Below are 68,814 nucleotides of genomic sequence, written 5' to 3' on the forward strand. Positions count from 1 at the left end.
CAGGGAAGAGTGATTAGCCTTATTAACTGATTAAGTGATTAATTAACTGATGAACTGAAATTATGGATCAAGGATCAAATGATTGCAAGCAAGTGTATTTTGAGTACTTTTCCAGGAAACGACGTATCTCACGTGCCTTTAACAAAAGGCAGAGGCTGGGCGGTGAACGGTTTGCGGCAGTGGTGCATTGGGTCAGCAAGACAGGACAAGAGGTGCACGCAGCTGTAGGGCCCCGGCCGCAGCACGGCACAGGAGACAGGAGGTGCAGTGCCTGGTGTGAAGCGGAAAGTGAGACAGACCCTCTCCCTCCCCTCTCCTAGTAAATTTGACCTAAATGTGGCAGCAAATCTCACCTGATTCAAGACTGTATTTTTTTCTTAGAACCTTTCTTTCCCTTGATAAGAAACTGGAAGGTTACGTCCATGCCCAGAGGAGCATTTATCCCGCACCAGGCACTCCCTGTGCATGCTCTCTCCTCCAATCCACGCCTATACCCAACTCTGTCCACAGAAAAGGTAGACTGATGGGCTAAGCCCAAACTGCACATGATCTGTCATCTCTGGGAGACAGCAGCAGCGCTACATTCTCTTTTAAGCACCTCACACAGGCTTGGGAGCGAAGAGGAAGCCATGGAAAGGAAGGGCTTTTGGTCTGTCAGTCTGTTTATCATTGCTTCTCTTCATTCATTCCTTAGTCCAGTTTTCAGGACTTCCTCCTCCTTTTATCACCATCGCCTAAGCAGGACATGAGCATAGCAACTCTTTCCACCAGTCAGCCCCTCTGAGCTCGTTCAGCCCACTGCCCCAACTGGGGAGGGTGAGGGATGGACACTGCTGGGGTGCTGTGGGGGTTACCTGGAGCTGGGATCGCATCGACCCACCACCAGCAACCGACAAGGCAGTTCCAGCACCAATGATGTTTGTCTCCAAAAAGGCTGTTTAGGTGAGACAGTTACAAATTGTATTTTATAAACTGTATTTCTATAAGTGGATTTTTTCGCTAGCGGGGAAAGTGCTTTAATAATCCCACTTTGATTAATGGCAGGGTGTCTTGGCAAAGCAGAGACTGCTGCAGCCTCGGTTCTTTCTCAAGGAGGAATTACAAGTGGTAAATAAAGGAGAAAATGCGCACCTCTCTGCCTGGAAAATATTGATCTAGACTCTTCTTAGGTAAAAGATACCTAGTAGAATTCTCTAAAGAGTTAGTTTTTAGCCTGTGAGCTGAAGAGATCTGTAAACTGGATCTCGCTCTTTTTAGGGGTAGAGAAAATTTCAATCACTCTGGCATGTGAACATCTCAGATTTAATGATTTATTACCCTCACTCCCTGAGAAGAAATACTATCACAATTACCGAGACAGGGATCTGAGGCACATGCTGTAATTAAATGACTGCTTCATGGTCTCCTGGAGAGGCCGTAGGGCTGAATCCTAACTTCCAGCCCTAGGTCTCCCCTCCAGCAGGTCAAGGAAAGCCATCAGGGACAATGCAAAACCTTGAATATCACATTGTGAACACAGCAAGGGCAACTGCAATTCCCATTCTTCGCACATCTTTACCTCTCAAAGTGATGTGTTTTGTAACAAGCTCTAAAACACAAAGTCGGTTGAAGGATCAACCTGAAAACTACCTGCTTTTCCACAAAACCATTGCATAGTTTGGAATATATTTTTATTTCAAGAGGCTGCATATGTGAGAAAATTAAGAGGCACAGCATTAAGTCATGTTTCCTATCCTGACACATGGCTTTATTGATATACTTCTTGTCCAGAGCCCTGTAAGTCTGTTCTCTATCAAAGTCATAAATCTCTTAACTTCCATCTCCATTTTTATCTGTGAAAACAGGAATTTACTGACCAGACTTCACAGTAATTCCATTTCATGTCTGTAGAACAACCTGCCACAACCAGATGGGTGACTGCATGGTAGTAATGGAAGTCTTCACTTGACTAAGCTGAGGATCAGTATTCTTCCAATACATGATTTTAGGCCAGATAATTTGAATTAAAGTTCTCCCAAAGGGAAAAAAAATATTCTTGAGATTGGGCAGTCCCTTGTGTGGTCACAAGGCCCAAGTTATCTTCATGAGATTAGAGGATAAACAGGAGGAGAAAGTTTGTTAGAGTGACACGCGGAAACGAACTTCACAACTCACACAGAGTTATAAAGCAGGCATGTTTATTGCGGCGCCGGGTGCAAGGGGATTTCTCCACAAAGCTTGCACACCGGGTTAAAATCATGACAGGTATTTAAAACAGTTAACAAAGTTAGTTATGCCTACTGGTGCTACCCCTTAATTAACTATTGGTTAATACTTTTCTTACTTCATCTTACAGTTCTCTTTTAATTCACCACGCATGCTCGGAGAGTAGGGGGCTAAATTGGGTTGGGGCTTCTCTAGCTAGGAGGTGTGGTTTTTAGTATTAAAATGAGATTATAATGAGACAAGTTAACTCTAGGGCACTATTTTGGCAGTCTATTCTATTTTTCTACGATTCGTCCTTGTGCTAATCATTATTGCTAGTTAGCAGAGTCAGTGACGGCAATCTTTATCAGCAGAGAGTCAGTGAAGACAGTCTTTATCTCTAATATGACTAAGTACCAGGTGCAATTGTTACAAAGTATCTTCTCTACATTTTTCTTTCTTACTTTTAACCCTTATTTCTCAAGATGCCCTGTAACAAGAGATCTTATCCCATCCCACTGCTATCAGGTGAGCCAATTACACCAAAACCATTCCCAACAGGACATCTGCCTACCGTAGGCTTAAGTACTTCTGGTAAGGTAAGTTCCGCATTTCTAGGAAGTTTAATCGCTATTACCACTGGAGACGATGTTCCTGACACCTCACCATTGTCAGAGCTGCTGTGCTCTGCCATGCTTTCAGTAGGTGGACATGTGCTCTGCCATGCTTTCAGTTCTGTTCCTCTCTGTGACAGCCGGGTACAAACCGAATGGTTTTATCATGTGTCACCCCCGGCTTTTCTACTTAAAAGCCAAAGCCAAGCTTTTTAATCGACAAATTTACCATCATTAACCTCACTCTCTTCCCACTCCTACTGATTTCTGTGACTAAGCAGTCATTAGGAGGGAGCGAGAGCTCGGAAAACCATACTGTCATGACAGAAGGCGCAACAATGCGGGAAACAGACCGGCTCCACGGAGGCAGCTTCACGGTGCGTGCGGGCCCCCGCGCCCTCCCCCCCGGGCCGGCACCCCCCGGCCCCTCAGCAGCGGCGACTGGCGGCTCCGACGCCCTCGACCACGAAGCCGTCACGGAAGGCAACTCCGGCTGCCAAGGATCAGCTGTATGGGCCTTCAACCGACTCTGCGCTCCTCCGGAGGACGGGGCCCGCACGCCCCCTCGCCAGCAGCCCGCGCCACGCGGGCGGAATGCGTCACGGGGCACTCGCGGCCGCGCGCCGCGGCCCTTCTAGCCCGGCTCTCCTGCAGCTCGACGGCCGGGACGTGCTGCGCACTCTGGGAGGGAGGCGCTTTACGGCAGCCGCGCTCCGCTTGTTCGCGGCGTTCCCCTCTTTTTTAATTTTACGACAGCGGCGCTGCTGTCGCGCGGCGCTGACGCGCAAAGGGCGGGGCGGGGTTGCGCGCGGCCTCTTTCCTCGCCCGCCGCCGCCGCCGTTGCATCCGCTGCCATCGGGGCCGTGACGGGGCCGCGCAGGTGAGAGGGGTGTTGGGGGCGCCTCGGGGCTGGCTCCCTGTCCTGTCGGCACCGCGGGCATCGGGACCCCCGGCCCCGCCCCGGCGCTGCCACGGGTTCCGGTGGGGGCCGGCTCCTCGCCCCTCCCCCTACATACACAGTGGCAGCGGCGACCGGGACTCCCTGTTCCGCCCCGGCCGCTCCGCTCCGTGCGGGCCCGGCTGGCGGAGGTGGTCACCGCGCCCTGCGCTGTGCCGCGGCCAAGGCCGCGGTCCCCGGTGCCGCACCGCAGCGGGCGGCACAGCGTGCGGCGGCGCTCACCGCGCGGCAGCTGAGCGTTTGGGGTTTTTTTTTTTTTTTGCTTTTTCTCCGCTCTAGAAGTTTAAAAGATGGCGAAGTTTGTGACACCCGTGATCCAGGACAATCCCTCCGGCTGGGGCCCGTGCGCCGTGCCCGAGCAGTTCAGGGACATGCCCTACCAGCCCTTCAGTAAAGGAGACCGCCTGGGAAAGGTACCTCGTGCCACGGCGCGTTGGGCTGCTGCTGAACGAGTCCTGTGTGCCTTCTGGCATCCCACTTCTGCACGCTGCCACCAGTTTTCGCTTATTACTACTGTGGCTGCTCTTCTGACACTCTTCCCAGTGCATCCTAACATTTTGCACAGTTGTGAACAATTATCAGGGCTGGCAAGGGGAGGTGGGAGTTGAAAGGATTCATTCTGGAGCGTACAGCAGTGTTTGCTTCTGCTGCTTGAAGTCCTGTATCTATAAAGTCAGAGGTGGGGGGAACTGTCAGGTTAATAGTCACTTATTTTGACTGTTTATGCTTGTCCTTAGGTGGCCGATTGGACAGGAGCCACATATCAGGATAAAAGATACACAAGTACGTGCTGTCTAGTGGCTGCTCCTGTGGTTTATTTCCTACAAAGTTTTTTCTTCAAGCATCATTTCTGCTTTCATGTCTCATACCCACTCTGGTGGTTACCTGCACACTTCAGCAAGAGAGGCTTCTTAAATTAGGAAGCGTGCCTCACCCTTGGGAGAGCTCTGTGGGGCCCTCCCTGTCCTTAGGGCTTACTCCTGATTTTTGTACTGCCTCACGACTGGGGCTTCTCCGGGAGGTTTGGAGGGGGGAGGAAACATGCTGGCATAAGGCAGGAGTCCCAGTTTATGCATCAGACTTAGGTGAAGGTAGTTGGAGGGAATTTTGGGGGGGAGAAAGGGGCAAGGTGTCAGAGTTTTTTTCCTAGAACCTTGGTGTCAAGACACTTTGTTTTATTTCCAGACAAGTACTCGTCGCAGTTTGGTGGTGGAAGTCAATATGCATATTTCCATGAGGAGGATGAGACTAGCTTCCAGCTGGTGGATACAGCACGAACACAGAAAACGGCATACCAGAGGAATCGTATGCGCTTTGCACAGGTAACGTGTTTTCAGGAATGGGCTCAAAGGAGAGCTTCAGCAGCATGGAATTATTTTGCAACTAAAATGTTCTTTTTTTTCTTTTCTTTATTTCTGCAGAGGAACCTTCGGAGAGACAAGGATCGTCGGAACATGCTGCAGTTCAGCATGCAGACGCTGCCAAAGAGCGCCAAGCAGAAGGAGAGGTGAGGCTGCAGATATGAGCGTACCATACTTGGGTTGGACTGTGTGAACGTACTGTTGATAAATTTGTTAAGTTACTGTAACAGAACCCACTAGAGCGAACAGTCAGCAAAGAAGAATTTCAGGATATTTCAAGTCCAATGTTCTGCTGATGTCATCAGTAGTTCTAAGCATGGGTTTCAAACAGCTATTGAAGAATTTAGAAGGATTTTTGAATCATATTTGGAAAGTAAACATGACATTTTAAAGCAGAGTGTACCTTTTCTGAAAACTTTTTTGCAGTCTTTGGAGACGGAAATATTTAAAGAGCTGCTCAGAGTAAAGAACAGAGCTTTTAAGGCCTCAGGCATCTTGATCAACAGGCAGCTCAGCAGATGTTTCAGTGGCTCCGTGCCTAAAAGCATTGCTCCTCTGGTGGTAATTCGGAAGCGTAGGAATGCTTGTGGCAGGTAGGAATCGAGAACTTCTCTTCATGGCTTTTCTCATCTTTGTCATTTTAGAGATCGTTTGCGCCTACAAAAAAAGTTTCAGAAGCAGTTTGGAGTGAGGCAGAAATGGGACCAAAAATCACAGGTAAACTAGCAGGTTTTCTGCCCCCTATGTTGGTTTGGTTTCTCTGTCTGCGCTTACGGGGCAGCTCCTCTTGCACAAATCCTGATGTGCTGTGTCTCTGTTTCTCTCTATCTATCTTACCTCTGGCCGCACAGCAGAAGCCTCGTGACTCCTCTGTTGAAGTTCGCAGTGACTGGGAGGTGAAAGAAGAGATGGATTTCCCTCGGCTGATGAAGATGCGCTACCTGGAGGTGTCAGAGCCACAGGACATGTGAGTTCCCAAAGCAGCTGTGCACCTGCTTCCTAAACTGACCGGATTTTTGGAAAGCGGGAGGGCAAGGGTCCAGGCTTGGTCCCAGCGTTCTCACTGAGGTAACCAAAGCAGGGGGAGGTAATGGAACATCCAACAGGCCCCTCAGTCCTGTGTGGTTCATGGGTGGTGGTATCTGTAGAGGGGGTATCAACATGGTCCTCATACCTCTGCAGAGAGTGCTGTGGAGCCCTAGAATACTATGACAAAGCCTTTGATCGCATTACAACAAGGAATGAGAAGCTACTAAGGAGTATTAAGCGCATCTTCCATACCGTCACTACTACTGATGACCCAGTTATCCGAAAGGTATGTTTATTGGTCTGTATAACCCAATAGTGTGCTTCTTGGTGCATGCTGTTGTTAGAGACCAGCTGTCACCATCAGACCAAAGTTAAGAGAAGGGTAGAAAAATTGCAGATCCCTAAGCTTGCAAAGGAAAAGAAGCATTAGCTGGTATCATTATTTTTCTTAGATCCAAGGCAGAGCTAGATTAATGCAAAACTAGGAATACTGGCTAAGGAAAAGCTGTAATTCTGGAAAGGCAAGCAGACCAGCTATGTTGGGAAAGAAACTTCCATGTCAGAGACCTGGTTCTTGAGGTTTCTGCTTTTGGAGGTGAGGAAGGCTCGGAGATTTCTCTGTCTGACCCGATCAGCAGTAAGGAGCCATGCCTTTTCCCAACAGAATTCACATTTTGTAGTGGGTTTCTTACTTCTTCCTTGTTTGGGTGAGGGTGAGCCTGGATTGCTGGGTAGTACCTCACGCTTTTTCTAACAATCGGTGATGTAGCTACCAGTCTAGCTTCTTCAGCATGGGAGAAAAAATTTATGATCTGGTTTGCTAACACTTCAGCTCTTGGCTGGGGAAGGGGTGTCTGTTCTTGTTGAAACACAGTTTTGTCCTCCTCCTGTATCCATAGCTGGCAAAGACCCAAGGGAATGTATTCGCCACAGATGCCATCCTGGCCACGCTGATGAGCTGCACTCGCTCTGTCTATTCCTGGGACATCATTGTCCAGAGAGTTGGATCCAAGCTTTTCTTTGACAAGAGGGACAATTCCGATTTTGGTGAGGAAAAGGCCTGAAAGAAATTGCTGTTACGGTAGCTAGAGAATCTAGTTTTCTTTATGGTTTTTTTGAGTTTATTCTATGTCCTGGTGTCCAGACTGAGACACCTGGAACAAGCTGATTACTGTGCTAGCTGTAGGGGTAACCTCAATATTGATCTGCTCCAATGTGGGGCTAGAGATTCACTGAAGCTGATGTAGTTACTCCCCTGAGTATAACCACTTGTGTCTGGTTTTCTTCCCAGACCTCCTGACAGTGAGTGAAACAGCCAATGAACCACCACAGGAGGAGGGCAACTCCTTTAATTCTCCACGCAACCTTGCCATGGAAGCCACCTACATCAATCATAACTTCTCCCAGCAGTGTCTGAGGATGGTAAGGTTGAGCAGTGCTGAGTAGTAGGGTCTGTGTTTCAGAGAGGCTCAAGAAGAGACTTCATTAAGGCTGTATTAATACAGCACAGGAGCATTTTAGTTGACAGAGGTATGTTACACTGATGTTCTTTCAGTTTTGAAAGAGGTGGGATTACTTCTGGTGAGCAGTGTGACTTTGTTATAGAAGGATTTTCACCTTTATTCCACAAAGAAGAAATTCCACTCCCACTGGTGAAGCAGGCAGGCTTCAGAGTGCACTTAGGGAAGCTGAAGTGTCAGTACTGCTTACAGCGAAGTGACTAATGTGAAAATGAGGCTTTTCATCAGCTGTCTTAATACTTCAGCATTTTTCTGTATAAAGGAAATTAGCCACAGTTGCTATAAGAGAAGATTTATCCTATAGGGGAGAGCTCCCTCAGGTTTGTTTTTTTTCCTAACATGCCCTTCTGTTTTCTTCTGCAGGGAAAGGAGAAATACAAGTTTCCCAACCCAAACCCCTTTGTGGAGGATGACATGGATAAAAACGAAGTAGCCTCCGTTGCATATAGGTATGTTGATCTCTCTCTGATGCCCAGGTTTGGCAAGGGGGCAGGATGTCAGTGTGATATGGAGGCAAAATGAGTCAGGAGTGTTTTGACAGAAGCTTTACCATGAGAGGGATTTCCTGGACATCCTCACAGTGAACAGATAGAGGAGGAAAGGATTTTTGTTGAGTGTTTGCATGGATCTGGAAGAGAACAAGGGTCAGAAATAACCGGCTGGATTGTTTGTTGGCAGATACCGAAGGTGGAAGCTGGGAGATGATATAGATCTCATTGTCCGCTGTGAACATGATGGCGTGATGACAGGAGCTAATGGAGAAGTGTCATTCATCAACATCAAAACACTGAACGAGTGGGATTCCAGGGTGAGGAAGAACGAGATTCCAAAGCTATCTCTAAATGCTTCACTGCTGCCTGATGTGCCAAGTGCAGCAGGCAAGATGAGACGAACATCTGGTGGTGTTCCCCGGGTGCTTATGTTCCACCAAAGGCCCATAGCTTTGGTGGACAAGCAATGCTGATGGAATTCTCCCCCAGATGCGAGGTAGCTGGTTTGAACCGTGTTGTCCCCCGGTGTTCAGCACGGTAGCCAGTCTGTTCCCATGCTTCCCTCATAAATGCTTCTCTCACAAACTTCCCTTCCTAACTAGTGCCACAAATGTTGGCAAATCCCTGCTGTTCGCTTTTCTCCCTTTCTAGTGCAAGGGCTTTCCCTGTAGGTTGCTGTTCGCATTCCCTTGTATGGTATTGTAAGGTAGACAGAAGAAACTTCCCTACCTGTTGTCAAGGCGGCTGAAGAGATGACTACTGCTGGCTTGTTAGGTTGACCTGAGTTTTGATTCTCCTCTCAGTATTGCAATGGAGTAGACTGGCGCCAGAAGCTTGACTCTCAGAGAGGAGCTGTGATTGCTACAGAGCTTAAAAACAACAGCTACAAGTTAGCCCGCTGGACATGTTGTGCGCTGCTGGCTGGATCAGAATATCTTAAACTCGGGTAAGATGGGGTTTTCACACCAGACATCTTTCAGGTGCCTTTTCCATGATTTAACCCAGTATATGTCAAAGTGAACTATTTGTAGAATGAGCAATCATAAAATCACACGATGTTTTGAGTGGCCGAGAGGGGAAAGCTTGTGGTGAGCGCACCAGTCTTGGTGTAAACTGCTTCCCCTCAGCATCCGGCTGATGTGCCCTCTGCTGTGACTGACCTTGTGAGACCTCATGCACATGACGGCTGGTGGCCCCTGCGGCTCTTGGCCTGTTTGCCAAGATTGCCAACAGGGGAAATAAATGCAGTGACTGTGCTACCTGTCAGGAATTTGATTGAGATCCTCAGTGCCCCGTTAATGAGAAATTGGATGGAGGGGAGGTATCGCCACAGCCCATTTCAGACTGTCAGCTTAAAATCAGTTGAGTCTGTGCCCTGCTATCGATGGCTTGGGTGAGCTGCTTTGTCTGCTAGCTGCTTCCAGGTATCCAGTTTCCCAGGCATCCTGGTCAGAGCACTTTTCCTGTGGTTTCTTTGCAGAGCACCAGCACAGAGCTGGTGAGTCCGCTAGCTAGGACTCCCATTGGTAGCTTTCACAGCAGATGACATGGCTGATTCTATATAATACGTATATATAATTATATATGTTTATATGTGAAATATGTATCTTTTTTTTTGCTGTGGATAATGAACAAGAGGCGTTTGTTAACTTGGTTCTGCAATCCCAGGTTCCATCCCCAGATACGGGAATGATGCATTCGCATCTGTTTAATTCCAAACTCCCTGCTAATCATGCTGTTGCTTAATTTTTATCTGTGGGACTAATTCTCCTCTGTCTTTTGTACCACCCCATCTGATTTGGGGTAGTGGCACATTAACTGATTGACAGCTCGTAGCCAGGAGATCCTCTTAGCTTTCAGTGTTGGAGTATTAGGATTTTTCAGCCCAGAAAACAAAACCAAACTGATCACAGTGCTTTTCTTGGTGTCGTTCTTCTGCTAGTTGGGCTTAATCTCCTGATACCCCTCTGGTTTCTTCTTGCCCCCCTAGGTATGTATCCCGTTACCATGTGAAGGACTCTGCCCGCCACGTGATCCTGGGCACGCAGCAGTTCAAGCCAAATGAGTTTGCCAGTCAGATTAACCTGAGCATAGAGAACGCCTGGGGCATCCTGCGGTGCGTCATCGACATCTGCATGAAGCTGGATGAGGGGAAGTACCTCATTCTCAAGGACCCCAACAAGCAGGTGATCCGGATCTACAGCTTGCCTGATGGCACCTTCAGCTCTGATGAAGATGAGGAGGATGAGGAGGAAGAAGAGGAAGAGGAAGGTTCGTAGCACACTTGGTGCTTTATGCTTTTAGGTGATCTACTGATCTGGATGAAAAGGAGTGACCAGTGATAAAGACCACATCTAAAGGGTGAGATCTGACTAATGCAGTGACAAGAGAGGAGCAAGGCAGGAGAATGTCTGGTCCTGAGGACGGGACTCAGTGGTGGAAAAGGTGTGAGTGACATAGGCAGTACTCAGTTGGAAGCAAAAAGCTGAGAGGTGGACACCGACTGGGAAAGCAGAGCTTGCGAAGGAACCCTTCATTCAGTGGCACCAGGATTTGGGGGCATAGGTGCTGATTTCTGCTGGTACTGGGATAATTTTTTTTACTTGAGTTTTAGAAAGCAGAGTGGTTACAAGATGACATACTTAACCAGGCTAGGTCGCCACGCATTTTGAGGTAACTCGGTGAAGGCTTTTATAAAGTGAATGTTGAAGTTGACCAATTGCTGGCGGGTTAGTCTGGGAGTTTTGGAGGATTGGTGGTGCCACAGTGACAACTGCCATCTTGCTTTGCTGCCTAAAAGCATCTGTGATCCCCGCGATGTGATAGGCATGCGCTGTGTTGACAACGGGAAGCCATTTGACATGGAACTTCTGCTTCTGTGATACAAAAACTATCTTCCAGCTTTTTTGTTTTTAGGCTGCAAACTTAGCCTGGGTGGGCTGGGTTTTATTATGGAAATTCTAGGTTGCTGCGTAACTTGTTCAGGAATGTGAAGTGTGCAATTCCAAATGAGTGTGTGGTCTTGGGCCACGGACAGGTTTGTCGGGGAGGGGGAGGGCAGGCGTACTGAGGAGGGGTGAACCGCCCTGAAGTCTGGGACGTGTTTTTTTCTTGTTCTCTGTGGCATTTCCTTGACATGGTTTATTTCGGGGTTTTGGGTGGTTTTCTTTCTCTAGCTGCCTTCGCTTCCTTACTGTTTCTTTTCTCTTTCAGAGGAAGAGAGCTGAGCCCCGCGGTCACCACCGGGGCCGCAACCCCCCGGGCAGCCCTCCCTCTCCCTGCTGGTGGCCGGGGCGGGCAGCGGCTGCTGCGTGGCCGTTCTGCAAATGAATGACGAGGGGGAAGAAAGCGGAATAAAGTTACTCTTGTTCAGTGAGGCCGTGTGGTGTGTGCATGGGGTCGGGTACGCTCCCCCGGGACGGGGGGAGAGCAGACGTGGGCGGCCGGGGGTGGGGGAGGGGCCGGGGCAGGGAGGCCCGGGCCCCCGGAGCCGCGGTGAGAGAGGTCGTGGCCGCCGTTCCCCGCCGGCGCCTGCCCCTTTAAGGGCCCCGCCCCCGGGCACGTGGTACGCGCGCGGCGGCGCCATGGTGGTGGCGGCGGGAAGCGGCGGCGTCACATGACGCGGCGCGGGGTGGTGGCTCGGCGCGGGGCGCGCGCCTCCCCCTCACGCACCCCTCGGAGAGCGGCCGCGCTGTCGCCCCGCCACTCTCCCCCTGCCTCCACTTCGCCCCCCGCCTCCACTTCGCCCCCCCCCCCCCCCCTTCCCCGGTGCGTGCGGCGGGCGCGGCGCGGGAGGAGCGGAGCGGAGCGGCGCGAGCTCTATGGTGCAGGTGCGGCCGTTGGTGGGTCCCGCGTCACGTGCGGCGCCTCGCGGGTGGCTGCCACGCCTCGCACACCATTGGGCGGGGGGGGGTGGGGGCATCGGGGCCGAGACCAGTCCCTATTGGCGGGGGAGCGAGGGCAGCCGGGGCACCCCATCTCTCATTGGTTGACGGGCTTGCGCCTCCGTTTCCCATTGGCTGTTGGGGCGCAGAGGTCTGCGGGGGCTTGTCGCCATTAGCCCACAAGTGCTGCCCCGCTTTCCCACCTGCTAGCCCCACGCTGTCTGCTGTTGGCTGGGACAGGGGCACTGTGTGCCCATTGGATGGAGGAACTGGGACCCCTTTTGCTATTGGCTGGCAGGGAGCGGGGCTCTGCCCCAACACCCCCACTGGGGCTTCGTCCCTGAGGGCCGGTGGTGGTGGCAGCATGGCAGCCGGGCCTGGACCAGCAGGGATAGGCTAGGCTGGGGGTCTCTTGCAGGGAGGCCTCCACCCACCAGAGGCACTTGCCCCCTGGGTGATGCCTCCCCCGGTCCTCTCCCCCACAGGGGTGGCTGTCCCAGCCCTGCCATGGCCCCAGCGGTCTGCGGGACGCTCCTGGGGCTGGCCTTGTATGCCAGCAGCCTGTGTGTGGTGAGTGGCACCACTTTCCTCTACCACGACTACTGCGTCATTGGGGCCGGCCCCTCAGGCTTGCAGGCGGCCTATTTCCTTCAGCGAGCTGGCCGGGATTATGTCGTCTTCGAGCGGAGCCATGCTCCCGGCAGCTTCTTCGCTCTCTACCCCCGCCACCGCAAGCTCATCAGCATCAACAAACGGTACACAGGCAAATCCAATGGCGAGTTCAACCTCCGCCACGACTGGAACTCACTCCTCAGCCACGACCGCCGGCTGCTTTTCCGACGCTACTCCCGCGACTTCTTCCCCGATGCTGACACAATGGTGCGTTACCTGGAGGACTTTGCTTCCCTGCTGAAGCTGCAAGTTCAGTACAACACGGCCATTGTCCATGTCACACTGGAGAGGGACAGGCAGGCCTGGAATGGCCACTACTTCCTCCTGACTGACCAGGACAGGCAGAACTACAAGTGCAGGTAATGGGCGAACCTGGGGCTAGCCATGCTGCTCTCCAAGGGCGTCTTCAGAGTCACAAAATTGTAGAATAAATGAGATTGGAAGAGACCTATGAAGGTCATTTCATCCAAGCCCCCTGCCCAAAGCAGGGCCAGCAACGTCAGGTTGCTCAGAGCCTTACCTAGTTGAGGCATGAGTATCTCCAAGGATGGAGGTTTCACAGCCTCTCAAAGGCTTGAGCACCATCACCAGGGCTTAACCACCATCACAAGGAAAAACATTTTGCAGGGATGACCGGGGTAGGTGGGTGGGTGGAATAACTGCTCTTGGGAAGGCATGGCCTTTCGTGAGCAATGTTGTGCCTCAGACAGCTAGGACCTGGCAGGGCAGACACAAACTGGCTGTGATTGTCATCGCTGCAGGGTCCATGTTTGATATGTAAGCTTGAAATCACTTTTGTTTTATCACTACATAATTGCTTTCTGTGAAAAAAATAACTCAGTCATACCTGTAGCCACTGCTGCCTTTATTACAAATTCAGGCGAGTCAGTGCAGTGACACCTCACCTCTGGTAACCCACATGTGCTTAGAAGAATCAATATTTAAAAGTATGTCCCAGCCAACTGAAGACCTGGGTTAGTACAGAGCTGTCAGGAGGGAACCAGAGAAAAGTGGGGCTGTTGCAAAAGAGGGAGCTGACTGTGAGGAATAACCCTCAAGGTTGCTGGTCCCTGAATTCCCCTTCCCCTTGTCATATTCATGTCTGTGTACCTCATACTGCTGCTGAGCTACATTCCTAAAAACCTAGAAGTTACTCATGTGAACATACGGAGTATATTTCTCACCTCTCCTGAGAACCCCAGCTCTACAACAGCAGGTCACGCTGGCTGTCACTTGGAGGTGCGCTGGCTGGCAAGCTCGGAGGGGACAGAAGGCAATCCCGGACACCCACGCACCGTGAGCGAGTTGCTCTCAGGAGCTGCGTGAGCAAGGCTGGGATGGCAGACGGTGCCGCTAGCCTCAGCTGCCTGGTGTTTCTGTCTAAGTCACAAAAATTTCCCTAAGATTCAAGTAGAAGTTTTTATGGAGACATATAAAAAGATTACTGTACTTTTAGTGCTAACAATTAGTGATGTTGCTAACACGTTTTTATGACTAGGAGTTACATTTTAAGATATTGAAACCTTTTCTATGCCTCTTACAAATTACTTTTGTTCTGCTGTACGAAAAGACAACACAAATTTTAAATCAAAGTAATTTTTTATGCAACGTATAATCAACCTGTGAAAATTTAGTATTGTATATATCGTCAGTGAGTACATATGAGTAGTACTTGCACATTCATGAACAACAGAGGGAGACGTATATGTATAGCACCTGCACTGACTTTTGCTATATATAATGACATTCCTAATGGTCTTCATTGGCCTAAGAATAGGGAATAGAGGAGCAGGTCATTAGGTGAAGCTGGGGAGAGGTTTCTCTTGAAACCATGACCTGTGCAGCTGATCCAGAGTGGCTGGAAGGAGCACATTACAGCCATCCTCCACAGCAGGAGGAGGAAGGAGTGAAGAGATGGAGTGATGGCCCCATTCCCATAATTCCTACACTCCCTAGTGCTCTCCCTGTTTTTGCAGCTCTTTGCTGGTTGCCACTGGGACGTGGGTCCCCAACGTGGTCAACTTTCCTGGCTCAGAATACGTTGAGGGTTACGAGACTGTGTCCACCAACCCGGAGGATTTTGCTGGCCAAACTGTGTTGATCTTGGGCCGAGGGAACTCAGCCTTTGAGACAGCAGAGAACATTCTGGGCGTCACAAATTTCATCCACATGGTGAGCCGGTCCCGCGTGCGCCTCTCGTGGGCCACCCACTACGTCGGGGATCTGAGGTAGGAAACCGCTCCTCTTCGTCTTTCTAACATAGCCAAAGTAAGAACAAGGAGAATCACTTCTTGCCCAGGCAACGAGCTGGACTGGCACAGGAGGTGCTGTGGTCCTGGGGGTTGCAGAGGAAACATGAGGCCTTCTATCTTTAGGTCCTTGGTTTAAAGCGGTCCAGGTTGCAGTTGCTGAACACAGGAGCTTGATGAGAGCTCTTCAGAGTCTGTGTGAAGTAGGAAAATGTCCCCTTGGAAATTTTATCATTAAAAAGTGCTGGGTCCCAAGTTGTTCCCTTGCTTGCAATCACAGAGGAGAGCTGAGAGGTTGACTACATCCTGCAAGAGCAGTGAGGCTGCGTTACCTCTGCTGTTCCTGTGAGCCCTGAGGCTCTGGGGATGACCTTTGCACTTAAGGGGAGTGTGGGATGCCTGGTAAAGGTGTCCCATTTTCAGCAGCTGAGACGGAGCCATGGATCCCACCTCTCCTCCCTTCTTTTAGCCCTTCTTAGATTCCCCTTTTTTTCGCAGAGCGATTAACAACGGCCTGCTGGACACCTACCAGTTGAAATCCCTGGATGGGCTTCTGGAGGGTGACCTGGAAGATCTGGCTATCATTAAGGACAAGAAAGGGAAGCTGCACATCACGCTCCGGTTCTACCTGGAGAACAGGAACACCAGTGCAGGCATTGACTCCATCACCCTCCCGCAGGATGAACTGGATAATTTTGCCACCCGCGCACCTTACGACCGCATCATCCGCTGTCTGGGCTGGAAGTTTGACTTCTCTATCTATAACAGGTGAGGAAGAAACAGGTTCTATAGTAAAGCAGGTAGTTAGAGTGAAGGAATATGAAGGGCCTGAGTAGGGAGGAAAGGGAAGGGCAGGTCCTCTCCTGGCAGCATTGCTCAGGCCTCTGCATGCTCTGAGCTACCTGGTGCTGCACCACCCTTTGTTTACCCTGCAGCTATGTCCATGTCCCAGTGGGAGCATGTGTGCCACTACCCTCTGATTGACAGGCTACAGGGCTGAGCAAATGGCAGTGTTGGGACCTGGGTGACACAGAAAAAGCTTATGCTTTTAGAACTTAACATCCTGACCTGTAAGATCACATGGAGAAGGCTAGCGATGTTTTGTGTTTTGAGGTTTTTTTGGAATGAGGATGGTACAGATACAGATTACTACAGAAAAGTTTTGTCTGATTTTTTTCCCTGAGGTGCAACCTTCACTCCACCTTAGTTTGTCTCCTAGTACATCCTGCAGTTGAAAATGATACTGCTAACTTCACTGTCTTCCAAAATTCACTGTCAGTGGCTCAGGCTGGACTGTGATCTTGCCCAAAGCTACCTTGAGATGAGCACCCTTGTCTTCTGGAAGATCCTTGTTGACTTTATGCTCTTGGGAAAGTAGTAAATCCCACTGAAGGCAGTGGGGGCATGAAGCAGTTTCTTTCAGTGGCTAATGTGTGCCATATCAGAAACACTTTATTTTTCAACCCCTGCTCTTCCTGACAGCCTGCTCTTCTCTTTTGCACATCAGATCCCTTAGAATGATGCCAGGAAAAGGGAATAAAAAGAAGTATCCTCAGATCAAACCTAGTTACGAGTCCAGAGGCACTCGGGGGCTTTTTGTTCTTGGCACTGCTAGCCACTCTGTTGACTTTAGGAAATCTGCTGGTGGCTTCATCCATGGATTCCGGTATACAAGTGAGTACTGGGGTGTACAGAAAGGGCAGAGGTGGGAATTGTTCCTCCCTTCGAAGGAACAATTCATAGCTTACTGCTGGAAAGAGATCACCCTTAGTCTTGTGCTGGCAGTAAGAACAACAAAACACAGTCAAGCTGCAGCTGCGTTGTCTGAAGTGGAGGATAAGTTACTTGGGATCATATCTGAAGTTTTTGGTTGTTTGTCTTGTGTCTCTCTTGCCCATTGTCTCTTATTTATGTAACACAATAGATTTCTGCCTGCCAGATGCTCTGCCTCATGACAGGCTGTGGGTGAGAGGTCTGTGCTGTGGAGTTAAAACCAGCAGCTTTGGGCAGTAGAGAGAATTTCTGTCTTTATGTGTGTGTACCCATCCTTATCATTAAAGGACTGCTCAGAAGTAATGAAATATCCCTGAGGATCCCCCGCCCCCTCACCAACCACTTAGCATCACATCAGCTTTCAGAGGGCATCTCCACTGCAGTTACCAGCGATTGGGGGGGGGGGGGGGGGGCAGATCCTGAGCACCGATGAGCTGTAAAGCTTATTTATTGTGTTCTGCCCGTATCTGTGTGTGCCAGAGCAGAGCAATTGGATTTCTTAAAAGTGTAAGCTTGGATTTTTAAATAAGCTGTCTTTGTTTCTCTCAATGCTTTAGCTCGTGCAGTCCACCGCCTATTGGAAAACCGTCACCATGGTGTCCCCTGGCCATCCACAGTCTACCCTATTACACAGCTGACCAATTCCATCATCAAGCGGGTGAATGAGGCCTCGGGCCTCTACCAGATGTTCAGTGTCCTGGCTGACATCATACTGCTGAGAGAGTGAGTGAGTAATTATTCCCAGCACTGCACTCCATCGTTTCATTCCTTTTTCTGTACCATTGCTTCCTGTGGTGCCACCACACAAATTGCTCCGTTGCTGCCTAAGGACATTACCATCACATAGGCCGTCACCTCAAAACCTGTACCAGTGCTGCGACTGGTGCCACTATGCACAATTCTGCCAATTACTTCTTTCTCTTAAAGGGCTGAAATGGTCCAGACCTTCCCTCTAGGCTCAGAGGTGTAGTACCCTTTTACTGTCCCCAGGGAAAAGCTTTCCTTGAGCAGTGCTCATGTACAGAGGAATCCCACGATCCAGGAAAGTAATGCAGTCTTGTAACAGTATCTGCAGCCTTCATAAGCTCTGCATCAAGTCCAGCCTGGATCTGTAATGACCAAAAATAATTACTATCTGTTGGCTCTTTGGCCTTAGCCTTGACCAGCTGAGGGGGATGTTGGATCCCAGCTGGCTTTTCTCTGGTGGAAAAGCCTGACGGTTGTGGTTGCAATTCACAGGAATGCCACAGCATTTGAATACCTGGAAGAATACCCAGTCGGAATCCTGGCTGAGCTGGAAACACAGACGGGGAGAAAGGCTACCAATGGGCTGTTTGTTGTCATCATGGAGTATGGGAGGAATTTCTCTGGGGCTGACAAGGATGTCTTCTACTACAACCGAGCCGTGGGAGAGGCACAGCACGCTTGGCAGTCCAACTTTTTGCACCCTGTTATTTACTATTACAAACGCCTCCCAACAGGTAAGCTTTCCTGCTTCTCTGCTAATTACCTGATACAAGCAAAACTGAGAGCGATGAAGATACTTCAGATCCAAAGCAGGGGGTGGGTGAGGGTGGGGACCAAAAGGCATTGCACACCCTTCTACTCCATGTCCATCGTGCCCATCCTCTGGGGCACTCGCTACCACTGTGTGAGCTGAAGAAAAAGCTGCAAGTTGGCAAGAGTTTCCATTGGTCAGACCAATACGGGTTGGGGAGAGTTGTACCAGAGACCTCACATTTGAGAACAGGAACAAACGGGTGTGCTGGGAACTTCCCCATTCCCAAAAAGAGGAACGTTGCTTCCCTTTGGCTAGCACCCTGCATGTATTTTGCAGAGTCCCTGCAGATGAGGCTGGGCTGTTCAGTGTTACTGCCAAAAGAAAGCTGCTCTCTGTGGCTCGCCCAGCTCTGAGAGGTCACGCAGTGATAGAGGCAGCCAGAGGCAAGGGCTTGAAGATGAGTGTTACATCCAGCAAACAAACACGCTGAGAAGAGATTTCCTTGGGAAATGAGCATGCTGAATCTTCACCTCCAGAAACCTAGGGTCAGGGTCCGGCCTGCCTTGCACGGAAAGAAGCGTGATGGGTAGCAGCATTACAGCTTGAATGCAGCTCAGCCCATCTGGCAGTCCCTGCCCAGGGGGAATGGGAGTGAAATGACAGGAAGTACTGCGGACAGGGACAAGGGGCAGCTGTGCAGTGGCAGGGCTGTTGAGGACAGAGCTAGCAGAGGGGATTGCAAATGAAAGTAAGGTAGTGGTTAAAAAGGTCAGGACAAAAGCTGGAACAGCTGTCATAACTGCTTTCCACTCCCCAAGCTCTTTTTAATGCCATTTTGATTCTGAGAGATTCCCTTAATGTTCTCTTGGCAGAGCGTGAGATGAAACTTCGGCCCCCAGACTGGCCTCTCCCCCGCCCAGATGCCATCCATCATATTGTGGAGGACTTTCTGACAGACTGGACAGCCCCGAACGCTCACATCCTGCCACTGAGGCGGTTTTTGGAGAACTGCCTCAGCACTGACCTGCGCAATTTCTTTGCAGGTAATTTGAGCACAGGGTTGAGGTGGCAGGAGGAGGAGGAGGGATGTGAGGGACACGTGACAGGAGCAATCTCTTGTGCAAATAGCCGAGATCTCCCTGTGGCGAGCTGGTGGTCTCAGTCAGTCACACCTCTTTGATGCACTCCCCAGATGGTAAAAAGTGCCGGTGCTGTGTCTCTGTTCCCACCAGAAAGAGACTGCCTCAGGCACACACGGATTTAGGGAAAGGTGTATGAGGTTTGGTTCAATTCCTTTTCTACCTGCAGCTTTCCTTCCTCCTCCATTATCCAAATGTTCCTTTGTGCCATTGAGTACCAGATGTCTGTTCATGTAGTGATGATGGGATTGCTTTCCCATGGGAAATGGGAGTGCTGGGATGTGAAAGCTGGTCGCCCTTCCTGGTCTGAAGACTGGTCTGGGAACCTCCTGCAGGAACCCTACATGGCAATCAGAGGGAAGCAATCCTGTGGTACGAAGAAGATGCCAGAGGGCTGCAAGCTCAGATCCAGCTCCTTTTCCTCTCAGAGTGCAGACTGGAGATGCTACCCTGCATCTCCTGAGCTCTGCAGTATTGAGTCAGTTACTCTGCTGATATCTGGGGCAGGGAGCCAGGTGGGAAACTCCAGTTGTCTGCCCTCATCCTCTCTGCCTTTTGTTCTGAATGAGTCCTCAAGAGTTTATGGGAGTTATTCTCTGCTGACTCTGATTTTTGATTCTTTCCCCCTCAGAGTCCTGTTTCCTGTTTGCCTTCACCCGTCAGAAGCTGCCTCCCTTCTGTTGGCAGGGATACGTGAGAATGCAAGGGCTCGTGGGGAGTGAGGGGCTCCGGCGCCACGCGGTAGAAGCTGGCCTGCTGGAGGATTACACTCTCACAGACTTCTTGGGCGACAGACTCCCTGACAGCCATGAAGGGTCACAGGACCAGCTGCTGAGAGATCATGCAATACCAGTTCGTCCGCTGCAGCATCTTGTTAATGCCAAGGATGAGCTTTAACCTTTCCTGCTCCACACTGAAACCCATAGGTGCTGTTGTGACAATATTGTAACAGAGATCCACAGCAGGATTCTGCTCTTCCCATGCACCTTTTCCATCCCCATGCCTTCCACTGATCATGAGTTGCCAAAGACCTGCTCAGATCTTGCTGTTACGAAGAGGACCAATGTGTTTTGAAGGGTAAGCGAGAGGCCAAAATCCAGTGATGCTGAGGCTCCCGTGTTGTCCTTGCAGAGTTGCCTGAAGATGGTGTTTGTGTTTCTCTCGCAGACCAGTATCTGCAGCGATGTCCAGGGGCCACAGAAGAGAGTGCAGGAATGCCTGGGTAACTTAAAATGGCACATCCCTCTTCAGAGGTGACCTGCTCACACCCTGCAGCAGCCCGGTGCAGGCTCTCTGGTCCCTGGATGCCGTATGCTGTGTATACTTGAAGATTTATTTGTGTGCCGAATCCCAAAGCAGTACTCCAGGCAAACTTCCCAGTAGATTTCCTGCATTTGAGTTAGGGCAGTTGCACAGCTTGAGTGGAGAGGGGTGGTCTTTTTTTAGTTACCCTATAGGTCAGATAATTTGTCATTTCCTGGAAAGCACTACAGGAAACCCTTCCCTCCACAGAGGATGACTAGCTTGCCTGGAATGCCTGGGACACGGAGACTTATGCTGAGTTCGGCTCCGCTGTCCTCACATTTTTCTTCTCCTGCACCAAGCAGCCTCAAAGGTTAGCCCCTGTGTTTTATAAAGCATGACCAATCTTTCTCTTATTTGCACTATGTCCCATCACGAACGTTTCGGGTGGACTTTGATGCTGTTAAAATGTTTGTCATTTATTTCTCTTACTCCCCTCCAGTCACCTTGAGATCTTACAGGCATTGGCTGGGAGGCTGGCTGCACTTGATTGCTCCCTCTGTCAGCCACCTGCATTTGTCTGTCACCTCCCCATGGGCTCCTTCCCCGGCCCTGGAGCTGCAAGGCAAGAGCAGTTTTGAGCTCCACCTTACGATGTCCCTGTGATTTCTAGGAGATAGAGGAGGGGCGAGGGGGAACAGGCTTTTACCTCCACACACGTTTTCAAACCCCTTAGTATCTAAAAGAATATACCCCTCTGCACTTGTGCTTCCTGATGCCCCAGAGGTGGGGGGTGGGGGGGACCTGTACCTCCAGGTACCTACAACTCCCCCAATCTTTCGAATTCAGCTGCTGTTTCCCTAAAGCCCCAGTTCCTGCCCTGCCTCTGCTTTTGTGCTTGGAGCTGTTCATGTGCAAGGGGATGCAATCACGTTTTCAGTTGGTGTCGATTGGCATCCTTCCGTGGGCTTTACATCCCATTGCCCTAGCTCCAAGGCCAGCCTGGGAATGGCTGTCGTGGCCTGTAGTTGTCCGGGTGGTGCCGCTACTTGCTACATCCTTGGCACCATAGGCTTTTTATTTGGGGATTGTCCAGGGGAAGATAAGGGCATGTGACTGAATCAGGTTGACGGGCTGTCACTAAGAGCCTGTTTGTTCATTCCCTGTACGCGCTGACATGGAGTGCAGCCCTGTTGTAGGTAAAGGTGCGCGCCATGTCCAGATGTTTCCTCATCCATCCTCAAAATTCCCACAGGAGATCTGCAGGCTGCACGTTCACAGTATATGTGTTGCCTGAAAGCGTGATTCTCCTGGATTCTCTTGCACCAGCTGTTCCAGCATGTTCCATGTGCGTGTTTCCCAGGGTTGGATCTGGCAACTTAAACCTCAGAGGTTTTGCTGCTGCTTGCTTCCAGTGGATCCCGAGGAGCAGGGGTACGAGTCCCTGCCCTTCGTGCATGGCTGAGCTAATGTTGCCCTTCCAATCTCACCCCTGCTTGGCCCAACGCCTGTGGCAGCATCCTGTCGTTTTTGATGGGGCGTTACAGTAACAGATGCTGCAGGGGAACGATAAGCTGCGCTGGTTTGTAGTCACCGGTGGGAGCAGGGCAGCCGGTTGGCCCCGGTGCCCTACTCAGTGCTGCTGCGCCTCGTGTGGAGGGGAGTTAACCGCTGGCCGCCATTGTCGGCGCAGGGCGGGGGGCGTTGCAGGGCTGTCTCCTTCCAGCGAAGCTTAAAAAAGCGGGCGGGGCAGCGCCGCCCTTCGCCCAGCCCCGAGCCGGGGCCGCCGGGCTGGAGGGGTCGCTCCGCCCGCAGGCGAGCGGGACGGGACGGGACGGGACAGGGACGGCGCCGGCGCCAACTCGGGAAGGCGCGCCACGCCCCAGGCCACACTCGCGGTGCCCATTGGAGGGCGTCGCAGCCAATCGGAACCCAGGACTCGCCCCGCGTGACACACTCCACCGGCCCCTAGAGGGCAGTGGGAAGAGGCTTGAAGGACGGCTACGGCGGTCAGTCAGAGATCGGCGCTTGGGGCGGTGGCCAATCGGCTGGGAGGATGGCCGTTCGCAGTCTTCCTGTGGCGGTAGCCAATCAGCGCAGGGGTGGGCGGGGTGCTAGGCGGAAGTTCCGTTGGGCGCGGGTCACCTCCGGGGCCGGGAAGGTGCGGGGTCGAGGTTCTTGCGCGGGGAGGGGGATCCCCTCCGTTCCCCGCACCCCCAAACCCTGTGGGTTTGGTGTGCCCTGTGTCTGGGGGGAGACACTTTCCTTGTGGCGCCAGGGGAATGGGAACCCCCTGGCTAGGGGGCCCTGCCCTGTGGGGCTGGAGGGGGGAGTCGGGCCCCGATGGCTGCGGAGGACCTGCCATACGGGGCTGGAGGAGCAGTGGGGCCCCTGTGGCCTGGGCGGGGGTGTCCTTCCCCATGGGCTTGGGTGGCTGAGGGGAGAACCCCATGGCTGTGGGGCTCTGATAGGAGCTGCTGGGGTCCTGTGGCTGAAGGAGCCGTGCCCCATGGTACCAGGGGAACGGGGATCCCGTGGCTGAGGGCCCTGCCCTATGGGGGTGGCGGAAGGGAACGGGATCCCCTTCGGGCCGGGGGGGAGGGCTGTGCTCTGTAGGGCTGGGGGGAAACTGGGACCCCGTACCTGGGGTGGGGGGGCTCAGCCGCATGGAAATGGGGCGGAAGCTGGGGTCTGTAGTTGGGCGCCCCATGACGGATGGGGCCCCACGGCTGTTGGGCTGGAGCTGCAGTAGGTTTGCTGGGCTGCCCTGCCGAGGGGACTCTGAGCACGGTGTTGCTGCAGTGGGACCAGCTGTGGGGTGCACCCACCCCACATACCTCCTCCTCTCCCCACAGATGGCCCAGAGGCTGGCGCTCTGGCGGCTGCTGTCCCTCACCCCCAGGATGCTGCCCCTGCAGGGGCAGCAGATACTCTCTGGCCCCCTGGCACCATGTGCCCCACTGGCGCCCCACATCAGAGGCTTCGGCACTTCAGCAGGCTGCAGGAGCACCTTCAATGTGCAGGATGGCAGCGACTTCCAGGATCGGGTGGTGAACAACCCCAAACCTGTTGTGGTGGACTTCCATGCACAGTAAGTTCCACCCCCCGTGGCTCTTGCGCCCCTCACTGCCATCACACACGCAGGTGTGTCCCTGCTGCTTACTCAGCGCAGTGGCACTCTGGGTGCTCTGGGGACATGAGTCTGCCTGAGGCTTTCCCGAGCTGTGGAGCTGCTGACCACCCTGCAGGGTGCCTGGTGTTAAAAGATGCTTCTGCCCCTACAGCGCAATCTATAGAGGTTTCACCCATCGAGTTACGCTGCTGTGGGAGTAGCTACAGCCTGCAGGAGCGTAAAATAAATATTCCAGGGGAAGGCGTTCCCTGGGGTGGCGTAGCTGCACCTCTCGAGTGCTCCAGCATTGCCCTAGCGTTGCATCACCCTTCAAAAGACACCTCAAGACTGAAAAAAGCTCTGATACCTCCCTTCATGGGAGCTTTGTGGGTTAAGTGTCCTCTTAAAAGCAATAAATTATATTAACAGCCATTGAAAAACACCATGCTTGGTATGCCCCTACACTATCATATTGTGTCTTTCCAGTTTTCTTCTGGTGCATGCTCTTGAGGCCGGGCTCTTGACAGTGAATGCCTTTGTGTGTAACAGCCATGTGATACCATGGCAGCATTTGTCATTGATAAAAATGTTGTCATCCTCTTGCCAGTAAAAATATTCCTAGATGTTATCTGCTGGATTAACAATATCGATTATCTTTGTTTTCTCAAGTATTTTCTTAGTCCTGCAGTGCTGTCATGTGAGTCTGTTGTGGCTGATTCTGGGCAAACAGAGCATGAAACAGCCTGAAAACTTCTGCTCTAAATAGACCAAACTGACAAACCCAAATGAACGTTAATTGGGATCATGCAGGGATGAGAGGACAAATAACTGAAAGCCTGAAACCTGATACAGGGGGAGGCTGAGGAGTAACAAAGTTTACCAGAGCTTCAGTTTTAAGAGAAAAGGGCACTTAGAGTTTTAACTCTTGTTTTCCTTGAACTAAGTTCATGCCATCCTAACTGGTGTAGTTAGAGAGAGGATGCAGGGGGTGTTTTCAGTGTACAGGGCCTCATAAACTCTGCTGTTGCTGCACTTGAGTTTGGAATAGGTGGTCTCTCTTTGAACAGCTGCAATGCCTCTGCGAGTTTTGCAGCTAAAGAGGATTTTTGTAAACCCTGCAGTGAGTGCAGAGGGGGAGTCTATGGTCTGGTGATTGGCATGAACTGATTTAAGTGTGGGCTGCAGCCTCCACACCTGGCAGTGACACTTGCTTTAGGGCAGCTTTGTGGTCAGCAGGTCACAGCTCTGTGCGTACCCACCAGCGAGGACGCAAAGCAGGATGGGAATGAACAGTCAAGAAGAAGGGGCAGGAGGACCACCAAGGCTGGCAGAGCAGACTTTGACATGATCGAAATGACATCAAAAGCACTGTGAATGCTGAATGGGGACCTCTTCTTCCACTTAGCCCCACCACCACACACACACACACACAAATAAAACCCTGTTGACAGCACCTTTGTGAGAGAAACATTTTTTTAAGCTGTGGTTCGGGAATGGTGTTTCCAGGCTGGCTCTTGAATGGAACAGCAATGGTGGTAAAGGCACTGGCGTACCAACAAGCCTTCCACAGCTGCTGCTGCGTTTGCCACCTCTAACGCCCCCTCTCCTCTTTCTCCATCAGGTGGTGCGGCCCCTGCAAGATCCTAGGCCCCAGGTTAGAGAAGGTGGTGGCCAAGCAGGAGGGGAAGGTGCTGATGGCCAAAGTGGACATTGATGATCACACAGACCTTGCTATTGAGTACGAGGTAGGAGCCAGAAAAGCACAGGCTTTCCTTTGCTGGCGGTGTGAAGAAGGTCCCTCCCGGGGGAGGGGTGTGCCTGCACGGCAGCGGCATTGGTGCAGAGGGGAAGCCCAGTGCCTACAGGTTCCTGATCCCTTGGGTCAATCCTTAGTAGGTGGATTTTGCTGCTTGGCTCTCCTCCAGATCTTCTGCTGTGTTCAGCATCCCCACCTCTAATTCTGCATAAACGTGTCCTCTAAGCCTTGCAGGCGTTTGTCAATGTAAATGCTTGCCTGCCCTTGAGGAGCCCCCAGCATACATGGCATTTTACTGCATGCGTGGGCTGCTCAGGTGAAGGGCAGGAACATGAAGTAACAAGCCTCAGTCTGTTCTGCTCCTGAACACACTGCTTCGTGCAGCCAGCCTGTCCTCTTTCCCTTCCTTGTTCAGGATTTCTTGCTGAGTGATAATGTCCCATCCTTAAGCTGCAGCACAAGGAGGCACTGTGGGTTTTGTCTGGACGGGTGGAAGCCAGGTCGGAGAACACGCATAGGCAATAGGAACGCGCATCCCACTCTTGACAACTGTGGGCCTCGGTGCTTACATTAGTGTTTCATATGCCTGTTGTGTGTGTGTTCCCTGTGCTGTCTTGCTCCCAGGAAGAAGCAGAGTGACTGGAGAAGGCTGTGGCCTTGGTTTATGTGATTTATTTATCTTTTCCCTGTGTCAGTGATTAGGTAGTTTAAGAAATGCAAAAATCCTTCTGCCAGCTGTGCTTGCCCTCCTTGTCTCTCCTTGTAAACAACAATATGGTCTACAGTTGGGGCATCCTGCTGCTGTGTTTTACAGGGAAGAAAGTGCTTAATTTTCACTTCCGTATCACGCAGATGGAGCTGCTCCCTTTCAGCAGATGAAGTCCTGCTCCCAGGGTAGAGGCTAGCACAGGAAGCTCCCCAAGTTGCCCAGCAAAGTGTGAACCATCTCCTGAGCAAGCGGTCATTTTGTTGAGCCTGGAGGAGATGCTCTGTGCCATTCCCACACCCTGCCAAGCTGTAAGGAGAAGGAAGTGGAAACAGCTTGTTCCCTCCCACTCTTTCCCAAGGAGACCTTTCTGCCTGTGCTGTGGTGGCATGTCCAGCCAGCTGGCACCCACAAATGTGACTTGCAGCTTCCACAAGCTAAGCATGAGAGCCTCTGGTGCTCTCCTGATGGTGGTGTGCTGGCAGATAGGCCCCAGGCCAAGGAAGATGGCTGCCAGCTCCTGAGCAGGGCTGTGTGTTGCAAGCCCAAAGGCTGCATAGCTCAAGGGTGCTGGTGAGAAGTTGAAGAGGGTGAGGTTGTTTCTGTGGTGCTCAGAAAGTGCATAAATCCTAATAGCTGCAGGCAAGGCTCTGGTAGCACCCACCCTAAGGAGAAAAGGAGGAGAGAATAGAGATTATTAGCTTAATTCCTGTATTGTTCCAAGCCTACCAGTAGATCGAATTAGCTGGGGTTACAAGAGCATAATCTCGGATGACTGGAAAACAGCAAACAGAGCGTGTGCATGTGAAGAAAGGTCTTTAAAAACAGGCTGAAAGTTGCCAAGTTGTGCAGGTTTGATGACACGCTACGTGTGCTCTTCCACCGGATGGTGAGTGAGCAGCTGCACAGCCTGCTGTCTACATGCGTTTGTCTGCAGGGTCTGCCTGTCTTGCAGCCCTGGTGTCATAGGTGCAGGCAGGATTGAGGCTGCAGGCAAGGGCCAGCTTTCAGCAATTCATTCTGGAGCCTTATATACAAACATGATGAAGTTTTTGGTTTGTGGGAGGGCCTGGGGATTGTTGCTGTGTCCTCCGCTCTCGGAGTGATGCATCTATCTGGTCTTGACTGTTATTCCTGTGGCTAGTCTGTGGCTATCCCTAGGCAGTGTCTGTGAGTAGGATAGCTGCAAACAGGTAGAGGTAAAGGCGAAATTTTTGCTTTGATCTTCATAGTTTGGGGCATCCTTTTCAAGGCAGAAGTTTGGTTCATGTGCTGAGCATGTGCTTGGTTTTGCTTCGTCTTCTGGGAGGTTCCACTTAAGGAGATGTGAGCGTAAGGGCTGATGGGAAGACACCAAGTTGAGATTGAAGAGGGACCAAAGATAGTGTTCAGGAGAGACCAGGAAAACCAAAGGTGGTATTTGGGAGGGATCAGGAAAGATTTATTTGTTTTAAAGCCATTCCACCAGGGATCAGATGTCTGCAAGCTGAGGAAGTTTTTTGTTTGAGAGGTTTTTGGCGTACATGCCACCCCCCACAACTCCTCCGCTAGATGCCAGGAAGTCTCCTTCCATACATGTTTATTCCCCTGCCTATGCACGCAGCCCCCGGTTTGCCACCACATTGCACAATATCCTCTTCAGCAGCCTCCTTGGTGTGGGGGTGGCAAGGCGAGGGGGAGAGACCCCCTGGAAGAGCCGAGGAATGCCGGCGCATTCCTTCACATGCGCCGCCGTCTGCCCTTGGCTCCTGGCCCTCCCAGTTTAGCACGAAGTGGGGGTGCATTTCCTGCAACTGGAAACATCCCCAGTGCTCTTCCCCATCTGGTTATGCCCAGCACAATAATTCCTTCTCTGGGGATTCCTCCTTTTTTCTAACACCTTTCATCTCTGGTTGTGGCCTTTCTCCACGGCTCCTGCCCGCTCCTGACCTCTCGGCCCGAGAGCAGAAAAGGAGAAGGAATACTTTTCTTTAATCTGCTGTCTCTTAAAATTCTTTAGATTCATCCCTTCCCTTGGCCCTTTGCCTGTGCACGTGGCCACTAGGAAAGGGCAGCCCCTTCTCCAGCTGCTGCGGGTGGGCAGCTTGGGAGAGCTGCTGGCTACAGGGATGGTCGTTCATCAGCAGAGCTCGGGCCTGTGTTACGCCTCATTCTGAAGCCTGGGTGAGATCCTTCCCCCTGCTCCTTTGTGTGGCATCTGACCTTGTATAAAAGCCCCATTTTCAGATGGAAGAGAATTCCCTTGGTATGGGTGCTGCCAGAAATAGCCTGGATGGCCACGTTTATTTATATATCTGTGGTCAGCACTGATCAAAAGCAGCATGACTTTTTCTCTAGAAATGCTCTTGAGGGAGGAGGAGGGTTTGTTTAGGTTCAGTGCAGATGGTACCCAAAAAAAAGAAGCGGGGAAAAAAAAAGGCCCCAACTTTGCATTCTAGAAATTCCCATGATATTTGCTTCTCAAGCAGCAAAACAAAGTACGTGCTTCGTTAACGGGCTGCCTTTGTTGCAACTAGCAGGAAAGAAGCTGTCAAAAGCGTTGTGTTTTCTGGGCAGAGGCAAGGAGCTCAGTGCCCCTGATTCTCACCCAGTTCTGCAGCGCCAGCCTCAGACCTGCCACCCATTCTCAGGGTTTGCTCACCAGCATGAAAAGGGGAAGAGGTGGAGGGATTGAGGCTGTGTGAAGCTCGTGGGTGTGCTGGTCAGCATGCAGAGCCCTGTAACTCGGTGTCAGCTGCTTCCCTGTAGTGCTTGGAAGAGTCGCCCATTCCTCACCCAGGCTGTAACGGCATGATGCTGTTGCTGGTTGGGCATGCTGTTTTTTTGGATGCAGCTGGGGCAACTCTGCTCGTTATTAACACACTTTGCAAACCAGAGGGAGGCTCAGTGGAGCGTTGCCCATCTCAGGGAGGGAGAGACCAGTTGAGTGCAGTGTTGGTACCATCCTTTCTCACCCCTAAAATCACAAGGGAGCATGTTGGCAGCACCATCGCCAGTGCTGGGGCCTGAGCCCGCCGGATCCGCTCCGGCCAGTCACTAGGAGGAGCTGAAGATCGCGCGTTGCAGCAGCCCCAGTGCTCCCATCCCTTCAGATGAGACTGCACAAGGCCTGGAGGACAGACTGCGGAGAGACACGCCGGACTGGCCGGCCGGGACGTGTGGGAAGGGAAGCACAAAATGTCTCTTTCATCTCGGGCTCCCGATGGGAGAAAAGCCAGCCCTCTGGCGGGTTTCCCGAGGAAGGATTTGCAGATCGTTGCTGGCACCTCACGGGGGAAGGCCCCACAGGCTGGCAGGAAGGCAGCAGGCGAGATAAGGACTGGATGTGTTTCAGAGGAGAGGCTTTGCAGAGATAAGGGCACCGAAGCTCTGGGGTCAGAAACATGACCAGATCTCTCTGCCGCTGCAGCTCTCCGAGCTCTGGTTGCTCCTTCTCTCGACTGTGTCCCTAGGGTCTCTTCTGTTGCTGGTCAGCTGGCAAGTCTCTGGGGAGCGTTGTCATTTCCACCGCTGTTCTCTTGGATAATTCCCAGAAAACTTTGTTCTGAGCTATAAAAGTAGCGCCTGGAGCAGCGCAGCTGCCTGCTGGCTCTGGTCAGAGGGACTTTTTCACTTCTTACCTAATCATCAGGGATCCGCAGTGGACAGCCACTGGTGTGTGACCAGCTAAACCACTGAAAACAGGAGCAGAAAAGGAAGGATGGGTTGGAGGGGGTTGTCATTACCAATAGGATGGAGCAGGAAATCTGCCTGTGCAGTGATGTGGCAGGGACCCTCCTCCAGCTCCAGTCCTGTTTAGAGAAGAGCACGGGTCCAGTCTGGTACCACCCTGGCCATAAAATGTCCAAAGGTCATCAAGCCTGAGCGGTGTCCTGGTAAAAGACTGGGTTTGTTTGCTTATGATAGGACAAAAGGGAAGGAGAAGAGGAATTTACTGGAGAGGGGGGGAAAAGTTTTGCCTTGTTGTTTCTATATGAACTTTGATTTTTGTCTTTAAAATTTTGGGTCTTAACTTAAACTCGAAAAGCTGCTCAACCTTGACCTGAGCAGTGCAACTTAAGTCAGTGCAGAGATGAGGCCACAGGGAGAGGAGGAACATGGAGCTCAGCTGGCCTGTGTTTTGCAAGCGGACATGTTACCCTTGAGCAGTGTATACTCAGCTCCCTTGTAGCCACTTCTTCCGTAGAATTCCTCTTGGGGCCTGGGTGCAGCTGGGCTCTGCCACAGCCTCTGCTCACCTGTGTCTCCCTGTTTCTCTTGCGCCCAGGTGTCAGCAGTGCCAACTGTGCTGGCTATGAAGAATGGAGACGTGGTGGATAAGTTTGTGGGGATAAAGGATGAGGATCAGCTGGAGGCATTCCTCAAGAAACTCATCGGAGCCTGAAGTAAAAGGGTGGCTGTACCTCTGCCTGTGGACATGTCCATGCTGTGCATTCCTTGCCTGGGAGAGCTGAGGGGCACATGAACTGCCTGCCTTGTACAGCCTGGGGTTTTCTTCTGGTTTGGGGTTTTTAGGAGATGGACAGTGTTGTAACCCTTCCCTCCCACTCCCCCTTCTCTTGAGCAGCAGTAGTTGTAAAGGGCGCTAAGGATTGTGGCTGCTTATTCTCAAAATGGGGAATGCAGCTGGAATTAGCAGCCTGTGTTTATCAGCAAAGAGCTGACGTGCGGAGCTGCTGCTGAGTTAAGAGGAGGAATGTTTTTCCTCTTTGCCTAGCATCTGATAGCCCAGAGCAGAGGGCAGCTGCTCCCTGCAAGATGTGGGTACATACCTGCCCTGGGTGGGTTTGTTTAAAGCTGAGAATGCCTCTGCCTTGTCTGTGAAACCTGTCTCTTTGTCTCTCTGTCCTCATGTCACTGGGACAGGTACAAGTCCTCCAGAAATCCATGGGCTCCTGTCATAATTTTGTAAGAGAAAATAGAAGTATTTTATGGATCTCCTTTTGTAGGTCTGTAATAAAGAGAACTTTATCCGTCACTGCTGTCTAGCTGGAGAATAAAACTTGATTCTCAGAAATCACAGGGAAGTCCTTTGTCCAGAGAGGTGAGACGGAGTATCAGCAGCACAGTGGCTCATTTCTAACGATGGGCTGGGAGAGCGCAGGTTACAGCTTGATCCCTACTAAAAGGTAACATGCTGAAAAACAAACAAGTGGATTACTTTCACAGGGCTTTCAGTGCTGCTTCTAGGACCCCATTTGGGTGCTGCTGTATCCAGGACACCGGAAGGACTTGCCTCCTGCGCGCAGAGGAACAGTGGCTCATAGTGCACAAGGAACCTGAGCTGTGCTCACTCCCCCCATGCTTTTCTCACTCCGTTCCTGCCTGAGAGCCTCCCTTTGCCTGTGTGAATGATTAAATCTGCTCATGCAGGTGAGCGCTGCCAGAAGGCAGTCATTTGACTTTAATTGCCCTGACCTTTAAACTAAGGGAGGCAGTTGTGTGTTCCTATCGCAAGCAGCCTTCAGCCCTTCCCATCTCTTCCTCCTCCTCCCCATATACACCTGTTTCCAGTTAACCTGGCTTCTAAGGGCTCCCAGTCTCCCTATGCAGTGCCCTGCTCCCAGTCTCCTCCTGTGCCTGTCAGCAGAGTACAGCACCAGGGCTTATGCCTACTGTAATAATGCTTAATTCCTGTTTGCTTAGCTAAGCTACATGAGAGCATTTTAAGTGCTTAATAACCAGGTACAAGCTGCTTTTTTTTTTTTCCTTCCCAGCTTCTGTTTCCTTCAATCACTCTTAACTCTGTTTTGCCTCTGCTCCGTTTCGCCTCCCTGGCATAGGCTATTATGAGCAGCCAGGCAATTTTCTTCTGCACCTTTGCAATAATGATTTTTGACATTTGAAGGAGCAGGGAAGTGGCGATCAAGTCCTGCATGTCTTGCTGCAACTGCAGTCCTGCAGACATCGCTGCTGCCACCTGCTTCCGTCACCCCAGGACGTGGGCAACAGCACGAGGTGGTGCTGGCACTCTGAAATGGGTACCTCCCCATCTAGGCTGGGCTGATCTCACCCCCAGCTTGCTGCTAGAGGTGATGTCACTTGGATGTGATTTGGTAAAGAACTCTTGGTCAGTTACAATTGGTAAAAAATGGCATTTTAAATTTATTTGGAAGACCACAGAAGCTATGCTGCTCACATCCTGCTCGTGTTTCAGGCTGGGCAATTTGCCCTGCAGTTTCAGTGTTCCTGCTCTGTAAACATTTCTAGTAAAAACAGTCTCCATTTTCCTGCATGAACAGGAAAAGTAGGGGAACAGCGTCACGTACCCAACAATAGCCAACTTTCATGCTTCACCATCCTACAAAACAGGAAAAAACACAGTGACTTTGCATTGTGTAATTAAGGGGCAGTATAAATTAGCTATTTTATCACTTCCTTCTAAGGAAAAGTGGAGCTAAGCTGTCATTCAGCTATTAAAGTGCTAGCACGCTTTAGGGTACATTATGTGAAAGCCACAACTGTTTCTTTGAGATAAATGCTGAAGGCCCACATACACGGTGCCCTGTGGAAATCCTTCAGAAACAGCATAACAGGTGGAGAGGAGGAGGAGGGGTTTGGGGGCACCTTAAGATTCCCTGAGTGCTTTGCACAGTGTTCACCACAGGACAGGACTCAAAATGCAAGGATGCCTTCTGTGGCAGGATCTTAATTCAGCCCCCTGTTTGCTAACTGCTGGGGGAGGCTTCAGGGATTCCTACAGCTGGTGTTAATAAAAGAGAAGGTGCAAGTGGGAAGCACTAGCAGCAGTGTATTTATGTAACAGTTAAAAGAGGGATTGCACGGCAATTTTCGTGCCACCTGAATGTGATGTTGGTCTTTCCTGAGAGAAGAGAACTGAAGCAACAGGTAATTCCTCAGCAACAGGTGCTTTTTCCATGTGCGCTGTGAAAATGTTTCCTCTCTGCTCACTCTGGCAAGGATGCAGTTGGATTCCCTTTTGGAGTTAATCACATCGAATGCTCCTCTGATCTGTTAAGCATTCGCTCTTTCCCACCCAAGCCTGTCCACATTACAGCAGCTTTCTTACCTCCTAATGTTCCTGGTTGCTATTTTACGAGGACATGGCAGCCCGTGCCTTCCCAAAGGGAGAAAAGCTTAGCCAAACCTGCTTCTCCCTCCCCAGGTGTGTTCTGAACCCAATGCCGAGATCCCCCTCAAAAGTCAGGCACAGTGCCTCTGTCCTCACAGTCTTGTCCAAGGTGCCTGATCCCAGACAAGCAGAGGTTTTCCACTCATTTCTGTTGGCTTTACACTTGCATCAAGCCCTAACGCAGCTGCTCCTTTCCCTGAGATGTTTGTGCCTGCCAGCTAAACTCCATGTTAACCTCCACCTGCTCCTGGCCATGGCAAATACCTGCAAGGAGGGAGAGCTGCAGTTGTATGCCAAGAGCAGCTTCAAGTGCTGGTAGAGGATGGAAAATTCAGGTTGCCTGGTTTGCAGCACACAGAGGTCTGTGTATGTGTCGTCCCCTACAGCTTTGAAGGGGACAGTTTTGGCCATGTTTGGCTGCAATGAGGTCTGGCCTCAGCAGCCCAGCCACCCAGCATTGACAGTAAATCCTTTGCTTTATCAACATATTATATGATTCCTCCTGTGCAAAGAACAAAACAAAGACCAGCTCCATGTCAACAGGGAAACGACTGCCACTAATGCTGCCCTAGGCAGGGCCTTTCACCAGCCTGGCCAGGCTCTTTGCCCTAACAGTTTTGAGCTTCCCCCCCCCATTTTTTTCAACTAAGTAATTATAGGATTCAGACAGAATCGGCAATTAAAATCTCCAACCCTGCAAGGCTGTTAGCAGCAATGTTAAGCTTAGCGTTATTCAAAACTGTTGCTGAATTGCGTGAAGTGCTTGCTGTGAGTTTTGGCTTCCTGCAAGTTAAAGAATAACAGCTTGCACAGCTGCAATATCCTAAGCAATAAAAAGATAAGATAAAACTACCATAGGTTTGACTTCAAGACCAAAACCAAACTAGATCACCTTTTAACACAATCCTGTCCTCGTTACCAGCCCCTGCAACCCACCCAGGCTCAAGTCCATCACCGCACACGGGTACCTTCCTGCCACTCTTCTCAAGGACACAGGGTGCATTTGTGAGCTTCATGGTTTCTCTGCCTCTGCAGCTTTATAACTTCAGCAACACTTTCCTTCTTAAAACCTTTCTCAGGCAAAAGTCAGAGGCTGCAACTCATGGCGAGAGCGTAGCCGCAGGCTGGGCGCGATGCCGGAGGGGGCTGCTGTGCTGAGCCATGCCTGGTTGCTTTTTTCCTCAATGTATATTCTGCCATCCAGGGAAAGAGGGAGGCAGGAGCAGCAGGGGAAACCCCAAATTTCTTACACCCAGAGGAGCCAAATGGGTGGAAACCAGAGACCTCCGGAGAGAGCTTGAGAATGTGGCACCCCACATCCCCGTGTGGATGGAGCAAGGAGAAGCCCTGTGGCTGCCTTCCTGGCGGTAAGAGGTCCCTGCTGGGCAGTGAGATGGGAGAACCAGTCCTGTGAGGAGAGGCCAGAGGGGGATGCTGAAGCTGCTTGTGCCCTGTGGGTGGAGGAGAGCTGGCAGCTGCGAGCAACAGGGCAGCACCCAACCTCCCACCTGCCCGCATTGACTTCCTAGGCCCTCATAATCCAAATAGTTGCAATAAAAATGCACTAAAATTGACTGGATTTTCTCCATGACCTGCAGCTTCTGTGAAGTCATGTCCCTGCACATATATACATATGTGTTTATCCACTGAGATACTCTTGTTCTCTGTTGTGGAGAGTGCCAGGAGCTTCTGGGACTCCCAGATGTCCCCAGCAGCTGTAGCTGCTGACAGAAGAGGACAGGAGCCAACCTACTTGCTCTCCCGCTCAGGGGAAGGCTGAGCTTCCAGTACCCTTCTTGGCACACACTACTCATCCCTCTGCTGCTGAAGGCACCCTGGCTCCATCTCTCCTATGAGCAGAGGAGTGGTTGAGCAATACTGAAAGCCAGGAAATTTTTGCGAGAGACCTCAGAAACATCCACTTCAAGTTGTCCAGGGGATACAAAACGTACCAGAGATTGATTTTGGTGTTTTCCAGAGACGATGGTGACTTCTGGCCACCTGCATGGCTGCAACTCCTCCATGCTGGTCCCACGAAGCGGGCAGCGAGAGGGTGTTTGTCCCGGATGGCTCTGCACTTGTACCTTCACAGCCTCTGGAGGGAGAGGAGCTGCATCCCCCAAGGTCACTTTCTTGCTACATCATGAGGCAGTGACGCTTCCCTGCGGGGCCCAGAGCCATGGGCGCAGGGACTGCATGGCTCCTTTCCTTGCAGGTGGCTTTACCCGCAAGGCCGTGCCACACCGCAGCCAGCAGGTAACGAACGCCCTGGGTCTGGCTAGCACAGCGGCTGTGATGGAGACGGAGCACAGTACTGCGTGCAAGCTCCGGCACGCCCACTGGTATTTATATAACATTGTTTTGCTATAATCTGGCTTTTTAAGTAAATTGTCAAAGACCTATTCCTATTCACTAGGAACCTTTTTTTTTTTTACTGCAAGTTTCATCTTTCAAAGCTCATCTAGTTTTGAGTGATGCTGAAAAAGCCCATTTTCAGTGGCTTTTTGTTCCACGCCTGTATTGTTCAGGCAAAAGTTGTTTTCTTTTCATCCTGGCATAGCTCAGGAGTGACTGCATGGTCTGAGCTCAAACTTTCTAAAAATACTCACTCGTGAGGAGACATCCAGCATGGCAGTGTTCAGACCCAGAGATTAACGCCTTGGAAAGGCATGGTGGTCTGAAAAAGAAGCCAGTGGCAGCATCATGCCAACTCTTTGGGCACTGTAAGCCGTGGAGCTGCAATGCATGGCAGGCAGAGAGGACCTGCAGAGTGCTGCGGGTCTCTCTGGGGCGCTGGGACCCAGGTACAGGGGAAGTCCATGCAGCGCCTGCAGAACCAGCCCAGGGGAAATACTGTCTGCGGGGAGGCTATCAGGTGACTCAGAAGTCGTAAAGAAAAGAACTTCTTTCTGCTTGGAGAAGCAAGGCTGAATGATGAGCCTGCTCCTCACCAAAGGCTGGTCTTCGTAACCACATCCTATTCTCTGAGCGTGAGGCAGGCAGCTCTGGGGGAAGGGAGGATGGCAGGGACTGAGCAGAGCAGAGATCAGGCATATGACAAATTGCAGGAAAGCATGTGGGCGCTCCTTTTTGTCCTCCCACTGGCTGATTGCAGGAAGCTCCCCAGGTGACGGCTTTAGCAGCTGCTGGGACAGGAGACCTTATTGTTCTGTGCTTGTGTTTACAGCCATGCCAGTTTTTGGCAGGAAGCTACTAGACAAAACCCTCATGTTCTTCTTTCTCATTTGCCGGGTTTGCTCTCAAGGGGCTGATCCTTCAGCTTAGCTCTTTCAGCTTAGCTCGCCACCTGAGGAGGTCCAGCTTCCCCTTCCCAGACAGGCCGGGTGCCATGGGCTTTGACCTAAGATCCTGTCAGGAGCATGGAGACTTTTCATAGAGCTTGGGCAATATTAAAGGTTGCTGCTGTCATGCCTGCCACTGCATTTCTAATGCTAAACTATGCAGTTGCCCAGCACACCAACTCCCTTGTACCTGTCTGGGCCTTGTTTAGCTCCTGTTCCCCTTTCCCTGGCTTTGGGCTCAAGTTCTGTTCTCAGTTTGGGTTTTCTTGGTGACAATCAGAGGAAGAATGCTCGGGGTTTTCTTAATCTGTCTGGCATTGCCCAAGAAGGCAGAAGCTGGCAGCACCCTTGAGATGAAAGGGTGCAGTAACATGAGGGACCTGTCACTGCTGGTCTCACCAGAGCCTGCAGCACAGAAACTGGTGGCATGTGGCCGTGGCTGCAAGCAAACTCCTTAGGTTGCTGTCATCTCCCTGTTCTGCTGCTCCCCCGCGATGCTGTGCCTCCCCGTGACACTGTGCCCAGCCATGGTGGCCAGCAGCACATAGCTGACCCAAGGCCACAGCTTCCAGCCTCATCTTCTCCAGCCTGCAGCTGGGGGCACAGCGGCTGTGCTCTGCCAGTGTTAAATCCTGAGCCTTGTCCCCCGGCCTCCTTTTCCTTCCCTCCATGGCGTTTTATACCGAGGCCAGGGATGAAGGTCACATCCCCTCTGAGGAATCAACAGGCTGCAGCATTTCCAGTGAGGACAGCCATGCGCTGGAGACTGCCAGCAGCAAATCCGCCCGCCACGGGGCAGGCAGGCTGGTGTGTCACCGGCTCTGCTAAGGGGTGTCAGCTGGGGTTTTGCATGGAGCAGATGGGCCCCGTGTTGTAATCTCACCTGGAGAGCTCCTGGCTGCAGTTCAGCCCCCGCCACGCTTGCCTGCGCCCGTGATCTCATGGGGTTTTGCAAGCGCTGGCTGGGCACAGCCAGCCCACAGTGGGGGAGCTGCAGGGAAGGCGCAGAGCCCAGGGTGATTCAGCTAGGGAGCCTCTCTCCCAGCTGAGTCAGGCTTTATTCCAGCGTCTCCGTGCCCTGCTGCAGTGGGGGATAAGTCTACAAATTGCCGGAGCCCCCACAAACTGGGCCTCCCCAGCTTTGCTGCCCTTCTGCCACATCCCGGCCAAAGCCAGCTCCTGCCATGGCTGCTTCCTCTTTGCGATGCTGCTGCACACAAACAGCTGCATCATGTCAGCCCAGCGGGCTGTGCCGCTCTGATAAATGACCCGATTCCTGAGAGTAGGGATGGAGCTGCCAATGTGCAGTTCCCTAGACTGAGGGGAGGGCAGCGGATGGCCCAGCCGTGCCAGGGCGGACCCCACCATGCATCTCATCTGTGTCTCCTACCAACATCATGTCTCCCGGTATCTTCTCTTGCCACACGTACAGCAGTATGGGTAGCGCCCAGGGTGTTTAAATCCGTAACCTCTGCTTTGCAGAAAGGGCGAACGTGTTCGTCCCAGGCAATAGGCTCAGGGGGTGACTGGCAGCGCTGTCAGCTCGTCAGAAAGCTGTGGCCGAACGCTTGGAAAAAGGGGCCACAGAGGCTGGGCGCCTGCAAACAATGCCCATGCAGAGATGAAGGAGGGGCAGCCTCCGGCCATCTCCTGTGGGTGTCTCTCAGCAGTCCCGCAAACTCGGTCCAGGGGCACTAGAAAACTAGAATGAGGCAGTTCTCCTGCCCTGTTTCTGCCCCAGTCTCCGCTGGCTTTGCCCTCTCCCGCTCCAGGACAGGGGGATGGGACAGGAAGGCCCTCCTTGTTCAGGGCTTGCTAATTAGACGGGAATGTTATCTCCAGACCAGATGTCAGCTCTGACCTCCCTCTAACCTTCTGGAAATCAAAACAGAGGCAACGCTATTTGTTTTAAAATAATAAAAATAAACGTTTGGGGTGAAGCAGGAAAACCTGGCCCTGGGGGTACGGCTTGGGAGGGAGGAGGGCACGCGACCAGATAAGCCCGGTGAGATATGCCAGGCTGCAGAGCTAGGAGGGACAGGCCACCCTGCCCTGGGCAGAGAACAAAGTCCCATGGTTTACTGTGGCTATGCACGTATTTTGGGCCCTCTACCTATATCCAGCAGTGGTGGTGGCACAGACACAGCTTCCCATCCCATCCCAGGTGGGACCAGTAGGTCCAGAGGTGGAACTGATGGGGAAGGTCAGCTGAGTGTATTTTACTCCCTGCCTTGCTTCAGGATTTACCAAAGGGTGTCAAAAGGAGATGTCGATCCCTGGAATGAGCTCTGCCTTTCAAACCTGACCTGACTGCCTTTTGCTCATGCCACTTAAGGCAGTCCCCAAATTCGTTTGGACAAAAGGGAGCTGGGTGACATGAACAGCTGGTGATTCTCATCCTCAGCTTGTAGTAAAAACTTGTCTTATTGCATTTCTGTAATAACCTTCTATAGCTGAGGAGCAAACTTTGCCTGGCTTTGAACTGGGCCAGTCCTTTGAGCACCTCACCGTACGTTAACCCAGGTTTACACCTCTGTTCCCCATTGCTTCACTTCCTCTTCTTTGTAAGCCCACAGCTCCGGCCTGGAGCTTAACACCAAGAAGGTCTTTACCTGGCACCCCTTGTCCTTCTGTGTCAGACATCCAGGCACCCTGGGCTGCAGCACCAAAGCTCCTTATGACCGAGGCTTGATGGCAGTTCTTGCTGCAAAATGAGGAGCGGATGTGACTGGCTGATATCCAGCATTCTCAGGCTTTGTCATTCTGCTGCAGCCTCTGTAGCTCGGGGCAGCCACTGGTCCAGCCTCGGCCCTACCCTGCCCACTCCATCTACACCGGAGGAACCAGAGTGTGGTCTGCACTGAACGGCCCCAAGCCCTCTCTCCAGGGAATGCTCCTCATGGGGCTTTCAGCTGTGTAAGGTGGCCTGGGGGGAGCTGCACTACACACTCAGCCAGCAAGGAAGAGATGCCCTGTCCCTGCCTTCCTCCCCCCTCCCTGCCTGCAGATCATGTCCATGACCTATTTGTCAGCCTCATACTTGACATCTCATTGCAGTGCATTTCCCTCGTCTATAGCCTGGAGCTCATCTCAGCTTTCCCCATTTCCCATCCTTTATGAAGACTTCAGAGGGATTGTTCATCACACCGCAATCCTGATGTTGCAAAAGGCACCACTGATTTGCAGTTACACGTCATTTTGCCTACCATTATCCCCAAGACAGCAAGCAGGTAAAGGTTTTGAAGTCTTCCTTCTCACTTGCCTGCTTTCACATCACCTGCTGGCCCACCGAGAAATGGGTGTTCTTTTTTACACTCTGAAGGTTGTGCCTCACAGTTATGACATCATGGCAGTAACGCATCGCCCTCGGGCAACATCACCAGAGCAGAACATGATTTCTGTTGTCTTCCAGTCCTAGCTACCGCCTGGTACACCCTGTCTCACCGAGCTTCAGGGTTACTGAAGCAGCGTAATAACTGAGAGGTGAGTAATCGAGAAGCTACCTGACCAGATTTAGACCTGACTGTAAACATCTTCTCCGATAACAACGGGAAGGAGGATCTGTACCTGCTAAGGCACAGAGCCACTGAAGGAGAAGGACAATGCACAGATGTCCCTGGGTACGCATACAGATGGCATTCACACAGCATACATGCAGTACAGCTCTGCTCACAGAAACCAGCACAGCTCCCTGGACCTGTGTGAATTTGCACCCATTTTTATGACCTAAACTTCTAAGCCAATATTTACATGATAGGCGGATGCACCAACTCCCTGTGTGACACGGTGTACATGCACTAACACAGACTGGTACTGTGCATGCACACCCCAACAAACACACTGGCAAAGACTCATCCTTTTACAAGTAGGCAGAGACACCTGCTCTCCTCCAGGAGGTGAGAGAGACAATTCCGCAGGCTGCTTCACGATGGTCCTTTGCAAGAGGGACATTAACAAACAGGAGTGACTTTAGTGGAGGAGCATGAGGCTGGCCAGGGGGCTGGAGCATCTGACACATGAGCACGGGCTGAGGGCAATGGGTTGATTTGCAAAGAGAGATGGCTTGTGAGGGGGGTTACCTAACCGCTGTCTTCTACCTCTCAAATGGAGGTTATGCAGAAGGTAGAGTCAGATTGTCAGAGGTGCTCAGTGAAAGGACAAGAGGCAAGAACAGAGACTGTGGATTTGCCATCCTCAGAGGTTTTCAAAACCCAGATGGATATGGCCCTGAGCATCTTTATCTAACCTTAAGGCTGGTCCTGCTCTGAGCAGGTGATTGGACTGGAGACCTCCAAAGTTACTTCCTACACTACATGATGCTGTGATTTTGGTAATCCTACATGTTTGACAAAAGATGTTCCTTAATTCAGATACTGATTGCAACTACTTGCATTTGGGATGCTATAACAACCCCTGTGACCAGCCACACAGCTGGAGTAAATTCATTCATGGTACCACTGGAAAGGAGGCTTTCTGGCCTCTGGCCTCTCCTGGGATGCAGTTCCCTCATAGTTTCTGACCAGCCTATGTCTGGCTGTCCATGACCGTGCATTTCCAGCGCCTCTCTAGCACCCAAGTAGTCAAATGAACCAAGAAAATTATTAAGCTGGAAACATCTCTCTTTCTTTGTTTCCAGCTGGATCAGCTGGCTGTATCATCTGGGACTGGCGGCAGGAGTGTGAAGATCAGAGGAGGGAAGGGAACAGCACTTCTTCCTTTGGGGACTGCTCAAACTTGGGTTAGCTTTGCGCAGTGGTCAAGCCCCAACCCTGGCCTTTGTAAGACTGAGGAGCAACATGACGTTCCACCCTTGTAGGTTAACCTAACCCACCACACTCATCCCAGGGGAAAGGGTGCACAGCTTCTCTTTCTTGAGCCACAGACAGCCTGCAAGTAGTTAAAGGGTGGCTGTTGTGGTAAGCTCAAGAGAGGGAGGGGATCACCTGAAATCACTCCCACCTGTGAACCACTCCCACCACTCCTGTCCCCCTTGGCTCGTAAAATATGTGGCTTGAGAACTATAAAACTCAGTATGTGGTAGGGAAGGTTGTTACAACTGGTAGCTCATGTACCTCTGTGTAAACCTGGGTGTCTGAGAACTGGTAAGCCTGTGTGGTAGCACCTAGCCCACTCAACCCTGCACTTCTTGTGACTTGAGCATAGCCACAACTACATTATAGAGGAAGCTCTTGCCACTTGTTTCTTCTCTTATAAAATAGAGATAACTGCCTCCTGGAGTGCTAAATATGACTGGTTTTGGTAAAGATTGCCGAAGGCTGGCAGTCAGCATGTGCTTTGTCCTCTGGAAGACCAAGACTTCCACAGCTCGCAAGTGGTGTGGCTAATCCCTGCCTCCCGCCTGCTGCTCCTTCCCAAAACACACCAGTGTTTGCAGAAGGAGGTGGGTGCTATGACATCTTTTTTTTTTTTCTTTTTTTTTCCTCCCATTGGGAGAAATTGAGTCACATCGAGGTGATGTCCTACAAGCTGGCAGCAGGTCCAAAAACAGAGTTACAGCCTGAATCCCTACTCACCGTACCGCCCTCACCATCCCGTCACCATACGCATGTGGCTTAACTTTTCATGTCCTTGGTTTCGTGAATTTGTATCAGGAATTTTATGTGCATAGCAACCTTATTTGATGACAGTGACATTTTTAGCATGTTTATGTTCGGTTTTATTTGTAACCAGTTTCCAGCATAGTTCAGCTGGGTGGACTGGACGGGGTTGACATGTGTAAGAACCCAATGTACACACTGGCAGCTCAGCCAGAGATACTGGGGAGCTCCGAAGCACATCCAGAGGCAAAAGGATCTGCAATGGAGTTTGTGCACCAGATTTGCCAGCTGCAGCCTTTCACACACTCGCTAGTATCTGACAAGCAACACTGCGGGGGGCGAGAGGAGGGCTGTTTGTTTTTCTTTTTATTTTTTTCTTCCAGTTCTCAGTGATATCACAACCAGCTGGGAATAGGTTTCCCACGTTGGATGCAGGGGACTCTCCAACACAGTGTTCCCAGATACCCACAACATTACAAATGCAAACATTTCTGTTTCACCACAGCTCCAGCTAGTAGGAGGTATGGGGGGAAAGGGGAGGGGAGCCGGGTCGTTTTGTAGTTTGAAATTTAAACAGCTGGATTCAGCAAGGTTTCCCAGGGTTTTTCCCGGGAAGGAGGTCAGCAGCTTGTGCAGGCAGACAGCCTGGGAGCAAGCGTCAGGAGTGCCCCTTGAGGCTCCACCTCCGCAGCTCTGCCTCGAGTGGAGCGCTCTTGTCCATATAAGGCTGTGGTTGTCGCAACGAAAAAGAGCCATAAATAGTTGTATGATTGTTACCTGCCTTGCTCTGTGCGAGATTGGGCACCTTCCCAAGTCTCTCTTCCTCCTGCCTGCGGCTTCCAGGATTCCCCTCCCCACTCCAGCTCCAGAAAGGCAGCGCGTCCCGTGTCTCTGCTCACAGATGTGCGAGCCCAGGCCACGAGGTCCAGTTTCTCCAGGTGCTCTGCCCTACGCAACTCCTTGCCTTGGACTGTTCGAAGTGTAGAAAGCCTCCTGGCTGAGACTATTCACTTGCTTTACGAAGTGCTGCAGGAGGGAGGCTGCGGCTCACATGTCTATGTGCCTTTCTTCAGCAGCTCATGGGCCAAAAGTTTCCTTAGTTTGAAGGGTGGCACTTTCATTCTTCAACTGAGAGTGTTTGTACAGAGGAAGGTGTAGGAGGAGAAAGGAAAACAGTACAGCAGGGCAAAAGACACTAGCAGAGACAGGAAGCAGCCCTGTGCAAGATGTTTCTGCTTGCTTCTTCTCCAGGGTGTGAGATCCCACAGCAGAGGATGCACACAGACAGGGAACTGCATGCCAGGGAAAGAGCTGTAGTGACCAGCATGTAGGCAGGGATCGCACCACCTTGCTGAGCTTTGCCCTAATCCCATAGCATGGCTGTGGCACTTCTCTTGAGGGGTCCCCTGAACCCTACACAGCCCCTGGGGACCTGAGGCACATGGGGCCACACAGTGGGGGAGACTTAGCTGTGCCATGCAGCCCCTGCTGTTGGTGTCGATGGAGGAGGCTGTCCTCAGGGTCTTATGCTTAGCATGTGAGCCTTCGAATGGCCACCCTCCCCCATCTTTTCCCTCTAGGAAAATGATCTTCTGAGGCCATATTGCCCTTTCTGAGATGCAGTGCATTCCCATGGGGAATACCTAAATGCAGAGGAGACCTTGCTGTCTCCTGGAAGGAGAAGCTTATCATGATGGGCTGAGCAGCAGCATCACTGTGGGCTGAGCAGCAGCAAATTCCTAGACCTGCAGTCAGGAGACCTGGTGTATCCGTCAGACAATTATTTGGCTCTTTCCTGATGTGGCTGAGTTTTACTCCTTCCCTCCTCCTCAATTTTTCTCTAAGTAATGAAGCAATTAATTGTCAGTGCATATTTTAAACACTGACTGTCTTGGTTCCTGTCTTAGACCCAGCACACACTTCCCAAAAGTTTCCTGTGGGCCCCAACTACAGCAGTTTGAACATTTTCCATCGTACGTGAAGCAGCTCTGTGCTGCCATGGGGTCCTTCGTTCCCTGACTTGCCTGGTCACGCAGGGTGGTATCCTGTACCCAGCTCCTGCCTGGGACGTGCTGCAGGCACTGGGGCCAGTCTCAGCCTTTTTTCACTTCTGATTGCTCTCTCACACTGAGTTTGTCCGGTCCGTTTGAGCTTGAAAGCTGTTTGGGGAAAGCAACAGGAGCTGATCTTGGCTTGAGAATCAGTCTGTGCTACTGCAGCACAGTGAGAAAGGAGGACTGTGGCTTGAGGTGCAGCAGGAAAGGGGGGATGCCTATCTTTACTAGATACCTTCAGTAGCCTATCCTCAGTCTCTTCCATAGAGGAGAGGCAAGGTTGTTCCCAATGAGAACTGCTATGCTTGGGAAGTTGCCACTGCGAATTATGAGTTTTCCCCTAAAAAGTCTTTTCCAGGTCTGCTGGCAGGCCAGGAAACACAGACCTTTTTGCGTCTGTAGCTTAAGCTACTCTTTGCCCAGTCCCACATAAACACTGCTCCCCTGCTTTCTGGGCAGCTCCTTGGACACAAAGGCAACCTTCAGGGAACACAGATGTAGCCCCTCATCTATGCTTGAATATCTGGGTGCCTTCTAGATTGTAAAGGTCTTGGGCAAACAGCACTATCACAGGTGGCAAGAGAAGTGTGACACTGACTGGAGAGTGAATCATAACATGCTTCTCCCAATACTGTGGATTGAAGTGCCTCGCTCGACCTTTCTCCAGACATTCAACAGAGAACAAGATTAGAGAGCTGCAGTGTGAAAGGTTTCATGCCAATGCCGGGTGTAAAACATTTAGCATGAAGATGGCAGTTGTCCTATTAGTACAGTTTCCCATCATTGGGATTGCCTTTTTTTGAGGCAGAAGGACTTCCCTGAGCCCCTAGCTTTCCTCCTTCCTTTGCCGGAGGTGGAGGGAGGAGGAGGGGTACCAGTGCCAGGGTGGCTGGCGCTCCCCTGCGGGACAGCTCGGTGCCAAGAGGTGAGGTCATTGCCATCAGGATGAAGCGTAGTGTTTGCAGGGAGGAGGGCAGAGGCCTCTCTTTTCCCAGCTGTTGTGTGTCTCTGAGCGCAAACTGAGTGGCCAGCCAGGACCCTGGCAGGCAAAAAGATGTCCTGTAGGCGAAGCAGGGCCCTCTCTTTAAAGCGAACTTTGCTTTGCAAGGGGAATGGATGGAGAGGGTCTGAAGGAATTACAGCTCACAGCCCCTCTTGCTTTCCTCCGTTTCCTCCTCCTGGAGGGGTGAGGGCAGCACCCATTTCAGGGCACGCAAACACAGATTCTTTCCCACACCCAGGCATTTACACCCAGAGTCACGGCCAGGGGACCATAATCTAGATTTTCAGTTTTAAAGGAGACTTTACAGTGATCTGAAAAGACCTTGGGCTCCTGTATCCTGAAGAAGCACAAAAAAAGGCATCTTTAAGTGCTTCTAATTATACCTTTTTTTTCCCCTCCTGCTTTATGTATTTTCCTGCTTGGGGTTTTTTCTTTTTATTTTCTTTGCTAATTAGAAGACTAATTTTAGAAATTAGTCTTGTCCACTCTGGAAAACTAATAGAAAATTAGTAAAAACGTGGTAGCATGAAAATGAAAGTAAGCCCATGGAAAGGTAATTGTTTATAACTGAGGGGTTTTGTTAACGCCTGTGCCTAATTAACACACTACAAAGGGGAGCCTTTGTTGAAACTTCCACACCCTGCTTTTTCAATTAAGGTACAAGAGAGATCATAATAGAAAGAGCTTGGAGACAGCTTCTATGACCCCTAGCAAAGCCAAACCTGATTTAGCATTCCTTAAGTAAAAAAAAAAAAAAAAAAAAAAAAATTAAAAAAACACACATACCTTCTTTTTCTGCATCTGATTCTTTTTTCTCCACATAATGCAAAGCTCTTTCTCATGGATTCCTAGTGGGAACAAAAACCTTGAATTATGATCCTCATTGCTGATGGGTTTTTAGCCCACAGGAAAAAGGGGCTGGGATGATTATTTTCAGGGTTATGATGGCTGCTAGAAGAAACTTTGCAGGAAAGCTGAATCATCGGGTGAGCATCTTGTTTTCATCTTTTTGTGTTTTGCTATCCCACATCTAAGGGGCAGCTTATGAAAATTCAAAAAGCTTTTATACATGTACATTCCTCTATAAAGAGTCAAAGAATTACAGGCCTCTGCTGTCTCGCAATTAGCCGCAAACTTATGTACAGGTGTATGTTTGAAGTGCAGTGTTAGATGCAGTTGTCATCAGGAGAATGGTAGAGTAGCAAGTGGTTTAAGGATCCTTTTACACCATGTGTAGACAGAAAAGATGAGGAGGGAGTGGACAGGATTACCACAGGTTGAATGCCTTGACCCACTAGGTAGAAGAGAGCAGAGCTATCTTCTTATTTCATGCTTTAAATTTGTATCACGCTTGGGTCTGTAACTCCAAGTTCAAATATTCTCTTCCACAAAAACCTTCTAACCTCTTTTTTTTTTTTTTTTCCCTAAGCCAGTGCAGAAGCCAGCAGTGCCTGCAGGACTCCTTCCATCCCAGCCTAATACAAGCTGTTACCTCACGTAGAGGAATTTCACAAGAAGCCCCTGAGCACCTCTGTCCTGTGGGTTCGGTTCCTCTAACACTTTCCTGTCTCTTGGTAGCTAAGAAATATTGCAGAGCAGCTGCTAGCCTGCAGTTGGGCAGCTCAGTAGCCTGCTACTCCTCAGTGAAGTATTGATTTTTGACAGGAATCGTGTGTTATACAAACACGTAGAATGCCTAGTGAGTTACTTTCTTTGTTCCAGAATAATCCCAGGAAACGATGCTCCGATAAATAGGAAAGAAGGTGCCTGTGTTAAATGGAGCTCATCTGCACTTTGCTAAAAGGTGGTTTCCCACAGTGATGGCACCTCATGCATCTCTGTTGGTATTTTCTCACATCCTACAAAGCTATAGCCTCAGTAAGTCCTGGCTAATTTTCTGCCTTCTGTGCCAGTGCTGTCAGTTCAGTCTTCTGGTCCATCCACCTGACCCAAACATGGGGCTGAGAATAAGGGCAATGCATGGATCTTTGTGCCCAGTTTCCTGCACTGGCCCATATGTTTCCGAAGGCAGAGTAGACCGGCAAAGCCGTATGGAACAGTCCATGCTGACAGTGGGAGGCTGGAAGAACTGAGGAGGCTCTCAAGGGAGCAGGAAAAAAGTCCCAAATGTGGGAGGGAATCTTGGCAGAAATGAAAGGGGGGTCGTTGAGCAAAGCATGCACTGGCTCCGGACGCACAGAGCTTGCAATATGTTACACCGAGAATCTGTGGGTGTGTTTATAAGACCTGCTGCTGACTTGCAAGCACAAAGGATGTAGCCTCCTCTTATCAGAAAAATGTGGGCTTCAGTCTTTCAGAAGAGGGAGAACGAATGCTTGTGTAACTTCACATTGAGTCTTCTCTCTGGTTGTAGCCCGAAAGAATGGTCCCAAAGTTTGGCTTTGACCAGACCGACTTTGGTTCCTGGCAGGCAAAGGTGGTGTCTTTAATTGTGGCAAGCTATAAACAAGTTAGTTCCCCTGCAGTTCCCACATCAAAGCTACAATGAGAATCTGGATGGCTTTCTACAGCACTGGAAAAATCCCTTGTTTCTAGCATCTCTTGGGCATACTAGAACATTTCAAGTTAGTTTCACTTTGTCCTCAGCCAGCTCCCTGGAATGAGAACCACAGAGCCACTTCATTTGAGCAAATATTTGGCTTTGATTACTATTGCAGGCTGAGCCCAAAACCAAACAGCAAACATGAGGTAAGCTGAGAGGCACCATTAGTGAGCAAAAGCTCACACAGTAACCTCAGGAAAGGCAGCAAGCAGAAAGTAGGGGTGCTCTCATGTTTTTGTAGGGAGGAAAAAAATAAGGGGAGACTAAATTCCTGCTGTAGGAAGATTGTTGGGGAGAGGCAGAGGGAAACAAACACCCGATTAGACGCCTTTTGTTTAGAGGGCTGTAAAGGTGACTGATGCTGAAAAGCAATTAAAACAATGAAAAAAATGTGAAGTAGATATAAACACTATCACCTTTATGTATTCTCTGAACTTAGTCCTGTTTTCCAAATAGCATAGTCACCCTGCTACTGAATTCTTCGTTCTGTGAAAACATGGCCCAGCCTGAGAGGTAGGGAAGGAATAAAGAAGCAAAGGTGGCGTAAAGCTCTCCACAGCCCTACCTTATCAGGATGAATTAAAGAGCGTTTAGATGGATTTGTCAATCTCTTCGAAGTATTTTTTCCTTATCAATATCTGACCCAATCCTGGCAAGTATGTTTTCTACCTGAGTGTCACAAGCATGACAGGTGGAGGGTGACAGGGGGGCTGGGGAGGGATGCTATTCTCCTTTCAGCTTATCCTCTGCTGAGTAAGAAGAATGCCCCCAAGCCCCTCTAAACTCAGGAATCTGAAGCATTTCTTACCCCCTCTGAGAAACAGAGAAGGAAAAGGAGGTATTTGAGGTGTTAATAAAGAACCCTTAGCAACTGTTGAACCAGGGAGCTGTGAGGCCAGGACAGAGAAGCCTAAAATTACATGCATCATACTTGCTGAATTATCACCGAAGGAGCTAAGCCATAACAGATTGTGTGAAAACGCTCAGTTTGTTTTCTCCAGTGAGGAGTTGCTGTGCTTATTTAAGGTAGGTAACAGGATGTGTTCTGATGGCATTTTGCACAAGTCTGGGTAGGCACAAGGCAGAAAACTCAGATTCCAAATCTCGGTTTTGGGGCAAAGATGCTTTTGCTGGATGGCTTGTATTCCTGTTGGCCCTTTTGTATAACGGTGTTGAATGCCAGCTTTCTCCAAATTTAAAGCTGAGTAGAAAATAGTGAGCAGCAGGAGAACAGGGCCAGAGGAAACAAGGTTAGGAAGGGGATATACTGAACTAAAAACTGCCTGTTGCTTAGCATTGTGCTTGCATTTAGATGGCAGAGATGATTACATTAGAATTCCTTGCAGGTAAAGAGCTCTGGGCCATTATTCTTAGTATGTCAGATCAGGAATGTGGTGTCTCTAACCATGCCGAATGGAGTTGTAACCCCATCTCAGGGTTTGGAGCTCCAAGAAGTTTTCCTCTGCCTAAGACAGAAGTTTTCATTTAGGTGTGTTTCTGAGGATAATTCCATGGCTTCAGTCACAGCACAGCTGTTTGATAACCTGCTTCCCCAAAAAAGGTCCCTTCTACAAGATGGTGTCACCCACATTTTATTGAAAGGAGGGACTCTGGCACAAGATAAATATACTTACTGCACTATATAACTGATGGGTAGAGATTTATGCCTCTGAATGGTATCCCAAACGAGCAGAGATGCTGTATGTAAATACTTTGTTTTTCAGCTGCAGATCTTGTCATTAATGTGTTAAGAAAGTAAAAACATGTTCCTCTTTTACTAAAGCTGAAGCAAGAACCACACTGAGGGAGAAGGAGTTCAGCATGTTATTCACACGGGACTGTGTGGGTGGAGGGTTGGGGAGAGGTGAAAAGTAGAATAACTGTTTTAAATGCTATAGTAAGCCAGGTATGGCTCCTCCCCTCTTCCCCAGTCTTGGGGGGCAGGTATAGTTCCCTCTTAAATTTTCTCATCAGCAAAGTCAATTTGAAAGACTCCTGTCACAGTGCCTCAGTTTAATCTTTTCAGTTGTGCTCATGCATCTCTCTGTGGGCCTATAAACTAGATCAGTGAACTGATCTTTTTTCTTAACCTTTTTTAACTCTACTTCAGTGATCCAGTTTACAATATGGCTTTTGAAACATCTGCATCAGCACTGCTGGCGCAGTGGTAAACTATGACACAGCACTAGGAACAAATAACTAGTGGGAGAATAGACAACATCTTAAACCAGCTTTGCTAATGAAGAGGGCATGATGGAATTGCACCCTGACATACGAAAATGAGCCAATTAAGCTGTACCTTTTCCACAGCCATGCCAGAAGTTGGGTAGTCATGCTAAGGGTAATACCATTCTGTAGGAAAAGGGCTACTCTCCTCCTAACATCTGCTACTGCCTGCTTCTGAGACAGGTTACTGGGCCATGTTTCCCTTAGTGTGGTGCAGCACAGCTCTTTTGTCAGCTGCTCCTGCTAGAATTTGGATGAACAGAGCTAGAACTTGGGCTTAAATGGTTAGTCACTAAATCTGTAAGCTTTGATCCCCCAGTGGAAACATCACTTGCTTTCACTCCTTCCACATCTTAAGTTCATGTCTTTCCACCTTCTGCACTCTAACAGTTTGCATTTGGCATTTGTTACAGGAGCAGAACAATAAAGAATTGGTGTAAGGGGAAAAGGAAGTTATGTGCTAAGAGATGGTGCTTGAATTGCAGACAAATTTCAGATTGTTCAGAGGACATAGGCATGAAGTCCACAGATGTGTGGCTTTCTTCTACATACCCACCTCCAATGAGCCATTTCCTTTTGTTACAGTAAGTGAAAACCCTTCAAGTTCTCATCTGCATTTATAGCTGCTGCTTTGTATGGGTGTACATATTAAAGCCACTCCAGAGCTGCTTTTTTTGAGAAATTCTAATTATGAATCTGCACTGAAACTACTGATGTTTCAGGCTTTTGCAAAAGCAGAGCTCAATCTTCTTAGCAATACCAGATTGTGACATTCTCCAGATCTGTACATGTGCGGTTTCTGTCTAAAGCCACTGTGGTTAGCATTTAGCAATGTGACTTCTCCGATCAAGTAAACACCTTTTGTCTCTGTCATTCTTCTTGTTTCACTCTCTCAAGCTTGTCTGTAAGAAACTAAAGAGATTTGGCATTGTAAATTATTCACCAAAATGAATTTAGCCACTTTACCTGTTTGTCAGATATAGAAAGCAAATGTCCCTGCATTTATTGTTGATCACAGAAGTGCAGGCTTCTCCCAGGAATTGCTGTTTACCAATAAACTTAAGACCAATTGACTTGCTTTAGACCAGTGTAGGGGGAAACACTGTAGTTCAGCAACACGGGCATTTATTTGGTCTGCAGTTAAGGCTGGCAAACTGAGCATCTCTGGATGCTCTCTGCTTAGTAGATTCTTTTTCCCTCTAGAAATACTACAGTACCATTAATTTACTCCCACCAAATTGGTAAATCTGTCTGCTGTTGAGATTATGTTTTTCAGAATTCAGTGACCATTACAGGTTGGTTCTTCCGAAGGATGCTGGCTTGCAAACATCCACGGAAAATGTAAGTGAACTTGATCAGAAGGATCCAAATAAACATCCTGTGAATTTGTACAAAGTAACAGATGTATAAAATTAATATGATAGCTTTTTTAGTCATAGTTGTTTCTCTCTGAGGTGTGTCTCCTTTCCTGGGTAACTTCCTGCCACCAGATCAACACAAAAACCTGTTGCACTTATTTTCAAAGTGATCAAGCTATGGAAAACAGACATTTCAAATCTGACTTGCCTCAACTACCACACATCTACAAATCTGACCATGAGGGAAATACACAGACTTTTCAAGAGGTGGGATCCACTTTTTGTTAGGGGAAAGGATGGTGTAAACCTTCAGCAATCTTTGTTCTGAGCTTAGTTTTGATGCTTTACTGCTGAAGCCATCAAGAAAGTTTTTATATTGATTAAACAGGAGTGAGACCAGTTCTCAAATTTAAAAAAAAAAGAAAGAACAAAGCGCCAAACCTTAAGAAGACAGTCCAGCCTGACCTCAGACTTACATCTTAGCATCAGGAAGAGCAGAGTACATATGAAAGTAAAAGAGTCAGAAAAGAATAAAAATATTTAAAATGCCCAGTTTCATACGCTCTTCAAAAATTACTTTTTGGCAGCCTTTTTATGTCTGCATTTCATGCTTGCAGTCATTATCTTTTATTTCCCACATTACACTGCTGTCAGTTCATTCTGCCTTTTGTATTTGCTTTCTCAGCAAAGATGTGCTATTTTTCTCCTTTAAAAGCTTTATTTAGACTTGATAGACTGCTTTCCTTCACTTACCTTTCCTTTCTCAGCCTCTCCTGTTCTTAAAAAGCTTTTGAGATATGTAGTTACCTCCACTGTTTTCATTCTACTTCATTTTCGTGGGAGAATTCAAAACCCTGTTGTTCAACCAGTAAATATCCTTTCCATATGTTGGTCACTTTTTTTTCATGGATCAAAATGAGTCACTGCATATTGCAGATCTTTTCACCATCTAAAGTATCTCGTTATGTAGGTATCTCTGGTTGTTACAATTACAGCTTCCTCTCATTTCCTGCCTTGATGTACTAGTGAAGACCTATCCTGTATATTCCCTTCTTACTGCCAAATTAAATTCTCATTTCTATTTTGTACCTGTATTTACATTTCTCATCTCCACCTTTAACACTGACACCTCTGTATCCCTAATAATCAGCTGTACAAACCTTTCAGTGATTTCTCTTGCTGCCTTTTGTGTCTTGAGATACAAAGGTCAAAACTGTTGCAGTGAATCTTTCTAAGCCTGAGGTGTTTCACTTGGACAAGAGATGCTTACTCAAGACACTTCTCTGCTAACCTCTCTCTTTATTCAAGCCTCTTTCACTTCATTTGCCTCTTCCGCTTGTAACTTAGGTATTATCAGTAAACTTCACCTTGCATTTTCTGTCATTGGCACCTACATCCGCAAATCTACCCTCCTCACACAAAGCAGGAAGCCCCAAAAGGAGGGAGCCTTGTAATTCTGCATGCTTGTAAAACGTGCAATAAACCTCATCTGCACATCTGGACTTGTCTATGCTGTCATCTTTTCAGGACTTTCGTCTTGTATCTTGGCTACTGCTTCCTCCTTTTTCCCTGTACTCGTCTTGAAGTTCACCACTGAAGAGCACTGTAGTAAATGCAAAGAGGCGGAATGACATCACCTCTATCTTTTCACACCTCTGTTATTGGCGTGCCTTTCTTAATGCATTTCGAGCCTCTTTTAACATACACACCGGCTGTTCAAGCACCTCCACAGCATCAGGGGCTGTTTACACCGATGCTTCTTACTGCCTCAGTTCTGTCCCTTCTTCGGATGAAACAAAATCCTGACCTGCATCTTCCCACCGTGGTTATTTTCCACGGTAAGACAACAGGGGGTGGGGACTTCTTGACCGGCTGGGGATTCCCCCCGCCCCCTTTCAGAGGGCTTCCGGCATGGCCTCCGGAGGACGGGCCGCAGCCCATCGCCCTGCTACCGGAGGCCGCCCCGAGTTCCCTTCTCCCAGCCCTGGGGGCACGCTGGGACCGGCCCACCCGAGGCCCTCCGCAGCGCCAGCGAGGCAGCGCTTCCGGAGGAGCAGAGGCTGGGGCAGAGGCTGGCGCGCGCCGCCGGTGCCCGCCCGGCGCGGGGCATTGTGGGGCTGGCCTGGCACGGCCTAGAGCGGGGGGTTGCGGGAGCGGCTTGGCACGGCTCGACGCGGGGAGGAAGGGAGCGGGGAGCTTGGCCAGGCCCCGTGGCTGGCGGGGGGAGGCCAGGGCGCGCCGCCCGCCCCTCTCGAGCCTCTCGGCGGCCGCCGCTACCGGCCCGCGCTGCGCCCCGCCCGAGTGGCTGCGAGGCTGGGCTGGCCCACCGAGGGGCGGGGCTCCGCGCGCGCCCGGGCGTTGCTAACGGCAGAGGGCGCGAGGCACCGCCCCGTTCTTCAACGGCTCGCCGCTTCCTCAACGGCTCGCCTCCGCCCTGCGACCGGCTCCTATTGGGGGCGGCGTCCGTCAACTCTCCGCAGCCGGCGCCTCCATTGGCTGGCGGTGCCGCGGCGGGGGGGGACGACGGACGGTGTGGGCGGGTCGTCGGCGTTGCTGGGCCGCGGCGGCACTTCCCGGCCGGGCGCCTCACAGTGCCGGTGAGCGAGAGGCGGTCGTGGTGCCTGCGGGAGGAGCCGGCAGCGTGAGGACGCCACTGTCTCGCCGCGAGGAGCGCAGCCGCCGCCGCGGCTTTTATCCCCCTCCGCCGTAGCCGGGCTCAGGTGAAGCCGGAGGGGTGGGGCGGTAGGCGCGGGTGGTCCCCGTTTGTCCCCCCTGGCGCCGCGCTTCCTCCCTCGCGGGTTTCGCGCCTCTTTGTCTGGTCGGGCGAGAGGGTGCTGCTCTCCCGCTTCTCTCTCTGACTTCCCCACGGAGCCGGGCGGGAGGCAGCCCGGCCGGGCGCCGACCTGCCGTGCTTGGGGTCCCCCCCCGTCCTCCCCCTCTCCTTCGGGGGCGTGTGTGCCGTCGCGCTGTGCGCCGCACGGTTGCATTATGCCCAGGGAGTTGCCTCTCTGCTCCTTCCACGCCCTGCTAACTGGCTTTCTCGGAGGTGGGGTGGCGTTATTCGCGCTCGTTTTCACCGGACCATCCTCTCTCCCCTCCCTCCGGTGCGTTTCCCCCCTTTTCCCCGTCGCGTTTAAGTGTCCGTCCTTTGGAAGTAACGGGTAGGGAAAAATAGGACCGTTTGGCAGCTGTCAGGGCTGTAGCCTGACTCACAGGCTGACAATCCTCCTGCAGACATTGCAATGGGCTTGGCTTCCGCCCTCAGATCTCGACTTCCTCGTTCGGTTTGGTCTGTACAGTGAAGCCAGGAGAGAGGGAGGAGGGAGTGACAGGGCAAGATGAAGCTTGTAGTTAAAACTCTTGCAGATAGCTTGTGCTTTCAGGCATCACCTCCAACCGAGTAGGAAAAGTTCTCCGGTTTTAGTGATATAGTTATCAACCTGTCTCCAGTAGGTGTGGAAAGTAACAAGTTTCATAGCCCCCGAGGGTGGTATGTACCCAGTGGGTTTAATAAGGACTGCTCCTAATTTGCCTAAACACAGGGTGAAATGAGTTTTAAAGCAGTAACATGTTTCTGGTACTAAAGTGGAATTTTTCAGAAGTATACTGCATTGGTTGGGAAGCTTTTCATGCAGTGACTGTTAAATTCCCTTTTTTTTTTTTTCTCCTTACAGTTACTTTCCTTCCTCCTTTTTTTGTCTTGAAACACCGTTTGTGCTTTTCATCTTTCTTCTTCCATAGGTTTATCTTCTGTATCCTATGTCATGATGTCCTGAGCCACACTCCATCAGAGCGGACTAAGAACCTAAGCTTTTTTCTAAGTGAGCAGGTCTGTCCTAAACAGAATAACCTCTCAAGTAATGCATAAGAAATTTGTGCTTCAAACTTGAAGAGATACTGTAGCAGATGGACTTTGGCCTGCAGACTATGATTTCTGTGCCTCTGCCCTACACTATAAAGAAATATAAGTTAATTTGCATGGAGACTGTTGAACCATGGCTTGAAAGATTAAATTACACATCCTTAACTCTCGTATACATCTCCCATCCATAAGGCTAGATACGGTAAAGTTTTAACTCCAAAGTAACAGCGCTCTAATCAGTAACGGCTTGTGTAAAGATGCTTTTGAAATTAGTCACTAGGTAACAATGTGACTAAGTTCACTTATCCGTGGCATTCCAGTAAAAATGGCAAATCATGGTGCAGATATGTATTGACTCATAGATGCACTGTCTGCAACTGTAGCGCTCTCTCCCGAAGTTTAAATGAGATAAGCAAATATTTTTGTTAACTAGAAAGTTGTAATGAGGAGGGAGGAATTGATAAATGTAAGTGGAGCTGCCTTTAGCACAAAACAATTTAAGTTGTGAATCACAATTGCCAAAACTGTATAAACACAAAATTATGCTGCTAGTCTGACCTTGTAAAAATAACTAGAGTGAAATCACACAACAGTTCTGTGAAGCTCTATGTCAGGTGGAACTGTTTAAATTGATGTGTTCTCCATCTTGATGGCTTTATTTATTGCACTTACTCATAGCGTGTGCACTGTCTTTCTGGAGGTGGACAGGCAAAATTTTCAGTAAGTCTAAGGTAGCTGCAAAGTTGCTAGTAATGGATAGAAATGGGGGTCTGAACTTCTCATATTTACTGACCTGGAACCTCAAAGTGAGTATGACCAGCACCAAGCTGGTGAGTTATGCGGTTCTTTTTGTAATATGGTCTCATCTCATGGATGCTTGACTTGTACAGCCAAGATCTGATTTTGGAAGTTCTCTGGAGAAGAGACTTTGACCTCACGGTTTGCTTTGTCAGGTAGCATGTGGCTGTTTCTGTATAAACAGAAAGACTAAATAGTCAGGTGCTGTCTGTCCCAGAAGAATGGGTCTAGAAACTGAAGGCCTTTTATTGGACTTTGCTTGCATAGATTGTTAGGATATTCCTACCATGGTTCTGGGATTATTTTCTTTTCTTCCAAGTTATTCTCATAAGGAAAAAAAATTGCCGCAGTGATATTTTCATCAGAAGAGAAAAAGAAAGAATAAGCTTTTTTTCATTATTTCCTCTATGTGGATTTTGATATACTTGAGAATGTTTTAAGAAGACAAATAGGTTGTGAGAGCGACACCATAGTCTTTTAAGTGAATCAGTAATGAATGAGTAATAATAATAATAAAATCACTTGTCCAGTAAAGTTATAGGAAAGAGATTAGAAGAATTTCTCACTTAGGAGGCTGAAATAATCTGAGTTGTCTAGCACATTATTTTGATATTATGAAAGATGTTCAAACTGTGTAGCAGGTGGTAGCTTTCAACTCAAACATGAGTGTTAGAGCTGTCTGGTGGAGTCAGATACCACAGGTGCTTAAATATCTCTGCAGCAGTATTTGGCACTGCAAATATTTCTGACAAATACTGAGACTTCCATTTACCACTGCAACAAACTATCCTGAGAACTTAAACCATTATTATCTTGGCAGGTCTTTAAAAATAATGTACTAAATGTTTATAATAACTAATAATTCACAGGTTAGTACTCTGTCAGACTAGTCACATGCAGGTGCAAGGGACTGTATGTATATTGGCATGGCTACTAACTACATGAAAATATACTTCAGTTGTACTGGGAGATTAAAGTAGTCTGTCTATATCCAAAAATTCAGGTTTAGCTCTGTTAATCTCCATGATACTGAACAGATGGGACAGGACATGTCATAGGTCTTGTGATTTCTGAGCTGATTCTGCTGAGTCTTCTGCCTCTACCCTCATCCCTAGGCCCATGTCTTGCCCAGATTTATGTCACTTATAAATTGGTGTGACTATAAAAGGCTGAGATATTCTCTGGAGATATTCTGGATTCTCTGGAGATACTCAAAACTTGCCTCGACGCATTCCTGTGCAATCTGCTCTAGGTGAACCTGCTCTGGCAGGGTGGGTGGGTTGGTTGGACTAGATGATCTCCAGAGGTCCCTTCCAACCCCTATCATTCTGTGAGATTCTAAGTGGACCCTCTGGAGGTACAGGAACCCATCTGGTTAATGCAAGGTTTACTGAAAGGGGAAGTCAAAGTTAAGGTTGTCTTATCCCCCACCCCTGTGTACTACATCTGCTTTCTTCTCTGGTAACTTCAGGTTATTGGGTAACGTGCTGAAGCTTACTGATGACTAAAGCGTATTTTAGAGGCCCAGAGTTAGTGTACACGTCTGCTAAAAGGTGTCCTCCAAAACTTTAATCCTGTGTGTATGATTTAATATGGCTTTGTTTGTTTGACTCAGTAATGCACTTGGTGCCCTCTAACATCCATTTTTATCTTTGATTTCTCGTAGAAATATCTTATTAGTCTTTGTTTTCTTAGTTTATAATTGAGGCACAGCTGTTTGCATGTTAAGTAGAGAAATTGGGTGCCTGATGTTAAGTCTTGTGTGGGTTGGAACAAAAGTATAATAGCATAGGATTGCCTACAGCGGCATTGTTTTTGCTGGCAATTGCTCTAGCTTAATGGTGGCTTGGTGACCTTGTGCCTTAAATTTCTTTTCAGTTTAAGCACACCATGGTTCTAATTGAGTTTCCTAGTGTAGAAAGAGATGGAAACTAGCAACCTGATATAAATAGAGTACGATGAGACAAAAACACAAATGCACTTTCTGCCCTGAAAGCTAATGCAAATGGGTGTTGTCCAACTAAATGAAATGCATCAGTTTACAGGTTCATCTTAATTACGGTTTATCTGCTTCACTTTTTTCTTCAGTGGATGTGAGAATTTGTCCTGAGTACTTGAAGTAATAATCTCAACACTGATTTGTCTTGCAATCCTAGGCTACTGTAGTGGCTTAACATCTTCTGACCTTACTCCAACCCAGTTATGTTCAGCGTAATGGACTAGTCCCTGTTTTCAGTTAATGGCCCTTTGGCTTTTTACTGTTCAGCACAATATATTGCCTTTCTGAGCATGCTAAAAAGTCTAAAGAAATAGTAGGGTCTACAATTTTCCAGTGAAGGAACTGGGATTGATTTCATTGTACAATACTTCGGGAGCTAGTACTGCTAACTCATGTCCTTTTTAAACATGGCAAAGTGGAAACTGTAAAATTGATCTAGCATACTTGTCTACTGCAAATTATTTCTTATAGAAGTATTATAAATGTATGGCTGTTGGATGCAAAGAGGTATAATGAAGTATAACTCTGCATACTGTGCTTTGACTCCATGACCTCTTAATGAAATTTATGCCTCTAGAGTTTTGTACATAGGGTTTGGATTCTGCTTGTCTTCATGACTAGAAATTTAAATTTTTCCTAATGCATGTATGCTGACTCTACTGAGATTAGTAAATAAAACCACATGGATGAGTGATTTCAGTAAACTCAAGCTAATAATTAATATATGTTGAGGGAAAACTTGACTTGGAAATCTGTATCATAAAGTCTCCTTAAATGATGAATACTTGTATTCATCAAGAACTACCATTTTAATGAGTCTCGACAGGAAATCCATTGTGATATATGCTTCAACACAGAACTGGAGTTCTGATTTGAATGAAAGCAAAGTAGGCATTCAAACTTGTAAGAAAATAGGTTTAGAGAAATTTTACAACTCAACTTTGACAGTCCTGTGCAGTCAGATTTTTTTTTTTTTTTTCTGTTGGGCAGCTTCCTGTTTAAAATCTAAGATTTCAAGCATGCTCTTGTAATAGTTTACTTCCTTTTTATTGTTTGTAGTGATAAGAGTACATTCATCTGTGTTTTTCTTTTAAGGTCAAGACTTACCCGTTCACTTGAATTTTGGCTCTTTTAATCAACCTTGGAGTTGTAGTAGATTTGACTTTGGTTAAAGTCGGTTGTGGCCAGTTCTCAATCCAGTTAGTTTTACTGATGTACTTAGAGTTGATTTAAATATCCAAGGAAAAAAATGGAAACACTGACTTTAACCTACAGCAAGATTTTGATTAAAAAAAAAAAAAAATTCAGTTGCTTCTGTTTTTTTTTCCAAATGTGACTTAAAACAACTGTTGTATCAGTTTGTAGGTAAATTTTTAGTCGGTAAGCTCCTTTTGGCAGTGTCTGTTACACTGTAGGTCTGCTTGCCGTTTAGTGCAAGAGATTCCCGTCTTGCTGTGCTCTGAATCAATAAAATCAATTATTTGAGAAAAGCATGAGTACAAATTAATTTTCAGTGATAGTGTTTCTTTTTCTTAAATTGATTTTATTTGTTTGACTTCAGATTTATATTCAGTATTTGTTGCCAACTTCTTACATTTAAGCATCTTACATTTCTTCGAACATGCCCAAGTCCTAAGAGAGTCTATCAGTGAGAAAGTTCCTGGCTAAGCACTTGGAACTAGTTGATTGATGAGGTAAATTTGACTTTTGACTATTTTTTTTAATGTAGATGAAGAAAAATACTGTCTGGCTTCCGTATTGGCCATATCAGTCACAGTTTAAAATGTAGAGAAAGGTATTGACATTTTTCTTTGGTCTTTTTTTTTTTCCTGTTTTTTTGGGGGGGTGGGTAGCTCTGTTTTTCACTGTGTTCAATTAGTGAAACAGATCAGAAGGGGTGGATTTGAGATTAAGGTATCCAGAAACAGGCAATTTAATTAATAAATTGCTGATCGCAGATAACTATCTAGAAAACAATTTTAGTTACTTTTTGCTTGTAAAGGCATCTGAAGTAGTCCAAGGAAAACCTTTTTTTTGTATTAATGGAATTTTTTAGCATATTACCACTTAATATATTTTCATTCATCATAGATGTTGTTCAGATGTATTTATTTCTGTTGTTCAGAGATAGAGATGTTTTTCTCTCTTTTTGACATCAAGTAAAATGTGTTCAGACTTTACAGAATTATTTAAATAAATGGATATGGGAGTATGGATACAGGTATATGGTAGACTATTTACAATAATTAAGTAATTGGATACTTGAAACTGTTGTGTTTCAAATGGACGTGTCTGCTTACTGACAAAGGCAATTTTCTTTCTTAGAGGAGCATAAAATAAGATTTCTCCACAGACACAAAAACTCTTTAAACTGTGACTTTAGATTTGTGACTTAAACCAGTTCACGTAGCTTTTATCATCTGGGTTATATTGCAGTATGAATGTTTATAGCAGATACTAAAGTCTTTGACCTTTCATTACACAGTAAATTATTCTGAATTGTTTTGCTAGCCCTTCCCAAGTCAAAGTTTTGTGTAGATGAACTTGAGCTTGCAGTTCAATGCAGTATATGATGGGAAATGTAAAATGAGAACACATGAATGTGATGAGGAAGATGTATTAGTCATAATGTTTCTTTAAAAAAGGGATTGCCAATTTATTAGACAAACTGGTGTAACTTCTAAAAATTAACTATCTACATGTCTGCACAGCACTGGCATATATGTGTGCATAGTCAGTGTATCTTTTTCCTCCACATAGTGAGAGTTAAATCTTTTTACATGGCAAATTCAAAGTTTTATCCTAATGGGCAGAATCAGTAGATTTTAGTTCTTTAATGCTCTAAAAACTTGATGTAGATTTAACTGATAAATATTACCACACTGTATTATACCAATTCTGTCAGGAAAAAGTACAACTGCAATAATGGTTCGGCTCTTGCTTGTGTAGATAAGTAGAAGAATATCATAGAATCATAGAATGGTTTGGGTTGGAAGGGACCTTAAAGATCATCTAGTTCCAACCCCCCTGCCATGGGCAGGGACACCTTCTACTAGACCAGGTTGCTCAAAGCCCCGTCCAACCTGACCTTGAACTTCCAGGAAAGTGGCATCCACAACTTCTGTGTGCAGCCTCTTCTGGTGTCTCACCACCACAGCACTGTAGTGTATATGGTTGTGGAGAATGTTGTTAACTGTGGTGGAAATACATGAAATAGTTCTGCTACTCTATGGTCAGCATTTCCTCATGTTGTTTTTTATCCTGCTATGCCAGAAAGCAAAACTTTGTTGGAAACTTCCAAATTATATTTGCCTCCTCTTACTGGGATCATGGAATGTCATAGTACATCAGTCTCCTGTCAGAAGGGGATAATTTTTTTTCCAAAAAAGTCTTTTCCTGTAATGCCAGAGTAGAGAAAATGTTATATGCCATATAGCCATGATTGTGACAGTTCAGACTAGGTTCCTACTTCTACTGCCCTTGCTTTAGCTCATTTCAGATTGAAAGATGAGTCCTTTCTTCTCCTTTAATACAAAAATCAGTGCTTCAAGAGATCCAGACAGGTGGGCATGGTTGGGTGAATTCTAAAATAAGAGATGCCTAATGCTGTTCCTTTTTGAAGAATGATATATTTGACATTTAGGGAAGAAAGCATAGGTCAGGAAAGAAAGAAGCTAACCGGAAAACGAGCATGAGGCTGAGGTGTACAGACCAGGCAAGTGTTTCTTGTGCGCTCTGTTGCACCGGGGCCTTTCTCTAGAACATTGGTTATAAATGATAGCTAAGTAAGTAGTCATGAAGCTGTGCAAGACCTTGAATGCATTAGAGAAGTGTCACAATCAGAACATTTCAAAGTTTTTCAGACCATCTTGAACTTGATATTTATGCTTTGCGAGGTTGTTTTTGACCTGGCCTCCTTATACATCCTGGAGCTTAAGGCTATGTAGCTTTTCTTTCAATGTAGCAGTTGCTGTTGTTATCATGCCCCGAGTCACTCCTTCTGCCCCTCACCTCCAAGATCACCTTCATAAACAAGGATAGATCCTCTTAATGAATCCCTATGTATAGCTAGAAGAGTTGAGAGTCAAACTTGGACCCTGTGAAGGTGGTAGACGTCTCTGTGCCAGGGGTTTTGCCTGCCGTCCCCATAGCTGCTGTTAATGGTGGAGCAGAACTGTTTGAAACAAGAATAAAAATACGAGATGTAGCAGAAGGCTGTTTGTACACAGTCATAGTTTGGCACAGTAGGTTGAGCTATAAGTATCTAGAGAAACTCTGTTCCCTGCTGCAATGTAAAAATAATCTTTTTTTAAATGGTTTGCCAGACATATTTGCACTGATTCTTGTTTTTTTCCAATATAAGCTGGAAGAAAATTAATATAATTGATACTGAGATGAAAGCAAGTTCTCAGCTAATGTAAGGAAGAATAATTACTCCTGTGAGATGACTTTATCTTAGCCACATACATGCTAAATATTTGTCTCTAAAAGAGTGAACAAGAACCGTATTTTTCTTCTCTGTATTTAGGTATAATCGTTTTATTCCTTGGTCCCTCTTGCGATGAAATGAAACTTGGAGTTGACAAAGATGATAGGGAGTGCTAATTGATATAGAACCTTGTATTGGAAGGGCTGCCTTACACTTCAGTGCCCCAGAGAGTTCTTGGCAGATATCGTTTTAGACTTAAATCAGAATATTAGGGAAGGGATGAAAAGTGACCCTGAGATAACAAGGACAGGCTGAAACTTTCCAAGCTCTTCCTCCCTCCCTCATGCAATGTCCCTAGGGAATTCTGCATGCCTGATCAGAACTTTCGCAGTCCATTATGCCTCCTGAAAACAAGTCTTCCAGCAAAACAGCTTGAACAGCAGGGATGGGCTGCAGTTTTCTGAACTACAGCTGTCTCCTTGAGTGGGATTACTTCGCTGAGTGGTCAAGAAGAATGTGTTCTTCCCCTGGAATGTTTTCCTTGTGGGCACACTGTCTCTGGAAGAGGAATTCTCTCCTCTGCTGAGAAGGCATGTACTGTACATGCACTAATGAGAAACAACAGTTGCAGAAAGTGTATTATGCAGGATTGTAAACTTTGAATATTTATTCAAAGTGAATGGGGTTGGGTAGCAGCCAGCCTAGCTTTGTCATGCTAAAGACTGGACTTGAAATCAACAGAAGGCTACCCTCCCCCTCCCTAAACCAGTGTTTGGTGTGTTTAAACAATGCACAGGCTTCATAGAACTGATTAACTTTATTGGTGCCATGTACATGGTAATGTGTCTTTGTGTCTCACTGAACTGAGAAGGTGCAATTAAAATAGAGGCAAGCATACTCTCCCTAGCATTAACTTAGGAAGGCTATGCCTGGCCATATTTGCCCATAACCAACAGTGATTAATTTCTTTATGGTATCCAGTGTGGTTGCCCAAGATTGTTTCTGTGCTTGTATAGCCAGTGATGAAGCCTGCCCTATCCCATTTTCACTATTTGGTACCCAAACCTAGCCTCTTCAGATTGGCATTAATTTATGTTACATCTGCATGTGCTGTGCTTGTAGCTTCTGTTCTCCCAATCTTGCCATTCATTTGAACCCAGCGGAGAGAAAAAGTGACTACTAAGTGGCATGTAAGGACAGCGTCTTACTTGTGTATGGCTTTGTGGCCTTTGCAATTTGCTGTGGAAAGTCCCAGCTTCACAGAGCAAACCTCCTGCGTCAGCTGTTACAGAAGAATATGCAAGTGCTGCTTCACACATACCAGAAAGTGGTGCTTGACAGCTGATTAAGAAGAAGAAACTGAGAAACATTTATTCCATGTCTGTTGTTCTGATAATACATGCCAGGTACCTTTAGGCCACCTGGAAGATACAGAATTCCCTTCACCTTCTTTCTGTCTTACGTGTAGTCCAGTCAGTAGATCACTTTTGTGTAATACATGTATCATTTATACATTAGATAAGTAGATTCCTCCTTTTTGATTCTTGGAGCCCTGTGCAGGCAGAGAAGGCACTTTAGTGCTCTACCTTGAGTTTAACTTACAGTAATAAACACAGTAGCTGGCAAGTCTGGGCAGCACTACAGTCAAACTGAATATGCAACAATAATTGCCAGCAATCTGCATTCCAGTTGTGAAATAAATCTTTCAACAATGTATTGTGTGCGTCAGACTGTGACTAGAGAGGAAAGCAATGAACTACAGTAAGCCTAATAGCAATCATTATGAATCCCAAATAAAGCTGAACAAGAAGAAATGAGTTTGCATGGCAGCACAGCATTCTGAACAAAAAGAGTAAGCGTAGCTGGATGCCTTCAGCTCAGGGGGCTATCTGTGGAAAAAGTATTAATTGCAAACTCGTGCACTTGCCTGTTGTTGTATTCTTTAGTGGGATAACTGACATTCATGATTCTTGAGTTCAGTCTGAAGCATCAGGCACTGGTGTGTCACAATATACTGAACTTTAGAAACAAGTAGATCTAACTAGTCCATCAGTTCAGCTTCCTGCCAGCTTTTCCCCTTCCCTTCCTCTACCCCCTCCCCCCTGTGATTAATTTCTCACCCTTAGTTATTCAGAATTCAGTTTTTAGATAGGTGTTACAAATTGGAGCAGTTTGTGCTAACAAACTTCACAGTTTTCTTTCCCGTAAACATCCTGGCACATGGAGCTGTGAAGTGTCAGCCTAGTATGTCCTAAACAGATGAGATCTGAACAGTTTCTTAGTGAATACAAGAGAATTATAGGGTTGGTTGTTCTTTTTTGGTGGGTTAGGTTTTGTTTTTTAATGTTGACAGTTCATGGTCACTGTAGGCAGCCTGGCCACGAAAGTCTACTTACTGTGCTTTCTATCTGCACTTAACGCAACTGTTTCTGTTGATTTATTTGATTAACTGTGTTCAGCTGGCTGGGGAAAGTGAAATAGTTGAGTTTGCAAAAATAATGCAAGTATTAGCTGCTCAGATTGCACGCTTAACAAGGATTCCCGTCATATGAATGTTACTTACCAAACTTAGTTTGAATCATTAGCTTCTTCTCAAAGTCAGATTAATTTTTAAATGCTGTGTATTAACAAAGAATCAAGTTTCTTCACTGAGGACAATTTAGTTGTAACTGAAATGGAACTGTAAGTGACTGGTAGTGCTGTAGTTTTCTAGTGTAAAAGTCTTGTCTTGCCTGTAGAAATGATATACATTCCTTTTGCTCTGTGAAAGGGCTTTTTGTCTTGTATGCCGTTCTCTCACAACCTGCTAAAGGTAAGGCAGTTTGGAAAATGGCATGGGAACTGTATTCCTGAAATACTTTTAAAATGTGAACTGTATAAACAAAGGGGATTAACTTGTTTTAGTCTAAATGTGTTTGCTATTTATTGTTCATTCTTTTTGTCATCCTGATCTTTAGGGTAGTTCCTCTTGCACTGTTAGTATAAAGGCCACTAGACAAACCATGTGGGTGGGATCATTTCACGTGAAATCACAGAAAGTTTTGATAACAGCGCCTTACTGGTGGATATGAAGCAGAAGAAAACTCCTAGTAATAACCCACATATGTCCCTTTTCACACAGGCTCAGTCTTATAACAAAGTTCTGAAATGGTGATCTGAATCAGCAGGTATACAGTACGTGTATCTGGCTATTTTATGTTCTCCATAGCCCAATATTTCATGAACTTCTTATAATTCATTAAAGTAGGGAAATGGTTTGTGATTAAAGCTGTCTATTCCAATGTGGTAATGCATCTTTGCTAATAAAGCTGAAGCTGAAGCCTAAAAAGAACAGTGTGGGGATCCCTATTTTAGTGGCGCTTTGGATAACTGAAACTAAAAGTGCTTTCCTTGCCTAGCTAGAGCTCTAATACTTGTTAATAAGTGTGATGCTTTAACTGTTGCCATTAATGCTCTTCTGAATATATTAATTCTATTTCTACTTCAACTGTTACCTCGATAGTTTAGCATAGCCCAAGCTCATCTTACTGAGCAGTGACTCAGTCCCAGAAACAATTCTGTGGGTGCTGACAGAGTAAATGTTGGGGGGGGGGGGGGGGTGTGATAATACAAATAGTTCTGGAAAATTAATTTGCAAACAAATAATGTCCTGTGCTTTTAGCAGTTGCAAAACACTGTAATCCAAAGGAAGGGGCCTTATAGCAGAGGCAGCTTTTAGACCTTTCCAAGCCAGACAAGGTGCGTGTTTGCCAGATTTTTGGGAAGTACTTTAGGGAGAGGAGTGTGTAAAGTGTCTCATAATTCAAGTCTCAAAGCTATGAAATTGTAGGAGGCTAAGGCAAACTTCTGTCCATATGATTGTATTCAAATGAAGGTTTTGGGTAATTCTGCATAGTTCAAAGGGAATGCGTGGCATCTTAACTTAAAGCCAGTGTTTAATTTGTTCATCTCAAAAGAATCTGCAGGGAAATATGTATGTAAAAAAAATTTCAAGAACCCTTTAAGGTTGGACTACATATTATCAATGTCTTGGTCCTGTCCTATTCATGACTGTAGAGATCGCTTTGCCTCCATCTGTAACTATATGGCATCTTTGTGGCAACTATGTAGTTAGTAAAATGGCAAAATAATATCTTTTGGCACTTGAAATAATGGAAAACAAGCAACGTTTGAGCAGCCTGTTCCTCAGACTGCTGCAAACCACAATAAGCAGCATACTGGGTTAACAGGGAAGTGACCGTAGTATTTCATTTTTGGAAACAATACTAGGAAGGAGGCATTTAAACTCAAAACAAGGATGGTCTGTCTTCCTTCTCTATTTTTTTTTTTTTGTCATCTTACCTATGGACTGGTGTTGCATCAAAAAGAATATTGTTAACGGTATACTCATCTGACAGTTGCACAATAGCTGTGTAAAGATAAATGTCCTTGCCCCACATAATTATCTACACCCAAAATGCAAACTACTAGGCAAACAAATTGCTTCCTAATTTGTTCCTAAAATGGTAATGACTTGCATTCATTGTGAGTTGCTGTAAGGCTGCAAGAGCTTACTGGACTTACTTCCTTGACCACTTACGGGTTTTTTAGAAATGCGCAGTGAAATGCAGCATAAGCTAGGAAGCTAAGTTTTGGAGCCCATGAGATGGAACTTGCTGAATCTGATTTCCTCTGGTACTGTTCTTGTGGAGAAGGCAAATTAATGGTTGGTTTGTGGTATTGCTAGTTTAGAGGCCCTGTGGGTTAGAAGTCAGACTTGAGAATAGCACTAATACCATGTTATCTTAGTGTGAACCTCCAGTTTTTTTAGTTCTGGTACCTGAGGATTATTCTGGAGCATATGAAAACTAGTTTGAGATGGTGAGAATAAGACTGTTTGCTGCTGCCATGAAATAGGGCAATTTTCAAGTCTGTTTGAAGTTTGAGGGACAGACCATCTTTGAATCTCCTCAATGTTTGGTAGTGCTGGCATAAAAAAAGTTAGTGTCTGGTGAGACTTTAGAATAGCTATGTTACGTTCTTTATCACTGTGATAGTTGTTGTTTTCGGACCTGGGAATAAAAATGGATAGATGCTATAGAATGACCCCTTAGAGACTGAAAAGCACAGTCTTCCTGTGTGTGAGGTAATTCAGGGGTTCTCCTCCTGTAAGGGATTTGATTAACCTTTCTGTAGCTATCTTATTTCTTTACTTCTCTTCAGATCTAGAACTGGCTGGGGATACCCCTTGAAAGATTTCTTGTGGTCTTAAATGTTTCTTACCCAAAAAGAATTAGTCTTTATCCCAGAATAAATCTTCAAGGTGTATTGAATGCACGTACTCTTAACAGTAAGGAAGTGAGGAGTATGTTACAGTGTAATGTAGGACACTTCAGATGGCTGGTTACTTAGGATTCCTCAGGAAATGATGAAACTGAATTTAGCTGAAGCATACTGCCTCTGTGTCCTGCCTAATTATAGCCAAAAAAGGCAACTGGTTAGATTCTGGGAGTTGCATAGGCAGGAAACTGTGTAATGGAGGGTAGAGCACAGCTGTTGCCTTGCCAAACCTGATACAACTCTGAACACAACTGAATATTTTTTTTTCCTTTTCCCCTCCCCTCCCTTTTCTTAACCCTTTGACCACAACCTACAGATGATACTCTGCAATGGCATGGAGTCTCAGTATCTTTTGTTGAAGTGTTAGTCTTCTCTATATCCTACATACTCCATCAGGCTAGCTGTTGTAGTGTGGTATTGGAGCTCTCTTGACAGCTCAGATTTTTCATGGCAGCCTCCTGATTGCTACATTTTATTTCTGCAATAAATATCTTCATTGTTTTCCCATTAAAATCTGGATTTTCAAGAAAAATATGAAAAGCCAGGGAGAAGGAGCTGCTCTCAGAATCACCATTGTGGTGACTGAGGTGGAAGTGTCAGTGACCCTGTGGGGAAGGAAAGATGAGGTAAAGTGTGCGATAGGTACTTGGCATATCCTGTAAGGCTTAAGACAAAGATTTTAAACTCAAGCTAAAGGAAATTATTATTTATAGAGTAATTTTCTCTTTGTTTGCTAAAGAATTTTTGACTGTGAATATACAGCTATCCATACAGTCTCTGCCACAAAGTTGCATACCACCTACAGTGATACATTTGTTGAAAGGAATTTCCCTACATGCTTACAGATAACTGGTGTGGGCATTTGTGCCCATCATTGTTTATAGCTGATGGTTTTTCTGGCTTCGTTCACTGCTTGCTAATGCTGGGACTCAACATCTATTGTTGCTCTCATGCATATTTTGGGAGTTGAACTGCTTCTGTCCTGCTCTTAATACCTTTTTGTCTGCAGTATCTATAGTCAGACTTCACCCATTTGATTTGCAGGCTGCTTTGTAAATA

At 48.1% G+C, this 68,814-nt stretch overlaps 4 protein-coding genes across 7 annotated transcripts in view; all 4 read left to right on the forward strand.

Moving 5' to 3' along the window:
* The first annotated feature begins 3,613 nt into the window (after nucleotides 1–3,613).
* On the forward strand, nucleotides 3,614–11,461 carry EIF3D (eukaryotic translation initiation factor 3 subunit D). Of its 2 annotated transcripts, none has more exons than XM_059816484.1 (15): nucleotides 3,614–3,678; nucleotides 4,036–4,169; nucleotides 4,494–4,539; nucleotides 4,942–5,078; nucleotides 5,178–5,263; nucleotides 5,762–5,834; nucleotides 5,969–6,084; nucleotides 6,300–6,432; nucleotides 7,046–7,193; nucleotides 7,438–7,568; nucleotides 8,030–8,115; nucleotides 8,345–8,474; nucleotides 8,961–9,103; nucleotides 10,148–10,428; nucleotides 11,371–11,461. In XM_059816484.1, exons 2-15 carry the CDS (start codon nucleotides 4,047–4,049, stop codon nucleotides 11,382–11,384), a joined length of 1,647 nt encoding a protein of 548 aa, XP_059672467.1. In that variant the 5' UTR covers nucleotides 3,614–3,678; nucleotides 4,036–4,046; the 3' UTR covers nucleotides 11,385–11,461. The 2 variants fall into 2 exon arrangements, with proteins under 2 accessions (XP_059672467.1, XP_059672468.1); XM_059816485.1 differs by having other exon boundaries at nucleotides 5,972–6,084.
* A 1,051-nt stretch (nucleotides 11,462–12,512) lies between these two features.
* Nucleotides 12,513–21,063, forward strand: FOXRED2 (FAD dependent oxidoreductase domain containing 2). 2 transcript variants are annotated; one of them, XR_009483957.1, is made up of 9 exons: nucleotides 12,549–13,072; nucleotides 14,690–14,941; nucleotides 15,461–15,730; nucleotides 16,470–16,636; nucleotides 17,293–17,458; nucleotides 17,975–18,216; nucleotides 19,109–19,279; nucleotides 20,007–20,452; nucleotides 20,543–21,063. XR_009483957.1 is itself a non-coding variant. In XM_059816591.1 (8 exons), the coding sequence occupies exons 1-8, from the start codon at nucleotides 12,549–12,551 to the stop codon at nucleotides 20,270–20,272; spliced, it is 2,058 nt and encodes a 685-aa protein (XP_059672574.1). In that variant the 5' UTR covers nucleotides 12,513–12,548; the 3' UTR covers nucleotides 20,273–21,063. The 2 variants fall into 2 exon arrangements, 1 of the variants encoding a protein (XP_059672574.1); XM_059816591.1 differs by having other exon boundaries at nucleotides 12,513–13,072; nucleotides 20,007–21,063.
* A 1,684-nt stretch (nucleotides 21,064–22,747) lies between these two features.
* Nucleotides 22,748–31,169, forward strand: TXN2 (thioredoxin 2). Its single transcript, XM_059816944.1, has 4 exons — nucleotides 22,748–22,778; nucleotides 23,473–23,708; nucleotides 25,351–25,474; nucleotides 30,459–31,169. Exons 2-4 carry the CDS (start codon nucleotides 23,473–23,475, stop codon nucleotides 30,573–30,575), a joined length of 477 nt encoding a protein of 158 aa, XP_059672927.1. The 5' UTR covers nucleotides 22,748–22,778; the 3' UTR covers nucleotides 30,576–31,169.
* Nucleotides 31,170–54,002: 22,833 nt separating this feature from the next.
* MYH9 (myosin heavy chain 9) overlaps nucleotides 54,003–68,814 on the forward strand; it is a 72,141-nt gene continuing 57,329 nt past the window's right edge. For both annotated transcript variants that reach the window (XM_059816467.1, XM_059816466.1), the window contains exon 1: nucleotides 54,003–54,068. The gene's annotated coding sequence lies outside the window, so the exon portion shown is untranslated. The remainder of the gene's footprint in view (nucleotides 54,069–68,814) is intronic.

The sequence above is a fragment of the Gavia stellata genome, chromosome 4, assembly GCF_030936135.1.
Source record: "Gavia stellata isolate bGavSte3 chromosome 4, bGavSte3.hap2, whole genome shotgun sequence".
Classification (NCBI taxonomy): Eukaryota; Metazoa; Chordata; class Aves; order Gaviiformes; family Gaviidae; genus Gavia; species Gavia stellata.

What these genes read in the sequence shown, in the direction of transcription:
- EIF3D (XM_059816484.1), top strand. Translation starts at nt 4,047, where the DNA reads ATGGCGAAGTTTGTGACACCCGTGATCCAGGACAATCCCTCCGGCTGG. An exon ending in AATGGGACCAAAAATCACAG is followed by an intron (nt 5,835 to 5,968) that starts GTAAACTAGCAG and finishes CTGGCCGCACAG; the next exon opens with CAGAAGCCTCGTGACTCCTC. An exon ending in GTGTCAGAGCCACAGGACAT is followed by an intron (nt 6,085 to 6,299) that starts GTGAGTTCCCAA and finishes ATACCTCTGCAG; the next exon opens with AGAGTGCTGTGGAGCCCTAG.
- TXN2 (XM_059816944.1), top strand. Translation starts at nt 23,473, where the DNA reads ATGGCCCAGAGGCTGGCGCTCTGGCGGCTGCTGTCCCTCACCCCCAGG. An exon ending in GTGGTGGACTTCCATGCACA is followed by an intron (nt 23,709 to 25,350) that starts GTAAGTTCCACC and finishes TTTCTCCATCAG; the next exon opens with GTGGTGCGGCCCCTGCAAGA. An exon ending in ACCTTGCTATTGAGTACGAG is followed by an intron (nt 25,475 to 30,458) that starts GTAGGAGCCAGA and finishes TCTTGCGCCCAG; the next exon opens with GTGTCAGCAGTGCCAACTGT.
- FOXRED2 (XM_059816591.1), top strand. Translation starts at nt 12,549, where the DNA reads ATGGCCCCAGCGGTCTGCGGGACGCTCCTGGGGCTGGCCTTGTATGCC. An exon ending in GACTTCTCTATCTATAACAG is followed by an intron (nt 15,731 to 16,469) that starts GTGAGGAAGAAA and finishes TTTGCACATCAG; the next exon opens with ATCCCTTAGAATGATGCCAG. An exon ending in GACATCATACTGCTGAGAGA is followed by an intron (nt 17,459 to 17,974) that starts GTGAGTGAGTAA and finishes TGCAATTCACAG; the next exon opens with GAATGCCACAGCATTTGAAT.